This window comes from Leucopleurus acutus, assembly GCF_964270905.1.
Source record: "Leucopleurus acutus genome assembly, chromosome: 19".
NCBI lineage: Eukaryota > Metazoa > Chordata > Mammalia > Artiodactyla > Delphinidae > Leucopleurus > Leucopleurus acutus.
In genome coordinates, this window is record NC_139161.1 from 17,066,201 (window position 1) to 17,137,117 (window position 70,917).

Genomic DNA, 70,917 nt, shown 5'->3' on the forward strand with positions numbered 1-70,917 from the left:
CCATCACTGAGTGTAAGAATGAGAACCTTATTTTATCCAAGTCCCCCGTTTTAGAGATAGGAAAACTGAGGCCTGAACGTACACAAACGATTGTAGCTTCGGTACTCGAACCCAAGTTTTCCATCTCCCTAGTGCGGTGCGCTTCCCGGCTCGGCGGCCCTGACCTCCGCGCCCCTCCTCCTCGTTGCCCACAGGGACACGCCGCGGCCACGATGGCGGCGGACGTCGAGGGGGACGTGTACGTGCTGGTGGAGCATCCCTTCGAGTACACGGGCAAGGACGGGCGCCGCGTTGCCATCCAGCCCAACGAGCGCTACCGCCTGCTGCGCCGCAGCACGGAGCACTGGTGGCACGTGCGCAGCGAGCCCGGCGGCCGCCCCTTCTACCTGCCGGCGCAGTACGTGCGCGAGCTGCCTGCCCTCGGCCACCCTGCCCCCGCCCCGCAGCCGCCCGCGCGCCTTCCGGGTCCCGCAGACCCCGAACCGCTCTCCTATGACTACCGCTTCGTGAGAGCGTCGGCGCCCGCCGGTCCCGACGGCGCGCCCGCCGAGCCCCGGGGCCGCGCGGGCTCCATGTGCGGCCTAGCTCGGCGCGGCGCAGCAAGCCAGCGCCGAAGCCTGGCGCCCTGCCTGCCCGCCTGCCTGTACACGAGGCCCATGGCACCTGTGCGGCCCGCGCAGTCTTTGGACGACCTGGCCCGCACCGCCGCGCCCCCTGCCGGTCTCCTCGGGAGCGGGGGCAGCCTCAAGGCCTGCAGCGTGGCGGGCTCTTGGTTGTGCCCGCGGCCTCTGGCGGGCAGCAACTCCGAAAACGTCTACGAGGCCATCCAGGACGTGCGCGGCCAGCCGCTGGAGCAGCACCCGGAGCAGGTACGCCTTGGGGAGCCGGGAGCGGGCAGACGGGCGGGAGTTACGCGCGCCGCGAGTGGCGGCTCTAGGAGACCCGCTCAGTCTTGCATCGGGCTCCACGGAGCAGCAGTGTCCGCCGGCTTTGGACCGCTCACGCCGAGCCTAACTTTACTCAACTACGAAACGAGAGGGGTACAGGCTTACTAACGATCTCTTAGCTGCAATTCCCAAATGTCAAAGCTCCCTGGAGCCCAAAGGGTTTTTGTAACTCAGCTGATGGCAAACTTTGACTTGAACCATGTGCGGCCGTGGACGGCCTTAATTTATCCCATTTAGTGTGAATATTCAAGTTTTGCTGCAGAAGTGCAAATAAACCCGATTACAGGCTGCTGCCCAAGCCTTGCAGGGAGAGTTATGTCACCTGTGGCAGGTGTGTGCGCCGGTTATCCTTCTAAAATCCTAACCATTCCGAAACGTATCCAGAATGAAATAGGGGACTGTGGACCTGCCGCCGCCGGCTCTACCTGCCTCGCCTTTCTCACATGAGCTTGGGCGTCGGAGGAGATAATGGATGTGAAAGTCAGGGGTCTGCTTCCTTTTTTGACTGGTTCCAACATTTTAGTTCCTTTTTTTTTTTTTTTTTTTTGTAATTTTGATGGTTTTGTTTCAGAAAGAAGTCCAGTTATCGCGAGGATGTTCTTTTTGCCTCAGAATTCGGTTATGTAAATTTGGGAAATTTAAAATTTTTATTTAAATATCATTTAAAATAAGAGCACCTTTTTAAAACTCTTACATCCTCAGAATACTTCGGCGGGCTGGACTTCTTCAAGTTTAGGGACTTTTCAGGGAGAGGTGGGGGCGTGGAGGGCACAGGCCCCCTCTGACATGTGCCACATCTGACAGCTGTGTAATTATGGGCAATCCACTTCCTCTCTCAGGGTCTCAGTTCGTGTTTAGATCAAGGGGGTAGGGGATGGATGACCCCTGAAGCTTGTGAGTCTCTGATTTCCTTCTTTGGACCCAATATGATTACAATAAATATTGATGCCTGCTACGTTCAGGGACTGAGTCTGGGAAGAAAGAGGCACCGTCCCCATCTGTGAGTTCCTGGGTCTTCCCTCCGCCCGGTCTCGTTATGGTGCAGTGTTCAGGATTTGAGGCAGAGACTCGAATTTGACTCTGCTGGGTCACCTGCCAGCTCCTGACAAGCCGCTTCATGCCCCCGGCCACGATGCCCTCTTGTGTACGTGCAGAACAATACCAAAGGATTCGAGGCGTTGAGAGCCTTAAACGAGGTGAAGCGTGGAAGTGCTTGGCACGTAGTAGGCGGTCAGCCAAGACCGGCTGAGGTCCCACTGGGTGTCTTTTCCTCCGGGTGCACGCCACCTTTGCTAAGGTTTCTGCAAGGACCAACCCGCCCCCTGGTGGCCAGAGCGGAGAACAGCATGCTGTGGGTGGGGAAGGAGATCGGGACCCAGACCCGGAGCTGGGAGAGTTGCGGGGGCGGAGCAGGGATGGGGCGAGTCCTTCAGCCAAGCGCCTCTGCTAACCCACCAGACAGTTCCTCTGGAATACATGGCTGGATTCCCCTTCCCCGGCGCCCCTCCGTTTACTGAGCAGGCTCTCGGCGGCACACTCCGGGGCCTTTCCACATTCTCTGTCCTTGTGATGGTGGGAATGTCTGTCTGGCCCTTGGAGGTGCACTCCTCGATCCTTGAGGTGGGGGACTGGCCTTTCTCTCTGAACCCCAGCACCTGGCATAGGGCCTGGCCCAGAGCCTTGCCGAATGTGTTGAAGAGGGACGAGGAGAGCCAGCCCCCTTACCATGAACCGGGGCTCTGCAGGTCTGCCCAAGGGGCTCCACCCATGAGCCCAGGACCAAGATGGGAGAAAGAGGGAGAGGAGACACCACCACCCCACCCCACTCCCCGCATCCTGGTACCTCCTGAGAAGAGAAATCACCCCAGGAGCCAGGGTCACTGCCCCTTCTTTCTCTAGCTGCGGCAGCTGCGGTGGTGTATTAGGAGTATGTGGACACAGGTGATGATGGGGGTAGCGCTTGTACAGGGAGGAACTGGGGTGTCTCCCAGACACCTGGGTTTTGGCAGAGAGGCTCTGCCCAGTCCCACTTCTGGCCCTAATTCACTGTGTGACCTCAACAAGTCACTTAGCATCTCTGGTCCTGTTTCCTCCCCTGTGTAATGGGTATAATACCACACTCCCTGTGACTGTGCTTTATTCGAGTGTCAGCTGTGTGCTTCCCTTGACACCCCATCCCTGACAAACTCCAGGGGTGGGCAGGTGGTTCCCTCCTGGGAAGGAAATCCCACCCTGCTCTCAGTTGTTCAAGATAGCATTTAGAGAAGTAGTTTCCTGAAAGGTGAGCCTACCTGTTTTCTCCTTGGAGGATGCAGGAGAAGCAGGTCCTACCTTTCCCCTCCATTCACTACATGTGAATTGACAGAACACCTGCCAAGCACCAGGTGAGCCTTTGGATCTAAAGGTGACTGAGGCACAGATCCAGCTCTGAGGGGTTCGCTGTCTGGGATGGGAGATTGGGAGGAGGGGACTTCAGTGCCTGACACAGGCCACCTGTAATGGAGTTACATTTGGTGTGCATGGGCAGGGGTGGAGGTGCGGGAAGATGCGGCACCTTTGGGGCCTTACAGCTGGGGCTCAGGAATGGGGGCTTGGGGTCGGGAGTGGATGGTGTCTTGCCGAGCCGGGGCTCATGGGCTCTCGCCAGGAATTTGGACTTTATCCTGCAGCTGTTGGAAGGCTTTCAGCAGAGAAGGGAGGGGGATTGAGGAAAAACCCGTGGCTGGGCCTTGGAGAATGACGAGGACCTTCATGGTCTCCCAGGCACGCAGTGATAATGGGAGATTTGGGAGGTAGACTTGGCGGGACCTGGTGGCTGATGGGTCGGCGGGGGGGGGGGGGGGTGGTGGGAAATCAGGAGGAGCTCCAGTCTCCCAGTCTGCACTCTGGGGCAGACAGTGGTGCTGTTCACAGCTGGGATAACTGGGGAGGAAGGGGTGGAGGAAAGACGCGGTGCCCACTTTGGCCCTGCCTGGTCCAGTAGGCAGTCGGATAGCTGGGGCTGCCATCCAGGAGGAGACCTTCAGCCTGTGATGGAGGAGCCATGGGTGTGGAGAGAATGTGGACTTGGGGAATGGAGCACCTGAACAGCCTTGGGGCTATTGCATTTGGGTGACTGACAGAGGGAGGAGAGAGGATCATAAGGGGAAAGAACAGTCAGGGAACAAAGAGGAAAAGCAGGAGAGTGCTGACCCAGAAGCCGAGGGGAAGTGTCCAGAGAAAAGGGAAGTTAGATGAAGGCCATCGAACATTTATCAGTAGTGGCCACCAGAAGGTCAGCAGCCACCTTATCAGAAGCTGGTCAAGGGGTCAAGGGGTTGCTGAAGGCAGAGAGCAAAGGGCCAGAGAAATGAAGGTGAGGACACAGGTAGCATGTAGACAACTCTCAGAAGCTTAGCAGGGAGGGGGACCCGTGTGGTCAGATGCGGGTGCAGATCTAGGGTGGAGACGCCCCCGAATCTCAGTGAAGGGGCAGGAAGAGGGGGAGGCTGAGGATGGTGAGGAGGTCGTTGAAGGGATGAGATCCCAGGAGAAAGGAGTGAGGGAGGGACCCAGAGCAGAGGGGAAGGGACCTACTTCCTCTGAGGAGGAGCAAGGATGTGTGCATGGAGGTGACATGGGGTCATTGGTGGGGTAGGAACAGTGTCCACTTGATGGGCCATTGGACAGGGGGAGATGGTGGCGAGGAGGGCAGGACAATTGGCAGAGGCAGGGACTGTCCCCGCCACAGGAGAGGAGCCTGTACCACGTGGGGCGTTTCATAGCCTCGTCATTAACCATTCACTTGGCTGGGGAAGCACACAGTGAGCGTCTAGCGTGTGCTGGCCACCGGGCCACAAAGCATGGTAAGACATGACGGTCCCTGTCCCAAAGGGGCTAACGGTCCTGTGGGCTCTCAAACACTCATCCTCCCAGCAGCCTGGGAGGCAGGCATGGGTACCCCCCGCACGTTTGTCCCGAGTGCAAACAGAGGTTCAAAGAGCTTTAGTGACTGGCCAAAGCCCACACGGCCAGGGGGTGGCTGCTTCCAGATCAGCTGCAGGCCTCCAGACCCCAAACCCCACCCTTACCAGGCTCGGTCTCAGCCAGGCGGCTTTCGGGCTTGGCCACTCTGTTCTCAGCAAGGACAGTACAAGCCCAAGGCAAACAAGGGTTCACTTTTGGGTATTTTTTGGTGGCACCGCGCGGCTCGTGGGATCTTAGTTCCCTGACCAGGGATTGAACCCGGGCCCCCAGCAGTGGAAGCGCCGAGTCCTAACCCCTGGACCGCCAGGGGATTCCCAAGTGTTCACTTTTCTGTGTGCTCCGTATGTGCCCAGCCGTGGGCATGGGGGCACGGAGGAGGCAGGGATTCCAAACGCTCCCCTTGAGAATGAGATGCCCCAGGAAGGGGCAGAAGCACACCCTTCTGAGGCGGGCGGGGGGGCCGTCCTGACTCTGGGATTTCAGGGTGTGGTCACCATCGCTGCCCCAAGCTGACTCAGAGGTGGGAAGGCCCAGGCCGGCCACCTGGACTGGAGCCCGCCCCTGCTGCCGGGGCATTGGCCCCAGGGAGGAAGGCGTTACAGCCCTGGCCTCTGCAGCTGCTTATGCAAACAGCCCAGGAGGCACCGCACCTGAGCGGGTTCTGGACTGGAAGGAACCCCAGGGCCCTCGTTGCTCCCTCCTCCTCTGCCAGGAACCGTGAGTGACCTTTCACCTCCCAAGGAGTTGGGACCCTGGGGGGAGGAGGGGCGTGCCACAGCGGTTTTCCCACTCTCTCCCTGACTCCCCTCCCGACCTTTCCCTGTACCCTAGAACCCAGCCGGTGACCCCTGCTGCCAGGTGCCCCACTCTCCTCTCTGGATCCCAGCCCTGGCACGCACTCCCTGGGACAGACTCCAGGGGCAGCCCCGGGCAGCTGTGATGGAGATAAGGGAACTGGCCTTGGGCTGACCCACCTGGATCCCCCTTTGGGACCAGCCAGGGGGCCTTCTAAAACGGGGGGCTGGTAAGAACAGGGGAGCCGAGGCCAAGCGAAGGACCTAATGAGTCCCCTTGTCCATACGCCCTCCTTCCAACACCTCAGCCCACCCCCACCCAGCAAGGGCAGCTGCCCTGGGGTGGCTTTCTTGACACCTGGCCTGAACTTACCCTCCCCATGACTCACCTGCAGCCCCAGGCTGGCCCGGGAGCCCCACTGCCCAACCTATGACCTGGTTTGTGAAAGAGCAGGTTCTTGGGGAGCTCCCTTCCATCCTCACCCCACATTCCTGCCCACTGAGAGCCCCCCCTGCCCACTGCCCCCAAGGCAGAAAGGAGCAACCTCCCACCCTGCAGACTGTTGTCACTGGGTGATTCCCCCGCTCCCCCAGCCTGGGCCTCATTTCACCCGGTTCCCTTCAGCCCCCAGGCCTCCTGAGACAACCCCGCGGCAAGCCCACCTGCCTCCCCACTTCCTTCCTGGGCTCCGGCAGCTGGCCTCACTCTGTATCTATTTTCTCTGCCCTTCCTGGAGCTGTCGGTCCAACGGTGGGAGGGGTCGGGCAGTTGGTACTGAATGCCAGCCCCGATGGCCAGTCAGTGCCAGGTCCTGGGCATGGGAGAGCCCATGCTCATGGCCGGAGGTAGCTGATGATCAGAACGTGGTCAAGGTTCCACGGCAGAGTGTTGGGGAGCTTTGGAGCTGGATCTAAGTGGATCAGCAAGGGGACAGTTGATGTTGGTTGGTGTTGAGGGAAATGGGGCTCCCAGCGCTGGGTCCCGTGAAGGGGTGCTTGCTAAAATTCGGACACTGTTTCCAAATTGAGGAAGGATTGTGGTGTTGAGGGGATTTCCAGAGCTACTGCCTAGGCAAGATGAAGCCTGCAGGACCCTTTGTCCAGCCCAGGCTCTGGGCTCCATGGTGCCGCCCTGCATCCTCTCCTTGCCCTGCCTGCAGGTCCATCGTGAGCATGAAGGTGAGTAGGCCAGGACTCCATGTCTAGGCTTCATGTCTGTCCTGGAGGCTGGGCCCACTTGGGCCGGAGAGAGGAAGCCCAGAAGAGGCCTGCCTCCAGACCCTGCCAGCCGTCTTCACTCCTCATTATACACTGGAGTGCTCCTCGCCTTGTCTGAACTTGTAAATGCCTGTTTCCCTATAAAAATAATTTAACCCCATTGCAAATATTTGGATAAAGGGGTGGGAGGGGGAACTTCAATCTAATGATTTAGGATTTGGGTTTCTCTCCATCCATTCTGCTTTCCTAGGCTTACATGTTGGGGAGTTTTACAGGCATCCCAGTGTGCTGACGATTATGCTGTACTTTTTCACTTCCACGTTCCTTGATTCAGTAAATGGCAGGTGATGTTACCAGGCTCTGGGAGACAATGAAAAATCAGAGGTGGTCCCTGCCCTCAGGTAGCTTACTGTCCAGGGGGAGAGACTGACAAGTAAATGACAGTTACAGTATTTTGTGGCGAATGCCACTGCACGGTGCTGTGGGGGGCACGTCCGAGAAGCCCCCCTCCCGGGATCTCTCAGGCGAAAGGGAAATCTACAATCCTCCTGTCCAGGGAGGGGATGTCAGAGGTGAATCCTAACGGTTTCTACAGTTCAGCCTCCTGCAAAACCTTCTGGACCTGGTGCTTTTGCAGTGACAGATTTTTTTTTCTTCTTCTCATCAGTGGTAATTAGTCTTTTCAATTTTCCCACCGGTTCTTTAGTTAATTTTGTCCTCTTCATATTTTACCGGGAAAGTATTCCTGTTTTCAAAGTTCTTCATAGACCTACAAAAACTGTATATATTTTCTGTTTAAGGGATGTAAGGGTTCGTATGTATCAAATCAAGTTTATTGATTATATTATTCAGATACATTTCCTTTGTATGCTTCTTTTTTTGTCTTTTGTTCTGATTCTGATAGAGGTTTATTAAATCTCCCACTCAAATTCTCTCTGTAAATTTATTCTTGTACTTTTTTTAAAAAACTTATTTATTTTTGGCTGTGTTGGGTCTTGGTTACTGCGCGCGGGCTTTCTCTAGTCGCGGTGAGGGGGGCTGCTCTTCGCTGCGGTGCGCAGGTTTCTCATTGCGGTGGCTTCTCTTGTCGCGGAGCACGGGCTCTAGGCTCGCGGGCTCGGTAGTTGTGGCTCGCGGGCTCTAGAGCGCAGGCTCAGTAGTTGTGGCTCACGAGCTGAGTTGCTCCGCGGCATGTGGGATCTTCCCGGACCAGGGCTCGAACCCGTGTCCCCTGCGTTGGCAGGCGGATTCCTAACCACTTCACCACCAGGGAAGCCCTCTTCTTGTACTTTTAATAGTTTTTGCTTTTTCTGTTTAACTATAATGCTATTGGGAGCATACAGGTTTTGACCGTCCCATCTTCACAAATCGTGCCTTTGTATCATTCTGCCATGTCCCTTTTTATCCTGCTTAGTGCAGGATAAATTCCACCTGAAGTTCCACCTTTCTGTTATTAATATGGCCATGCTTCCTTTTTATTTCATTTTATTTTATTTTTTGCACTTGCTGGTCTCTCAGTATCCTTTTATTTTCAACCATTATCATTTTTTTTAAAGTGTATTTCTTGTACATATCATATCACTGTTTTTTTAAAACCCAAGCTGTCTCTTAATGGGATAATTCAATCTGTTCACGTTTCATTTAACAATTGATACACTGTCCTTGATTTTATTACTAATGGTTTATTTTATTTTGTTACTTATTTATTTATTTGGCTGCGCCAGGTCTTAGTTGCGGCACGCGGGGATCTTCGTTGCCGCGTGGTGTCTTTAGTTGTTGCGGCATGCAGGATGTAGTTCCCTGACCGGGGATCAAACCCGGACCCCCTGCATTGGGAGCGTGGAGTCTTAACCACTAGACCATCAGAGAAGTCCCACTAATGGTTTAGTTTACATTTATTGGTTTACCTTGTGGTTTTCTTTTCCCCTTCAGTCAGGTTGCTCTCGATTCCCTTTTTCTCTCCCTGTTAATCTGTTGTCCTGCTGCACTTTGCTTGCCATTAGTGGCTTCTGCTTTTCCCTGGGGTTCCTAATCCAGTGTGTTGTAGAGGATGTGTGTGATGAGGACTCTTCTTCTCAGCAACCCATCTGGAGCTCTCAGAGCACTGTCAGTCTGTAGACTTGGGTCTTTTTCCAGCTTAGGGAAATCTTTTTGTTACATGATTATTGTTTCTTTTACTTTTTCTTTCCTTTGCATGTTAGCGCTCCTGGCTGGATCCCACCAGTTTCTTATCTTTTCTCTCTTTACTTCCATCTCTATGTGCTTTTGCTCTGAGGTTTGAGGTATTTTTCTGCTTGGTCTCCCAGGCCACACATTTGAATCTCAAGAGTGACTCTCTTCTCCTTCAACAATATATTTTAAGTTCTAAAATAGTCCTTTTATTCCTTCTTTTGTGCCTTACTTGAATCTCCTTAAGAGTTTTTATTTTTTGTTCGTGTTGTAATTATATTTTCCAGCCCTCTGTCTTTCGAATAGCCTCAAGGTGTTTTTTGTTTTTGTTTTCTTAAACCAGGTAGTATACTTACATGGGTTAAAAAAAATCAAAGCAATATTAAAAAGTATATAGCAGGGCTTCCCTGGTGGTGCAGTGGACACAGGTTTGTGCCCCGGTCCGGGAAGATCCCACATGCCGCGGAGCGGCTGGGCCCGTGAGCCATGGCCGCTGAGCCTGCGCGTCCGGAGCCCGTGCTCCGCAACGGGAGAGGCCACAGCAGTGAGAGGCCCGCGTACGGCAAAAAAAAAAAAAAAAAAAGTATATAGCAATAATTCTCACACCGTTGCTTCCATGCCCTGTTCTCCATTGGCTCAAAAGTCACCACTCTTATTAATTCTTTTTCTATTCTTCCAGAGTTTCTTTGTACAAACACAAACTGGTATCAATATATATTTGACTGTTTTCTGTCTCTCTTACACAAAGATAGTATGCAGGACACAGGGTCCTATATCTTGTTATTTTTTGCCTTTTTGATTTAACAGTGTATCTTGGAGATTGTACACAGAAAGTATCCTTCCTTATAGCTACATGGTTTCCCATTGTAGGGAGGTATCATAATTCATTTAACCAGTCCACTGTTGATGGACACTTGGATTGTGTCCTATCTTTTGCTATTACAAACAACACTATAATAAATCATCTTTTACACCTGTACAAGTAAATCGAGGATAAATCCCAGAAGTACAGTTGCTGGGTTGAACAGTAGGGTAAACAGTAGGTATTCGTTAGATGTTGCCAAATTGCTGTGGGTGGGGCTTATACCAATTTGCTCTCCCACCAATGCAAATGAGCACGACTATTTCTCCACGGCCTTGCCGACTGAGTGTCATCAAAATTTTGGTTTCTGCCAATCTGACAGGAAAATGTATTATCTTAAGGTAGCTTGAATTTGCATTTCTCTTTCCAGTGAGAATGAGCATCTTTTTACATATTTGAGGACTGTTTGCTTCTCTTTCTCTGTGAATGGCCTGTTCCTATCCTTTGCTCATTTATCTGTTGAATTATTGGTCTTTTTCTTTGTTGATTTCCAGGAGGTCTTTCTGTAGGGAAAATCACCCTTTGTCTTATTACATGAGCTGTAATCCCTTGTCAAAGTTTGTCTTTTGACTTTGCTAATGGTAATTTTTGGCCACACAAGTTTTCTTAAAATACATTTATGTAGTCAAATGTATAACTCACTTATTTTATGGCATTTATATTTAGAGTCTTTGTTACTAAGGCTTCTCCCCCCCACCTTTGGCTGCACTACGCGGCATGTGGGATCTTAGTTCCCCAACAGGGATCGAACCTGCGCCCCCTGCATTGGAAGTGCGGAGTCTTAACCACTGGACCTCCAGGGAAATCCCACAAAGGCTTTTTTTTAAAAGAGAATTTTGCTTGTATTTTCCTCTCTGAGTATTGTTGTTATGGCTTCACTTTTTTTTTTTTTTTTTTTTTGCGGTACGCGGGCCTCTCACTGCTGGGGCCTCTCCCATTGCGGAGCACAGGCTCCAAACGCGCAGGCTCAGCGGCCATGGCTCACGGGCCCAGCCGCTCCGGGGCATGTGGGATCCTCCCGAACCCGGGCACGAACCCGCGTCCCCTGCATCGGCAGGCGGACTTTCAACCACTGTGCCACCAGGGAAGCCCTATGGCTTCACTTTTAACATCTGAATCTTTGATCCTTCGGGTGTATGTCTGAGTGGACAGAGTGAGATGTCGACTCACCTTTAATTACCTTTTCTTTCCAGATGGTCCTCCAGTTGTCCCATCCCCCTTTACTGACAAGTTCTTCTTCCTGTCATGATTTGTGATGGCGTCTTTAGCGTGTCCTGCGTCCCAGTCGTACTGGGGTCTGATAGCAGTGGCCAGTTTGGTGGCTCTGTTTGTTCCACCTCTCTCCAGCCCCTGGGCCATCAGAGGAGTGGAGTTTATTATGAGTCTTTGCTCATCAGGGCTGGGGGTGAGCTTGGTGGGGGGTCCCTAGAGCAGCGGTGGTCTCTGCCAGTGTGAATTCTCCCTGCCTCCTTGGCAGGCCCAGCCTTAAGGACAGAGGGTGTTTAGCCCACCTGCTTGGCTCCCCATCAGCTCCTGGGGGCAAGGGGTCTGGACAAGGCTCCCCCTGCCTTCACCCTAGGTGAAGTCCCGTGGCAGGGGCAGTCTACACCAGGGTCTCCCGGATCCCAGCCTCTGTCTCAGGACCTCTCACCTGTGCCAGCCAGGTCCTGCCCACTCACCTGCACCAGCTCCCACTTGGTTTGGGCAGGAGAGGGTAGCAGCTGGGAGAAGAAGAGAAGCAGGGCATGTTTAAGCTGCTATATTTCAGAATCCCTGGCCCCAGAACTGTATCTTAAAGGGAGAGAAATTCCTTTGTCTATGACAGATTGGGAATAGGGGAGAGCTGGAAGGGCCGGTCTGTTTGCAGATAAGAAGTAATGAATACCTTGTGAAGTAGTAACACTGAGGATGAAGAATAGAAAAAAAAAAAAGTCTGAGGGTTTTTTTTCTTTCTATTATGAAATTTTTCAAACATACAAAAAAGAAAAAAGAATACTGAAGTGAATATAATTATACTTATTAGCTAGATTCAACAGTTACCATTTTCCATGTTCTATCTTTTTTGCCAAGAATAAAATTATGAAAGTTACAAATGCCAGAGTTCATTATATTTCACCCTTGAAAACTTCAGCATGCACCTCTTAAAAATGATCAAAAATGATCTTTTTCTCTATCACCATGATACCATTATTATATCTAACAAAATTAACATTAATGCTTTAATATCCTCTAAGATCCAAGCCATAGTCAAATTTCCCCCATTATCCTGAGACAAGTCTCTCACAGCCGGTTCAAACCAGGATCCAATCCTATGCGTTCATTGCATTCGGTTGTCTCTTAAATCTCCCTTGACAACCCCCTTCCTTTCCTTCTGCCCTGACACGGACTTGTAAAAGATACCAGACCAGTTGTCCTGTAGAATGTCTGTTTCAGATCTGAATGTTGGCTTCCCTGTGGTGATGTTCCCATGCTCCTCTCACCCTGGTGTTAGCTGGGGACTGGTAATTCTGAAAGGTTTCCGCAGGCTGGATCGCCAGGGCTCCGAGGCAGGTGATACAAGGAATCAAGGGTGATTCTAGGTTTCTGCTTGAGCAGCAGAGGTGATGCTGAGATGGGGAGGAGAATGAAGATGAACTCGGTGTGTGCATCTTTTCAGTGTACCAAGGCCGTCCTGGGGCGGGGGGAGGGGGGCAGCTGGATTTCTCAACCTGGAGACACAGTTGCAAGTTGTTAAGCTAATAAAGCTGGTTGAGCTCTCCCAGGACAGTAGAGTGAGAAGCAGAGATGAGACACCAAGCACGCGGGAGATGGGCACCAAGAGTCTGGGAACAGAGTCCAGAACCAAGGGCACCCAACTGAAACCCCAAACCAGAAAAGCAGAAGTGCAACCCTGCTTTCTTCCCCACGTCCCCATGTGGGGGTGGGAACTCAGGTTCCTGCTTGGCTCTTTTGTACCAGCCAACCCTTTGAGCGGGGGAGAGAATGACAGCCCATTCTATGGATAAAGAAACTGAGGTCCAGAGATTCCAGGGGTCGCCCAGAGAGACACTGAGACGGAGTCTACACAAGAAGCCAGGTCTCTGGACTCTGGCTCCATTCTCTTTTCCCTTTAATTGAATGGAGCTTCTGCCCCAAACCCAGGAGAAGAACCTCACCCCAGGTCATTGTGTTTGGAATCTCACACTAAGTGCCTCTCAGGGGGCGGAGCCAGGCATGACTCCCCACTGCACGGTGGTAGGGGTGGATATGGAGTGAGGCCTGGACTCTGTGCTGGAGAAGGTGTGCTCAGAGGAGGGACAGACGCCAGAACAGGGGCGGTTCTGTACACAGCTAAGGCCCTGGGGACAAAGATCACGACTCATTTCCCCCTCCACCCCAGCCCGGGTGGCACAGAGCAGGCTCAGAGGCAGCTGAGGAGTTCCTGTCCCCCCTGCCCCCGCCCCCCTTAGCCAGCCCCTGGGCTCAGTCGCTGGTCTGTGGGCATTTCGTTTGCCTCTGGTCCCAGACAGCTGATAGGATTTTCTGGTTGCACCTGCTTCTGGCCCGATACTTCTGTGAGAGTTTTGGAGAGATGGGCGATATGCAGCTGGCTTGTTGTGTCCCCTTCCCCCCCCCCCCCCCCGCATGTGCCTCTCCAGGCGCGAGGGTGTGGTGAGAGAGGAGGACCCTGCTGGGGAGCCGCTGTGGTCAACACCTCCTCTCCCCGGGGGAGGGGAAGCCCGGGCAGGAGGCCTGAGAAGCCAGCCTCGGTGACCAGGACAGGCCAGAGCTGCGTGGGTTTTGCTCGGTCCCTGAAGTGTGGAGCCGGAGCCCAGAGGGAGACCCCAGGCGTGGGAGCCAGGCCTCTTAGAGGGGAGGAGCTGTGGCCGGGGCGCTGGCTGCCTTTTCTGTGGTCCCAGCCATCCCCCCACTGTCACTCCTGGTCCCTGCCACAGGGAGACCCTGCTCCCCAATTCCTCCTGTGGGGCTGTGCTGAGGGCCTAGGTTCCCGCGCCTGTCCTCCTGTCTTCCCTCCCCACCCCAGCTCCTCCCTGGTGGCTCAGCTGCTCTGGGATTTGCAGAGCTTCTTCCCTTCTCTGGGGCTTGGCTTCTTCTCTCTTGGTGGCTGTGTGTGTGTGTGTGTGTGTGTGTGTGTGTGTGTGTGTGTGTGTTCCCTGGCCCTCAGGGTAGGGGCAAGGTGACGCACCATATGTGTGACAAGTGAGGACTCCAGGCCTCTCTGGGGGATTAGTCTTGCCCCTGGGCTGCTGGCTTCTGAGTTGGGGCACAGGGGATGGTAGTGAAGTGATACTAGAGCCCTGAGGGCAGAGTACGGCATAGGCCTCAGACTTGCTCTGAATGGGGTCTCCCCAAGTGTTCCACACCCCAGATCTACACCATGCCTGGCTCGACTTGGGTGTCCCTGTCCTGAGCCCACAGTGGGTGCAGGGGAGGAGAGCCTGGGGGATGTGGGCCGGGAAGGAAGGAGAGCCAGGGCTGTGGGGTGAGGGATTGCTGAAATGGGAGATGAGGGCCCTGGGATGCAGGTGGGAGGGTGAGGGTCAGAGCGTCCTGTTTAGCCACTGCGGGCGAGCCCGCGGGCTGCCGGGTGGTGGGCACTTGGGGCTGAGGAGGAAGCACCTCTGAGGGGATTAATAAAGACAAGATGGACCCCAAAGGCTCAGAGGAGAGGCCGCAGCTTCTCATCCAGGACCTGCTGTGTCCTCTGTGAGCACCCACCTGGTGAGGGGGTGAAGAGAGGAGAGGCCAGAAGAAAGCTCTTAGGGTAGGGTGGGGTGGGGGGCTAGTCTCTGGGTCCTTGGAGGGCGGGGGAGGGGCCCGGGCGTAGCTGCTCGTTTGTGTGGGCACGCAGGTGAGGGTGCACGCATGCGTCTTGGTGACCAGGGCTGGAGGAGGCGGACCCAGGCGGTCAGACGGGTAGATGGTGGTGTGGCCAGAATCCCGCCTGTCCTCCGCGTGGCTGGAAGGATCCAGACACCAGCTCCCTCCGATACCACGTCTGCCCAGGCCCCTTCCTCTTTGGGACATCCCCACACACACACAAGCTTCCTCTTCTCCATCACATCCTCCTTGGGCCTTGGAGGAGTTGACGGCCACTCGTTGTCCTGTCTACACCAGCCCAGGCCCCAGCACCCAGCTGCCCCCTCTGCCGGCCCCCGTATGTGCAGCCCACCCCTCCCCCCTACCACGGGCCCAGTGCCGTCCTCTGTGCAGTCTGCTCCGCGTCTGCGTCTGGGCCTGGGTTTCAGAACTCCCTGGTAATCAGAGCACTGAGCGGGGTGGTCAGTGGTTTCCCTGGACATAAAATACCCCTGCCCCGAGGTACCCCTACCCGACTCCACCCCACCCTGTCTCAGGAGGCTTCCTTCTCAGGCAGCATTTCCGCAGCCCTGACAGGAAATGGGCTGGAGGCTCAGCCTCCCGCCATCGCAAGACAACTTCTTGTTTCCCTGTTGCCCTGTACCAGCCCTGGGCTTGTGCCCCTTAGCTCCACCCCCAAAGCCTTCCCAGGGCTTCATCCCAGCAGCTCAGGGGCACAGGATGGTGGACATCATTGCCAAACTGACCAGGAGGCAGAGTCGGGGCCTGCGGGGACAGGTAGGGGACCCTGGCATTGCGGGGAGAGCTCAGCCTCTGATGGGGATGGCAGAAGGGTCTATGGGGTCAGGGGCTGCCAGTGGGCCTCCATCCTCTGGCCCCACTAGGAGCTGAGGGAGCCTCACCGAGGTGGGACTCCTCCCTTCTTTCCTCTTTCCTTCTCTGAGGCCCCGCCTGTCTGAGAGGGGTGGCATAGGGATGCTGAGAGGTGGTGACCTGCTTCGGGGCTGGGGGGCGGGGAGGGGAGAGGCAAGGCCTGTCACCTGCCTGTGGGCAAGGGGAGGGGACTGGATTTGAGAGGGGCACGGGGGCAGCCGGGCCCCTCTTGGCTCTGTTCTCCGGACTGAGGTGGGAGACCACTTTCTCTTTCCCACTCAGTGTCCCCTGTGTCTCTAACCTGACTGGGATCTGGGGCCCAAGAGCCCCTGGTGCCCTAGTCAGACCCCTGTTGACGGGCTGTGTCTGCATCTAGTCTTGGCCTCCAGGAGTTGGGGGAGGGGCGGCAGCCCTGCTCTAACCGGGGAGAGCTCCTCCTTGAAGGCCTGAGGGCCTGGAGGGCCTGGCTTCACCACCTGGCTTCCAGGAGCCAGTCTGAGCCTGTCTGAGGCTCTGCCAGGAGAGGAAAGTACCTCTATCTCAGCACTGCGGGGGCTCTACAGAGAGTTCTAGAGTCTGAAAGGGCCTCAGGGCTACTTCAGTCCAGCTCTTTCCACAGCGCTGCAGCAACCCTAGCAGGGGTTCGACTCTGCTTGCCCACCTCAGATGAAGGCCCCTCACAACCTTCCACAGCTGCCTGTGTCTCTGGGGCAGCTCCAATCCTTAGACTGTGCTTCCCTCCGAGGGGCATTGCCCTGCCCCCGTTTGGCCTCTGATTTGCAGTCTGGAGCTCCCCAGTGTAATTCTGTGTCTTCTCTTCCTGGTGACAGTCACGTGGGGGGCCTCAACTTCTACCTCCCAAATCTCCTCTATACCGGCTGGGCGTGTTCCTTGTACAAGGCCCTGATCAGCCGGACCAGCCTGGGGCTCCCCGTGGACTCAGAGCCAGGGCCAGCAGCCTGGCCACGTGGAATTCCCCACTCCCAAGAGCCTGTCTCCTTCCTTGGCACCCTTCCAGCCCCTGTCCCCGGGATGAGCAAGGCCGCTGGGGTCCAGCTGGGGTGGGCAGGAGGTGTGTCCGGTCATCCACTTTCCTCCACCCGCTGCCCATATCCTATTCTCCCAAGGGTTTCCCTGGCTCCTGTGCCTGAACTCTCATTTTCAGGAAGTTCTTGCTCAAAGCTAACCCCAGTCTCTCCTGCAATATCAGGTGTGTTTGGTTTTTGTTTGTTACTGAAGTTTGGCATGGAATTGACTTGCATACTCATGCAGTAATTGTTTTTGTTTGTTTGTTTGTTATAAAGCATTTTTTTAAAAATATTTATCTAGTTACTTGGCTGTGCCGGGTCTTATTTGCGGCACGTGACCTCTTTGCTGTGGCACGTGGGACCTTTTAGTAGCGGCATTCGGAATCCTTAGTTGCGTCACGCGGGCTCTTAGTTGTGGCATGTGGGATCTAGTTCCCTGACCAGGGATCGAACCTGGGCCCCCTGCATTGGGAGCGCGGAGTCTTAACCACTGGACCACCAGGGAGGTCTCAGTAAGTGTTTCTGATGGATCGGCTGTGTGGCTCAGGGCACTGGACCATCTCCTGGGGGTTGACTATGGTCAGTACATCATCCTGGGTCTTGATCTCAAGAAACTCTTGCCTTTTGGGGGCAGAGAAGTTAGGCAGATGGGTGGACAATGAACGGACCACCAAGGCAGAATGCCATCGGGCCCCAACAGAGCGACAAGCAGAGTGCCAGCGGGTTAGACTTCTCATCCGAGGGAGAAAGCCTCCCCCAGGTGCGGCTTGTGAGCTGAGCACCAGCAGAGGAGCAGGATTTGGACCAGCAGGGAACGGGGAGGGAGGGTGGTGGGTTTCCAGGCTACAGGAACATCTGGAGCAAAGGCATGGGGGTAAGAAGATGCCTTTTGTGTTTGGGGGAGGGTCAGCAGGCCAGTGTGGTTGGAATACAGGATGCCACAGGAGGGCTGTTGTGGACAGAGAGAGAAGTGGTGCGGAAGGTCCCATTTCGGCCACACAGGAGCTTGTGGAGCGAGGGAGAGGAGTGGACTGGTGTACGCAGGTCTTCCTGCCCCCTCCATGCCTGGGGCCCATCACACTGTCTCAAATGGCAACACCCCCTTCTATTTTCGTTTTCTTGTTAGCAGCAGTCATCACTGAGGTGCGGTGCATTTCCCTATCACCCTGCTTGGTGCCCTCCTCACCCCACCACCATTTACACACATATGCACTAGAGTGTCAGCTCCGCCAGGGCAGATTTGTGTCCATTTGTCCACGGCTGCATTCCCAGTGCCTAGAACAGTGCCTGGCACAGAGCAGGCAGATCTTTGCTGGCCAAGTGAATGTTTTTGTAGGCGCCTGCCCAAGGCCCAGTGAGAGGCTGCCTTGAGCGGGAGGTGCTTCCCCTCTCGAGTAGTTTATAGCAGCAGTCCGCAAACTTTTTGGCACCAGGGACCAGTTTCATGGAAGACCGGGGCAGGAGGGGGGGAGGTGGGGGATGGTTCAGGCTGTAATGCCAGCTATGGGGAGTGGTGGGGCGCAGCAGATGAAGCTTCGCTTGCTCGCCCGCCGCTCACCTTGGGCTGTGCGGCCCAGTTCCTAACAGGCTGGGGACCACTACCGGTCCGTGGCCAGGGGATTGGGGACCCCTGGTTTATAGCTTTGTGAAGGTGTTACAGCAACAGAGGAACCTCTATGAATTTTTTAAAATTAATTTATTTATTTTTGGCTGCGTTGGGTCTTCGTTGCTGCGCGCGGGCTTCCTCTAGCTGCGGCGAGCGGGGGCCACTCTTCGTTGCGGTGCGCAGGCTTCTCATTGCGGTGGCTTCTCTTGCTGCGGAGCACGGGCTCTAGGCACACAAGCTTCAGCAGTTGCGGCATGCAGGCCCCAGAGCACGCGGGCTTCAGTAGTTGTGTCACGTGGGCTCAGTAGTTGGGGCTCGCAGGCTCTAGAGCACAGGCTCAGTAGTTGTGGTGTATGGGCTTAGTTGCTCCACGGCATGTGGGATCTTCCCGGACTAGGGCTCGAACACGTGTCCCCGGCATTGGCAGGCGGATTCTTAATCACTGCGCCACCAGAGAAGTCCCTCTATGATTTTTTAAAAAAGATTTATTGCACAAAATTTTGATGCTGCAGAAAAGAAAAAAACGAAACAAGACCAAATCCAAGTCCTATAATTACCCTACCCAGAGGTGACCTCCGTTAGCATTTTGGAGAGTTTCTAAAAACACAAAATTGGAATTGTACTGAGTTTACATTTTTGAAATCTGCTTTTCCCTTGTACCATTATGCATTCTTAGAAAACAGTATTAATCTCCTCGTGCTCTTCTGCTGCCTGGGGTTTGATAGTGTCATTAGTTATCTTTCTGGTGGGTGCTAGGCTGGGGGTGGTGGGCACACAAGAGAAATCTCGGGAGAGATCTGGAACCTGACACCTGAGCTGAGTCCTAAAGAAGGAATAGGAGTCAGCCAGGAGGGGCAGGTTGTGAGGGAGCAGAGGCCTGTAGCAGACACAGCAGAGAGGCTGGGGGCCTCCAGCAAGCCGGTGCTACTGGAGCTTAAAGTTCAAGGCAAGGGCCAGGAGTGGCAGGAAATAGGGGGGAAGACAGGCAGGTGACGGAAGGCCTCTGGGGCCCTGGTAAGGGCTTAGAGTTTGCCCAGCAGGTAGCAGGGAGCCGTGAGGGTGTTAAGCATGACCAGGCTTACATTCTGTGTAACTGGACCCTGCAGCCCACCTCACTTTACTTTGGAGGGGGACATGGGGCTCACCTTTTCTTTGCCCTCCTTCCTCCTTCCCATCTGGTTCTTTCTCTTTCTCTTGTCTGCGATTGATTCTGAGGCCTGGAAACCCTGTATTGGGGAAGTAACAGCTCCAAATCTGGAACCGGAGGCAGTACTGGTTCCAGTTCAGAGCTTTCTTGGCAGAGGAGGAAGGAGGGCTGGGGGTTCTTTGTGGGGGCTGTAGAATGGAGCAGGGCCCCGCCCCCCAGTGTCCTGCGGCCTGAGGCGAGAAAGAACTGGGCCCAGGCCATTTCTCTGTTCCTGCGCAACCTTTGATTCACACCTGTGAGTGTGCAGCTGGAGAACTTCGTTATCGATATTTTACTACTGTTAATAAATAATTAATCTAATTGTCCCATGCATCTGGGGCACTTCATACTTTACAAGGCACTTTCGAGAACATTTCCTCATTCTCTCTTCACTACAATTTCCGGGGTGGGGAGGGCAGACATTTTGCAGCTGGGGGAACCGAGGCAGAGAGGTGCTGTGACTTGCTGAAAGTCGCCCAAGTGGCGAGTGCCCGAGTGGGGACGACGTGACCGCGGGGCTGCCCTGAAGGTCACGTCTCCTTCCTCCCGCCCCAGGTGGATGACCTCCCAGAGCCCGTGTACGCGAACGTAGAGAGGCAGCCTCGGGCCACGTCGCCTGGCGCCACCGCAGCCCACTGCACCGGCTCGGTGTGGGAGACGCACACGGACGCGGGCACCGGGCGCCCCTACTACTACAACGCGGACACGGGCGTGACCACCTGGGAGTCGCCCTTCGAGGCTGCCGAGGGCGCCGCCAGCCCGGCCACGTCTCCGGCTTCGGTGGGCAGCCACGAGAGCCTCGAGACCGAGTGGGGCCAGTACTGGGATGAGGAGAGCCGCAGGGTGTTCTTCTACAACCCGCTGACGGGCGAGACGGCCTGGGAGGACGAGTCCGAGGACCAGCCGGAGGACGAGCAAGAGATGCAGCCTGGCCTGAGCCCCGGCAGCCCCAGGGACCAGAGGGTGAGGGGCGGGGCCTCGTCTGAAAGGGCGGGGCCTGGCCAGGGTGGGCGGGGCTGGCTCTGAGGGCCTCAGAGAGAGAGGAGCCTTGGTCATGGGTGGGCGGGGCTATCTCTAAGAGACTTTGACCCCGCCTCTGTCTCCCACAGCTCGGGGGAACTAGGGTGAGGGGGCGTGGCCTGGACCGAAAGGGCCGGGCCCCTGGGGTCACTGCTGGCTCTGAGAGCCTCTGACTCTTCTGCTCCCTGCAGCCCCCCACCCCTGAGACGGACTACCCCGAGTTGCTGACCAGTTACCCAGAGGAAGACTATTCCCCCGTGGGCTCCTTCGGTGAGCCCGGCCCCGCCTCTCCCTTGGTCACACCTCCAGGCTGGTCTTGCCACGTGAGCCAGGATGGGCAGACGCTGTACACTAACAACTACACCCAAGAACAGGTAGGGGCAGTGGGCAGATGGTCCCAGACAGCCGCGGGGTCGCTCCCCTTAACACTCTAAACTGAAGTTCCCGCGCGGGCTCCAAGTCAGCCCAAGACCGAATCACCCACACCTGCCCGTGTAAACTCTTTGGGGCTATGTTGGGCTCTGGTTGGAGGGAACCTTTTGCTCCCCCATCATGAGGAGAGCTAGGTTCCTGACCATCCCTCTCCCCACAGTGGATGAGGTTGGAGGACCAACACGGGAAGCCTTACTTCTACAATCCAGATGACGCCTCCGTTCAGTGGGAGCTGCCCCAGGTAACCAAGTGGGGAAGGGAGAGTGCCGGGGAGAGGAGGGGGGCGGTTATATACGACAGTGTCTTTCTCCCCAGGTCCCTGTCCCTGCCCCTCGAAGCATCCGCAAATCCAGCCAGGACAGTGAGACCCCGGCCCAGGCCAGCCCACCTGAGGAGAAGGTGAGGGAGGGGGCATGTAGGACCAGGCAGGACCCCCGCAGAAAAACTGGGGTGTTTCTGGAGGCTCTGGAGGCTGGGATTGGGTCTGGAGGCACGTCTCCACCATAGCCCCAAGCACTAGCCTGGGCTGAACGAACCTGGGTTCTGGGTCATCCCAGGCTCAGAGCTGGGCGAGGCTCGGAGCTGGAAGGAAGTCTCTCCTGCTGCTGCTCCTGCTGTGGGAGCAGGCACCCCACCAAGCAGCGGCCAGGTGCCGGCAAAGAGGTTCAGTGGAGACTCAGGCCCAGCCTGTGGGGAGTGGCTGGCTGAGAGGGAGGCAAGCCTCTCGCCCCCCGCCCCACCCCCGTGGCTCCCCCCTTAACTGCCTCCTCCTTCCCCTTCTTTCTCTAAGATCAAGACCCTGGACAAGGCAGGCGTGCTCCATCGAACCAAGACGGTGGACAAAGGAAAGCGGCTCCGGTGAGAACCCGTCTGCCCCCAGACTCCACGGCGGGCCTTAACGATGCCGTTCACTGAGCACTTCCCATACGCCAGGCTCTTGTTAACCCTCAGAGCGACTTTATGAGGTCCTGTGAGGATCCTGAGGCACTGAGGAAGTGACTTGCCCCAGGTCCCTTGGCGACCAGGTGTTAGCGCTGGGAGTCCACCCCTTACGGTTGGGTGCCCCAAGCTGTGTTCTTAAACTCTGCGCCCTGCTCCTGGGGGTGGGAGGGGGGCCTCAGACCAGGACTGAACCCAAGCCCTGCCACCACCGCCCCGCCTAGGAAGAAGAACTGGAGTGCCTCGTGGACAGTGCTGGAGGGCGGCATCCTGACATTCTTCAAGGACTCGAAGACCTCGACTGCAGGTGGCCTGGTAAGGCCCAGGCGCCCAGCAGGGACCACCCCATCTGCTCCTGACTCCTGTGGGTCTTCATCTCAGCAGCCTTGCCAAAGGCTAGGTCTGAGGCCGTGGAATATGAGTGTCAAGGGAGCTGGGCCTTGGCAGGGGGTGATGAGAGCAGATCACCCCAGGACAAGCACTTCCAGCCACCTTGGGCCTGGGGACCAGTCCTTGAGGATGGACAGCTCCAGCCTGGTGGGCAGGGAGGCTGGGGACTGGACACACCCGCTCGCAGAGATGGGGCTGCACTCCTTTCTCCTTTCCTCTCCTAGGTGGGCAGGTAGCAAACAACCAGCCAGCCTGCAGGCTCCATGGTTAAGAAGTACCAGGATCTCTGGGGTCCAGGAACCCTTGGGCCCCCTGCCCCCAGAGCTGTGACCCCATTTTGTCCCTGAAGCCAAGGGAGCCTGGTATATTGGAGCCAGGACGCTGTGACGGGCCCAAGCTGAGCTGAGGGTGCACTGTAACCATGCTCTCTCCAACCCTTCTTCCCTTTCCCGCAGAGGCAGCCTTCCAAGCTCTCCACCCCTGAGTACACGGTGGAGCTGAAGGGGGCCTCTCTCGCCTGGGCCCCCAAAGACAAATCCAGCAAGAAGAATGTGCTGGAGGTGAGTGGTGGGGTGGGGGAGAAGGAGAAGGGGCTTACTGATGGCTTGGGACCCTCACTAGGCAAGCCCCAAGAAGGTGGACCTGGGGAGTTAGGGCTGGAATTCTCGGGGCTCAAAACCAAAACTGCCTCTACCTTGGGGATCCGTCCACAGTGTTTCCTGGCATCACAGATTCTGCAGCTCCCTCTCCAGGAGTGGAGTTCACTGGAGTCCTTGGTCCTAAGTAGGGGGTCCTTGGGGAATGAAACTGTCACGCCTAGAAGCGCAGTCCTCATCCTAGCTGCTTTGGCCTGAGACAGACAGGAGGCTCTGGGTCCCCAGCTACTTGCTCTGGTAGGCTGGGACACCTGCTCTAGCTGGTCAGAGCCCAGCTTCCAACTGGCAGTGAATAAACCAGGGTAGTGGACACGTTTCTCAGGCTCTGCAGCAGGAAGAGAGAGGCCAGGTGGGGCCCAGGCAAGACCCCCCCAGGCCACTGTCCATGTGTTGTCTTCACCGTCTTCACTGTTGTGTTTCCCTTCACTGTCCATGTGTTGTCTTGTTTTTAAGCTGCTCTTACCCTCACCTCAGTCCCCAATGTTTTGAGGCAGCTCACAATAGCAAGGCCTATGGTGAGCTGGGAAAAGCCACTGAAAGCCAGGACGCACGACACAAGTTAGAGGGAGAGGGCAGCGCGGAGAGGGATTGGAACGATGTACAGGTGCTACAGTTGTCGTTGCTGAAAAGAATCACCTCCAGGCTTCCTGGTGGCCAGAGTGAAAAGAGAACGGCAATCAGTTACAGGGCTCTTATTATTGGGGCGGGGGGAAACCTTCCTAGATTTTGAGGGAAATCAGTTTCTAGTGTGCAGCTCCGTTCTAGTTTAGTAAAGGGACGCTTGGGCTGCTTCAGCTAACATCCGATGAAAGCCCCAAAGGCATGACCTTCCATCTCAGCTCAGAAAAAGCAATTCCGCAAGGAGCTTGAGTGTGTCGTTTAATGATGATTCACCCAGCTTCATTCAGTTCTAGAACCAGAGTATCCACAGAGCAGAGCTGGAAACCTGTTTTGTCTCATGAGCCACTCTGATCAGTAGGTCTGGAGCCTTCTCCAGGCTCAGCGCTGTAAGCGACTAGCAATGTCTGCCGTGGACGTCAGATTGAGGAGGGACATCATATTTGCTAGGTATGCTCCTTCCTGATCTGGAGGGACATCCTTCAAACAGGGCTCTCTGAATGTCACCTCTCTGACCGAGCTTTGGATGAAAGTTTCAGAGGAGACGCTTCTGAGTTGTCTTTTCTGGCAAGGACTGGAAGGCAGATGGTGCTTTTGAGAGCTCCTCCAGCCGACGGGAAGGCTGACAGTCTTGAATGGAAATCCTGGAGGCCCCTGCTTCCCACTGGCTGGCAGCCATCCTTCCTCCACTCAGGGGTGACCTGTAGGTGACTTTGGATATTTCTCAAGAGACCGCCTCAAATTCTATATCATTGAGGATGGCCGGCCTTTCTAGTCACCCCAGAGTCACAGAAAACTTCAGTAACAGTCCCCTGAGAATGGCTGGTTTGAGCTCGGCTTGCCTGTGCAGTAAACAGAATGAATGTCTTGAGCAGTATATTGATAATGTAACTAGACAGATGTGCCTCCGTATGAAACTCAAATAGGAACTGAATATGTTTTGAGACAGCTGCCAACAGTAATGGCTGTTGTTTCAGAGGCATTGTTAGGCCATTCTCTGGGATAACAGACAGGGCTCCTGTCAGTTTAGGTTAGCACGAGGTTGTGCTATCTGTGGGCACACACGAGGTGCGCCCACTGAAGGTTCTCTAGTCTTTGCAGGGAGGGGGATGGGGTAGAACTTGCAGGTTTGTTTGGTTTTGTCTTGGAAAGCATTTTAAGTGGCATTCAAGTCTGAGTTAGATAGGTAGACAGCCAAAACACAGCCCTCTCTGATTCTGGAAGTTTGTACCCTGTTGTCTGAGACAGTTTTTGCTGACTCTGACGCTCATTTGACCCAAAGCTGTGGCAACCAACCATTCCCATCGACCTTGAATGTTTGGTTCTCAGAGCCAGAGGTTGAGGAGAGATCCATCCAAGTTGCCTCACCTTGTTCTCTGTAGACTTTGCTAGGGAAACAGCAGTCAGCTGAAAAATAGCCCCGGCTGTTAATACCTGCTTGCTCCTCAATAGTATAAAATAGTGGCTTTGGGCTCTCCCACCGGGAGTTTCTTTCATTGACTTTTTTGCTGGCCTGTGCTCTGGGTAGGCCTGCCGTGTTCTGTGGCTCATGGAGAGACAGGATGGGGCAGGGAAAAGCACACCAGACCGTTGACAGATGTGCAGATCTTCTGCACTCAGATCCTTGCTCCAGTGTGTCCACGAGGAAGTTGCTTACGCTCACTGTGCCTCAGTTTGCCCATCTGTAACACGGAGATGCTGTTACCTACCGCTTTAATGAGGTGAAATACCTTGGCTTGGGGTGAGGCCCTTGCTCTGTTAGGCTCTGAGTTCCTGGGGACAGGAACAGGTCACCTCTACCTCTGTATCCCCCCTGGGACAGACCCAGCGAACCAGAGATGACTAAGTGATTTGTGTCCCACCAGCTGCGGAGCCGAGATGGCTCAGAGTACCTGATCCAGCATGACTCGGAAGCCATCATCAGCACCTGGCACAAGGCCATCGCCCAGGGCATCCAGGAGCTGGTAGGCAGAGAGCTGGGGGCCGCCAAGGCTGGTGGGGAGGGGATGGGCAGCCATTATGCAGGGCAGCTGTGCCCACTGTGGGTGGGGCCCTCCACTCGGGCACTGGGAGCTCCATGGCACCGGTGGGTAAGTAGCCCTCTCTGCAGATGCAGATGGGCTGCTGAAGAAATTAGCCTTTCTTAAGGAAGTGAATCCAGCCTCTGGGGTTGGCCGCACAGGAGGACTCTCCAGGTGGGCATATCCTAGAGGAGTGTCCCATTCCACACTGAGGCCAGAGAAAAGTAAATACTCTGCTAAACAGCCTCAGGCTGGAAAGACAGGCTGAAACCAGAAGGCAGAATTTAAAAGGATTGAATTGATGAGTCTAGCATTGTTTTGGAAGTTCAATATATCAATTGCATACGTAGAGGTGGGGTAGGCCCGCTCTGACAGCTCTTCACCTGGAAACAACCTGAGGCTTTTTGATCCTTAAGTCCCTATTAAGGGACTAGGCAACACTGGGCGCCCTGCTTGGCTGTATTAATAGAGGTAGGGATCCAGATCCAGGGAGGTGATGCCGGTGAGGTTGTTGGCAGCGCTCCGGCCCCAGCTCAAACTGCAAGCTCGAACTGGGAGCCTTGTACTGAGGAACACTGACCTACTGGAGTGTGTACAGAGGAGCTAAGGAAAATTATGGGGAAAGTGGACCAGGAACTGGGAGGTCGGTAGGGGTAGTCAGGATAAGAAAAGGTGGGGGAGAACAGGATGACTGTCTCCAACACCTGGAGGGCTCCATGCAGTCAAGGGAGGGGAGCGTTTGGGGTTCTCTGGTGGAGGCGAAGGGGGTTGGCCTGGATAAGGAAACAGCAAACTCCCTGCCTGGGGGTGTCCAGTCCAGGCCTGCTGGGAGGGCACTTCGGGTCCCTCACCCCATCCCAGAAGGACATGCAGCTGGCCCAAGGCTCTGCCTCTCTGAGGCTGTGTGATTCTAGTCCGCAGACCTACCCCCCGAGGAGGAAAGTGAGAGCAGCACCGTGGACTTTGGGTCGAGTGAGCGCCTAGGAAGCTGGCGGGACGATGAGGCACGGCCTGGTGCAGGTGTGCTTGGGGGTGAGGCTGGTGGAGGGGGTGGTGGGCATCCTTTGGGTGGGGTGGTGACGACCAGGCTAGGGCTGCCGGGCCAACCCTGGCACCACTGACTGACCCAGCCCTGGCATTCCCATCCCCGTTGGGCAGCCGTGCCCACCCCGGGGCACGGAGGTCTGGAGAGCGACCTGAGCAAGGTCCGGAACAAGCTCCGCAAGTTCCTGCTGAAGCGGCCTACGCTGCAGTCGCTGCGGGAGAAGGGCTACATCAGAGGTACAGGAGGGACCCGGAGAGCTGGGCGCCGGTGGCGCAGGGGCGAGGCGACGCTGACGAGCCTTTCCCCCAGACCAGGTGTTCGGCTGCGCGCTGGCCGTGCTGTGTGAGCGCGAGAAGAGCCAGGTGCCGCGCTTCGTGCAGCAGTGCATCCGCGCCGTCGAGGCCCGGGGTACGTACGTGCGCCAGCCGGCTGGGCCTGGCATTCCGGGAGCCTGAAGGCCTCCTTCCAGGACCCCAGACGGAGCCCCCGGGGAGCACAGGGTCGAGGGGGAAAAAACGGGAGTTCCTGAGCAGGAATCATAGCAGGGGCTTTAGCGCCATCCCACCGAACCCGCGGTCAGTGCCTCTTTCTGCTGCAGGGCTGGACATCGACGGTCTATACCGCATCAGTGGAAACCTGGCCACCATCCAGAAGCTGCGCTATAAGGTGGACCACGGTGAGGCCCGTCCCCTGTCCCTGCCCCAGGCCCGAGGGCGCAAAGGGATGCTGACCTCCTCTTCCTCCCCTCCCCCCTTTCCGCAGATGAACGTCTGGACCTGGACGACGGACGCTGGGAGGACGTCCACGTAATCACCGGCGCCCTGAAGCTCTTCTTTCGAGAGCTGCCCGAGCCCCTCTTCCCCTTCTCGCACTTCCCCCAGTTCATCGCAGCCATCAGTGAGCGCCTGGGGGAGGTGGGGCGGATGGGGTAGGGGTGGGGCTGGGCTGCCTCAGGCACCCGTCTGGCTGGGACCGCCCCCGCAAAATACTGGAAGTCAGCCCCCTCTGTTTCCCTCCCTCTCTTCTCTCTGCCTCTGACCCTTCCCCTGCCCAGAGCTGCAGGACCAGGCCCAGCGCAGCCGCTGTATTCAGAGCCTGGTGCGCTCGCTGCCCGCCCCCAACCACGACACAATGCGGCTGCTCTTCCAGCACCTGTGCAGGTGAGCCGGGGAGCCGCAGGGGAATGGGGAGGCGGGCCTGATAGGACCCTCCCCCGCACGCCTCCCCCCAGCTCTGGGCCCTGATTCCACCCCACCCCCACCGCAGGGTGATCGAGCACGGAGAACAGAACCGCATGTCCGTGCAGAGCGTGGCCATAGTGTTCGGGCCCACGCTGCTGCGGCCCGAGACAGAGGAAACCAGCATGCCCATGACCATGGTGTTCCAGAACCAGGTGGTGGAGCTCATCCTGCAGCAGTGCGCAGACGTCTTCCCGCCGCACTGACCGCGGGCCCGCACCCCTACCCCCGCTGCTGGCGCTGCGGACCTGGGAGTGGGGGCGGCGACAGTGGTCCTGCATAGAAGCGGGGCGGCTGGAAGCCACGCGTCTGGACTCTATCTCTGAGACCCTCCGCCTCCCGCCAGTCCGCAGGCCCGTGCGAGTTCTGCACCTCTCGGTTCTGAGGGTATGGTGACCTCTGGTGGGCAGTTCGCAAAATGTGATTTTTTTTTTTTTTTTTTTTTTCCTCTGATTTGGCCTGTTTGGGGGTTAATTGGGCTCTATTCTTTATCACAGCGCCACCTACTGTGCGTGTGCGAGAAGGAGGGGTGGGGGGAGAGTTTTCTGGGACGGCCGCTGTTGCGAGGAGGAATTTGGCCGAAGGGCTTCCTGGCTTCTTCAGGCCTGCACCTGGTGGAGGCCTTCAGGGAGGCCCTGTGGGTCCCCGGCCCGTGCGTGGCATTGTGCCCACATGAAGCAGCAATCGACAACCTCCCTGCTGCGGAAACAGGACTGAGCGGGCAGCTGAAGCTACCTTTCCCCAGGCCTCTGGGCTGAAGCTCCTGCCAGGCCCAACCACTGGCTGGCTGTAGACCCTCTTCATTGACTTTCCTGTTGGGGTTCTGGGCCTCCGCCCTCCCTCATCCACTTGTCCTCTGTGCAAGGGTTCTTCCTGGTCACTAAATGTGTGCCCTGCACCTGCCACTTGACTTGCACCATTTCTACTAGTAATCCCGTCTTGCAGGAGACTGAGGCGTACAAAGGCGAAGTGCCTGGTTCAGGGTCTGGGGGGTGATCGGACTCCTCTCACACCAGAGCACAGCCTCCTGTGAGGGTGAAATCAGTCCTTTCAGCTACCCCTCAACCCCAGCATGGCCTTCTGGTAAAGCAGGGAAACGAAGCTGAGTGGGTTCTGTCGGGGCCTGGGGAGGTCCCTGAGGCAAAGAGGGAATCTGCCGCAGCTGTTCTTCTCTGGGGGAGGGGAAGTAGCACTGGCAGGAGCTCCTAGCCCCTCTCAGTGCCTCGGCTGTCAGGTAGGCCTCCCTGGTGCCCACCTTGCCATGAAGAGCTGGGAGAGAGACCCGATGGGTAGGGGGGAGGAGGGCACATCCTCAGAAAAGGAAGCGTGAACGCTGCGGTCATCAGCCCCCCTTCCCTTCTTGCACACAAACGACGTCAGTATATGGGTCTCAGCCCCCTGGCCCACCTACTCGTTCATGTGTTCAAACAATAATAGCTAATATTTATTGACATTTGCACCATATCATCTCATTTGTTTCTCACAGCCGATATTTATTATCTGCTCTTCTGTGCCAGGCACTGTGCTCTGGGGCGGGGGTACTGCACACGGCCTCCCTGGTGGAGCGTATGGTTCGGCGGGCAGGGCTGACCGAAGCCCGCCCCTAATGCCAGAGGGACTGGGGCAAGAGTAGAAGTGGAGGCCTCATACCATACGTCAGCATATCGTAAAGCTATGAATCAAGCTAACAAGTGTTCAATAAAATGTGTTCTATTCTCCTACTTTGACAAATATCTTTCATGATGACCTGGGAGGCCAGGGGTTTTTTTTTTTTGTTTTTTCGTTTTGCTTTGCCATGCGGCTTGTGGGAGCTTAGTGCCCCAACCAGGGATCGAACCTGCGCCCTAGGCAGTGAAAGCAAGGAGTCCTAACCACTGGACCGCCAGGGAATCCCCGAAGGCCAGGTTCTAACATAAACTTCTTTGACTCTTCCGAATTCCATGCCCAGATGTCTGGCATGAGAAGAGCTGGCTCTGCTCTCAGCCACGCACACCATATCTTCCCACCCTCAGAGCATCCTGGCCCAAGGGGAGGTGGACACAGCAGTGCAATCTGCTGCCCCTTGGTCACCCCACATGGTCCACCCACTGAGGGAATGGGCCTGGGGTCCCACGTGTCAGGAGCATGGTCTAAAGGGATGGGCCTGGGCTCCAAGGGGGCGCCAAAGATTCCTCATCCTGGGGGGAGAGGCACAGACAGAGAAGGTCCAGAGCTAAAGTGGGACCCATGGCAGGGCAGAGACCCCTCTCACAGGCCTAAGGGCGGAACTGGACGGATATTAAACACCCAACTACTTGGTTAACCATGTTGGTACGGGAGCTGAGAAAAGCACAGGGTGCTCTGAAGGTGTGTCACTGGGGTGTGACTGTCCCCCAGGGGGCCAAGATGTCTCTGCTGAAGCCGCATTTGAGCCAAGCACTAAAGAATGAGGAGTCAACAAGGTGAGGAATTAAGGGAAAGGTGTCTAGTCAGAGGGAACAGCATGTGCAAAGGCTCTGAGGCAAGAAGTCTTGTGGGGAGAACAAAATCTGAGCGAAGACCATCGTGACTGGCACCCACAAAGCCAGCAGGCCTGGGGGGGGAGGTGATGCTGGAGAGGCTGACGGGGCAGAGTGCACAGGGCCTTGTGGACCACGATGAATGGGGACCTGTGGCAGGACAGTGGCAGGAGGATCCTTGGGCAGGAAGGTCTTGGGGAGTGTCAGCTCCCCACCCCACCCCAAGCTTTTGACCCTGCCAAGAGCTTGGTGGGCAGCAAGTAACGTGGGCAGCTGCAGGCACGGAAGTCCCAGAATCATCACATACTATCCCCAGGAGGAGCTTCAGAAATCACCTACTGCCAGAGAGTAAACTCCTGGAGAGACGAGCTGTAACTCGCCTGAGGTCACACGGCAGCTTGGCGGCAGAGCCTGCCCAGAGCTTCATGCACACGGTCTGAGCACCTACGTGAGCCCCACCAGAAGGTTGAGCTCAGCCATAAACCCTCAGCTGTGAGCACAGTGCATGGCGAGCACAGTGCATGGCGAGCACTGCAGGTGCACATGAATACGTTTGGGGTGAATTGGATTTTGTCTGGAGACACAAAGATACATAGAAAGAGTATATGTATACTCGTATACATAGAAAGAGTGTCTGCCCTCTTGAAGTACCATCTGGTTGGGGGATAGACAAAAATAAGTGACACAGTTGATAAGGGCTGCCACAGGGGGCAGCCTCTGTCCCCCTCCCAGCAGATACCCATGTCCTCCGACAGCCAGGCATCTGCCCTGACGCTGCCCTAGAAAAGGCTTCCGGTGTCCACCTGTTTGCTAAGTCCCGTCGACGCGCCCAGCCTTCATGTGAGTGGACTCGTGAACTGCCTGTCATCCTCCTAGACAAGCTGTCCTTTGCTCACAGCAACATGGGTCTTTGCCCAGCCTGTAAATGGCGATGCCCCGGCCCACTGCTCTCTCCTCTCCGCCTCCCTGATGGCGCTCACCCGTTCCACTCCGGGGACTGTCATCAAGCCTGCACGTGCATCACTCAGATCTCTGTCACCAGCCTGAACCGCTCGCTTCCGAGTTCCACGTGCAAATGTCCACCTGCACGGGTGGCTGCCAGGCACCGCACTGCCTAAAACAAAACTGAAGCCAGCCCCTCCCACTATTTCAGGGCACAGCACATCCATGCACCCAGGGCTTCTTCCCTTCCGCATCCAGTCAGCTTCCAAGTCCCTATCTTCTACCCGCTAAAGATTTCCGGGATCTGCCTCTCCCACCCCTGCTCAGCCTCTCATCTGGATGGACTCCTCCACTTCCAGTTCCATCGTCCACTTAGCAGCCATCTGACCATGGCACTCTGGTGTGTGGCCTCTGAGGCCCTCCCCAGCCATGCCTCCCACCTCTCTGCACACCAGCTGTGCCCATGCCTATAGCTCCCAGCACACTCCGGAATGTTCCTTGCCTGCATGCCTTTGGGCTCACAGTCCCGTCTTCCTCCCTTTCTCCTGGCTAATTCCTCCTTCTCCTCTCAGCCTCAGCTCACACCTGCCCCCACACCCCTCCTCAGATCTCTCATACATGCCTCTCTCCCTCATCACACTTGCCTCGCTGTAACGGAATTGTGCTTTCATAGCCTTCACTTCCCCGCTAGGCTAAGGGCTACATGTCTTCCAGGTTCATCCATGTAGTCCATGGAGGTACGTCACTCACTCTTACGGCCAAATAGCATTCCATTGTATGGATATGCCACATTTTTTTATCCATTCACTAATTGATGGATGTTTGGATTGTTTCCACTTTGGGGCTGTTATGAATAATGCTGTTGTGAACATTCAGGTGCGAGTTTTTATGGGAAATACTGTCTTAGTCAGCATGGGCTTCTATAACAAAATAACATAGACTGGGTAGCTTCAACAACAGAAATTATTTCTCACAGTTCTGGAAACTGGAAGTCTGAGATCAGTGTGGCAGCAGAGTGGGGTTGTGGTGAGGGCTCTCATCCTGGCTTGCAGATGGCTGCCTTCTTGCTGTGACCTCACACGGCACGGCGGGAGAGAGAGAGCTCATCTCTCCCTCTTCTTTTCTTTTTTTTTTTTTTTAAGAGTAAAAATTATTTATTCATTTATTCATCAACATTTTGGGGGGTAAACGTAACAATAGCCAAGCACTGACTACCATTTGCCAGTTTCATTTTAAGGGGAAAGTGAATAAGAAATCTTGAAAATTCATTCTGGTTATCCTTTGCTGCACTTTAAAAAATGGGGACCAACCAGCTCATTATAATGCCTCACCCAACATCGTGGAAGTTTAAAAGCTTACTTTGCATTGTCTGAAAACATAATTTATTTCAGCTTTTGTTTCCCGGAGCGCCAGAGCAGCCTTTTTTTCCGAGACTGATCCCCACAGATGTATTTGTGATACCCAGGAGGACACCAGCATACCTGCAGAAACATTTTCATAAAGGTTTATTACTGTGTTACACATGTAAGTAGCCTCTGTCAATAGATAGCTATACCACTCCCAAGCTGTAGTTTTGTGAAATTTTATGTCTAAATGAAATGTCTTACTGAAATAAGACTAAATATTTAGCTGGTGAAAAACTTGCCTTTCAATGCTTAATTAGCCTTCTAACTCATATAGAGGATCACAGCCATTGAAATGATCCCGTTTTTAAAAGTGATACAGAAAAGTGCTAAGATACGATTTTCATACACGACTATATCTAGATAGGAAGCTTGATGTGTCTTAAAATTTTTTTTAAGTTAAAAAAGTTTATTTCCTGATTTAAAACTTCACATGATTGTTAAAAACATTTTTTTAAAGAGAAATACAATAAAACAAACAAACAAAACTGAGGCCCAGCAGTGTTAAGGGAAGGGTACTTTGTCCACTTGGCGACCAGAGCATCAGAGGTGGAAGAGCGCCCCCTCAGGCCAGTACAGGAGGGAATGCATTGGGATTAACAAGCGAGTCCCCCCAGGTAGAATCGGGGCTGTGAGGTCCAGTCCCCTGTGCCCTCCAAGAGGGAATATTCTTTTTCTGTTGCCAGCCTCAGAGGAGGGCTTGGTATACTAAAGGAGTTGGCACTTTTCCTTCCATGAACTTCATCCTATGTGGCCCACCAGGTGCCACAAGATAAACAGGTAGGTGGAGGCTTCCCTGGTGGCGCAGTGGTTAAGAATCCACCTGCCAATGCAGGGGACACGGGTTCGAGCCCTGGTCCGGGAAGATCCTACATGCCGCGGAGCAACTAAGCCCCATGCACCACAACTACTGAAGTCCGCGTGCCTAGAGCCCATGCTCCGCAACGAGAGAAGCCACCGCAATGAGAAGCCTGTGCATCACAACGAAGAGTAGCCTCTGCTCACCACAACTTGAGAAAGCCCGCGCGCAGCAACAAAGACCCAACACAAAAATAAATAAATAAATAAATGTATTTAAAAAAACAAAAGCAAAAGCTAGGTGATATGGCCAGGTATGCTTTTTTTTTCTTTTCGTAAGCTTTTTATTTTGAAAGAATTATTGACTCACAGGAAGTCACATGAATAGTACCAAGAGGTCCCGTGTACCCATCACCTAGCTTCCCCGAGTGGTGACAACTTACATAACTGTAGTGTTACGAAAACCAGAAAAGTGATTGACATTAGACACAACTAGACTACAGACCTCACTCAATTTCACCATTTTGGGCATGCACTTATGTTTTGGTATGTCTTTGTGTTTAATTCTATGACATTTTATTACATGTATAGATTCATATAACCACCACCACAATCAAGATACAGAACTGTTCCATCACCTTAAAAGAAATCCCTTCTGCTGCCCTTTTATAGCCACACCCTCCCTCCCTTTCCTTAAGGCCTGGCAATCTTGTCAGTTCTCCATCTCTATCATTGTGTCATTTCAAGAATGTTACATAATGGAATCATAAAGTATGTAACCTTTTGAGGTTGGCTTTTTGCACTCAGCATAATGTGCTTAAGAGCCATTTAAGTCACTGCGAGTACGGATAGTTCATTACTTGTTATCACAGAGTAGTATTCCACAGATATGTTTTAAAGAGATTCTCCCAGCTGTGGGTGGAGGAGGGAGGGAGGGAGACCAATTAGGAAGCTGCTGGAGTCCAGGTAAACATCACAAGCCAGACCTGTGTCCTGGCGGGGCTCCTCATCACTTCCTGCCACTGAAACTGGCCCTCGATGTGTTCCGGCCACGTGGGTCAGGGTCGGCAGCAGAGAGGAGGGATTGGGGTCGTTGAAGCTGAGCTGGCAGTAGGGGGCGCCAGAGGTCTTTTGCCCAAAGGGCGATTCCCAACCCCGAACACCAGGGAGGATTTGCTAGAGCTTTGGGCCGCTGTGGGCGTGCGCCAAGAGAACCTAGAGTCTTGACCCCCTCCAGCCCTCAGCCCCAAAGTTTCAGTGCAGCCCTGAGTTCCAAGGCTGGGGGATGAGGCTGATGACCCGTAGTGGGGGAGGAGGCAAGGTGAGGCCTGGACTAGGAGAAGGTGCGGAGGGAGAGAGCTCTGGCCCTTCGTCAGCCCAGGGCTCCCCATCAGGAGGTGGCTCGGAGCTCAGGCCACCGGGCTGGACCTTGGCACTTCCTGCCCCATCCATCCTTCTCCATCTCTGACAGATGCCCTCAGTTCTCCGTCCACTCTTCCGAGAACGCTCCCAAGACCCTGGAGCGCCCATACTCTACCCGGCTCTCACATACCTCTCTGAAAGATGTCTTCCAGCACATGCCTACCCCTTCTCCCGGGGCTTGTCCAGGGCGCTCCGGGCTGTGTGGAGTGCGCAGAGTGGACACTGGCTGCGCAGCGTGCGGGCGCCTCCTAACCGCTGGGGGCTGGGAAGAGAAGGGGCGTTGTCAGGGGCTCTGGCTCCCCTGGGCTTGGTGGCAGGCACTCTCCTCAAAATCTGCACTGGCCCCATCGCCTTCTGAATTCAGCCCACTGTCTCGGCATGATCTTAAGCCTGTCCCGGGTTTCTGGTCCTCTGGCTTTGCTCCACCCCTCCTGTGCTTGTGGATCCTGGCTGCCACAACTCACCAAGCAGCTTTCCACCTCCTCGCCCTTGCTCAGGCTGGTCCTTCTCTGTCAAGGCCCTTGCCCCTGTTCTCTAGCTCCATGCCCACCCCTCCAGGAAGCCTAGCGCATACTAGGTTCAAAAAGCGGGAGTTCCCATCCTCTGAGCTCCCACGACATACATCAACTGTGCTTCCATAATAGAATATTTCTCATGCAGCCTTGCCTAATCATTTGTAGTTCACACAACTTCCTCCCCCAGAGACTTCACATTCATCTCTGATTCCCCAGAGCCTGGTACTCAGAAGACACCAAGTAAAGTTTGATTGAATAAATGAATGAATGCATCAGTTGAAAGATCTTTGAAACCCTCTTCCTGTGACCCACTTCCACCCTCCTCCTCCTCTGATGACTCCTCCGTGGTTTACTTTGAGGGTGTTCCTTCCCCTGCTGCCTCTAAATGCTGGCATTCCACCCTCCCCTCCGCACAGTTCACTCTGTCCCTCTCCCTAGACAAGCTCACTCACGCCGACAGCTTTAATGGCTGCGTTGACTCCCACAGGCCCCCAATCCACCCCATGGCCCAGAGCCCTGAGCCACGTGCATACTTTGCTGGTCCTTATCTGTCTTTCCCACCGTCCATCTTTCCCATGAATGTTAAACTCCATCAGAGCAGAAATCTTATCTGTCTGATCCACTGCTGTACCCCTGGCACCCATACGCGTTCAGTGAATATTTGTGAAATGAATAAAAAAACGGAGACTCTCCCTGTGAGGTCCTGCAAACAGTTCAAATTCAACGCATTCCAGATAGATTTCACCACCTCCTCCCTCCCATGATTGGCCTCTCCAGTCTTTGCTATCCCCCTCCTCCCAGTCCGACTTAGAAATCCCACAGAAATCCCACAAATCCCACAGATGTCCCCCAGACATCTTCTTTTTCTCTCTTAACCCGTCAATCAGCCACTATGTTGCCCAGATTCTACCTCTTGTCTTTCCAGTCCCCACACTCACCCCCAGCCCCTGGCTCACCCCTGGTTTAGACCCTTGACACTCACCACCTGGACTTCTTCAACTTCTCCTAACTTAGGTTCCTCACCTCTATTTTTGTTTTTTTATTCACATTGTTATCTGAACGATTTTCTAAAACATCAGTTTTATTATGTCAACCCCTTAGTTTAACCTCCTTCGTTAAAACCCTCCTCGCTGGGCTTCCCTGGTGGCGCAGTGGTTGAGAATCCGCCTGCCGATGCAGGGGACACGGGTTCGTGCCCGGTCCGCGAGGGTCCTACATGCCGCGGAGTGGCTAGGCCCGTGAGCCACGGCCGCTGAGCCTGCGCGTCCGAAGCCTGTGCTCTGCAATGGGAGAGGCCACAACAATGAGAGGCCTGCATACCCCCCCCCAAAAAAACAAAAAAAAACCCTCCTCGCATCCACCATCTCCTAACTATTGTGCAGACTTCACACAGTGGGTGGCATAATTACAGGACGCTCAAGGACAAAGGGTACACTGGGGTGATAATTAACATGGAGCTGCAAAATGAGAAGATTATATCTTTTCTAATTTTTTCCAACCTCCTGAAGACATCAAGGAGAAAGTCTCCACGAATGTCTTTAACACCTCCTTTTCACTTGCTAATCTCTTAACAGGATTCTATCCATTCTGCCAGCCATGAGATATTTAGCTAGAATGTAATAACATTGTCTTATTTTTATTTTATGTATTTTGCCTACTATCTATGACACGTGATATTGGTTTTTTAGTTATAGTAGTAATGGCCCATAAAATAAATTTACTTGGGAAAAGATTGTAAATCATATATCTATCAAAGGACTAACATCCAGTATATATAAAGAACTCTTACTTATCAATAAGAAAAAAGGAATAGAAATTTAAAATCAAATAGAAAAATGAGCAAAAGACTTAAACACTTCAAAAAAAAAGGCCATATATAAGTGACCAATGAACAGATGAGAAGTGCTCAACTGCATTAGTCATCAGAGAAGTATGAATTAAAATCACAGTTTCATATCCCTGTACATGCACCAGGACTAAAAAGAAAAAGATTTTCAGTATCACATGTTGGCAGGACTGTGGAGTAATTGGAACTCTGACTCACTGGTAGTGAGGATGTAATTTATGACAACTACTTTGGGAAATTGGCCATATCCACTCATGTTGGGCATTTCCATACTACCCTCTGACCCAGGAATTCAACTTCTGGGTATGATCCCAACAGATATGAGTACATGTGTTCACCAAGAGTCGTGCACAAGAATGCTCATAGCAGCTTTACTCATAACAGCCAGAAACTGAAAACAAGCTACATGTCAGTAGAATGGAGAAATAACATTCTGGTATATACACATAATGAAATATTGTATAAAAGTGAGAATGAATAAATTAAACTACACAAATGTTGAGCCAGACACATTAAAAGAACAGCCTTTATATGAATGGTTCCATTTATATGAAGTTCAAAAGCAAACAAAACTAATCTATGCTGTTACAACTCAGGGAGTGGCTACCTGCGGGGCTATGTCTGGCAGGTGGCACAAGACCGGCTGCTGAGGGCTCATAATATTCTGTTATTGACCTGAGTGAAAAATTGCTTTTTTTTTTTTTTTTTTTTTTTTTTGCGGTACGCGGGCCTCTCACTGTTGTGGCCCCTCCCGTTGCGGAGCACAGGCTCCGGACGCGCAGGCTCAGCGGCCATGGCTCACGGGCCCAGCCGCTCCGCGGCATGTGGGATCCTCCCGGAGAGGGGCACGAACCCGTGTCCCCTGCATCGGCAGGCGGACTCTCAACCACTGCGCTTTTTTTTAACGTGAGTGAAAGTTAATTGATTTGTGTACTTCTTCATATGTGTTGTATGTCAAGAAAAAATTACTTAAATTTAAGTTTTTAAAAAGTGAAACATTTAAAGACAAGCATTTAGGGAAGGATAAATGAGGAGGTTGGGATTAACATACACACACTGCTATATATAAAACAGGTAACCAGCAAGGACCTACCTATAGCACAGGGAACTATATTGAATATTTTGTAATAACCTATAGGAAAAGAATCTGAAAAAAAAATTTATGTATAACTGAATCACTTTGCTGTACATCTGAAACTAACGCAACATTGTAAATCAATTAAGAAATTTAAAAATAAAGAAAAATTTTAAAAAATAAAGACAAGCATTCAGACAATGAAAGTCTGAGGACACGACAGGTCTCTTGAAGTTGGAGTGCAAATGGCCGACGTGCGGGGAGTTCTCAGGACTCAAGTCCGAATGGTCATACCTGGCTCCTCTGGTCCTGCATCATGTCATGGGGCAGTTCAGCGTGGTGGTTAGGAGCACAGATTTGGGAACCTGACAAACCTGAGTTGGAACCTGAGCTCTGCCACTGGCTGTGGGACTTCAGACAAGTTACCTAGCCTCTCTGGGCATCAGCTTCTTCATCTATAAATCACCTTAGAGGGTGATGGGCTTGATCAGAGGAACAACGTGGTCCAGTGCTGGGCACATAGGATGGCCTTGATAAATGGAGCCACACCCAGCTGCCTGACTGTCCCTGCCCAAGCCTTGCTGTATCACACCTTTTTGCACCCCCAAGTGTCTGTGCATGCTGTTCCCCCGGAACGCCCTTCTATCTGGTGATCACACTGGCCCATCCTTCAATGCCAGTTCAAGCACCTCTTCCTACCTGATGCCAGGCCCCACGAGAGGCTAGCTCCGTCCTCTCTGCGCCATCCCGCCCATGAACACATACAATATCCAGGCATACATCGTTTTATTGCACTTTACACACATTGCTTTTTTTTTTTTAATTGAAGCTTTGTGGCAACCCTATGTGAAGCAAGCCTACAGGCACCATTTTTCCAACAAATTTGCTCACTTCGTGTCTGTGTCACATTTTGGTAATTCTCACAATATTTCAAATTTTTCATCATTATTATATTTTTATGGTGATCTTTAATGTTACTATTGCAAATAGATTAGGACTCTGAAGGCTCAGATGATGGTTAGCATTTTTAACAATAAAGTATTTTTTATTTATTTGTTTATTTTACTTATTTTCTTTTTGGCTGCGTTGGGTCTTCGTTGCTGCACACAGGCTTTCTTTAGTTGCAGTGAGCGGGGGCTTCTCTTGTTGCAGAGCACAGGCTGTAGGCACGCGGGCTTCAATAGTTGTGGCACGTAGGCTCAGTAGTTGTGGCGCGTGGGCTCAGTAGTTGTGGCTTGCGGGCTCTAGAGCGCAGGCTCCGTAGTTGTGGTGCACGGGCTTAGCTGCTCTGTGGCATGTGGGATCTTCCCAGATCAGGGCTCGAAACCATGTCCCTTGCATTGGCAGGCGGATTCTTAACCACTGCACCACCAGGGAAGCTCAATAAAGTATTTTTTTAGACATAACGCTATTGCACACTTAGTAGGCTACAGTACAGGATAAACATAAATTTATATGAACTGAGAAACCAAAAACTTTGTGTGACCCCTTTTATCAAGACATTTGCTTTACTGTGGTGGTGTGGAACTGAATCTGTAATATCTCCAAGGTGTACCTATACATGGTTTATTATTCCTTTAGTGGTTGGCACCTTCTTATAGGAGGAGACCCTCGATACATATTTGCCGAACGAAAGAATGATGGTAACTTCAAATGATTCTAACTTCTCTGCAGTTTCCTGGTGGGGTGGGGCGGGGGCTGGTTCCCTTTGCGTGCCTGTAAGAGCATCAGACACTCAGCCCCGTGTTAGGGACCTCATCCGTCTCTGTGGAGAACGGGTACCACACGATGCGCTGTGGGTGAGTGGCTATCACCATGACGTCAGCCTCAAAGGTTAGGATGTCCCCAAGTCATCCCAGTTCCCTTTACCACCTTATATGGATAGGTCACCCACGAGAGTGACTCCAACTTTTACTTAACCTCTTGGTAGCCTAACAGGGTCCCTAAGCCAGGAACTTGCTAATTGAGACAATGACACTTAGCTTTCAGCTTTTACAGGTTGCTGTGCAGGACGGGAGGAGAGTAACTGAATGGCGCAACTCATTCCGATGTGACGTCACACGTGATCGAGTCCATGGCTCCCTTGGCAGTTTAGTAAATCGGGACACATTCCCTCGGCAAGACCCCCATTTGAAACCTGAGCAGCCCTCCGAGATCTGGTGACAACGGTCATGCCGCCTTCACCCCACCCCCTGCACCTCATGCTCTCCCCAAACATGCAGCCACTTACACTGTACCCTGCCGGCCCCTCAGCCCAGAACAACGTGCCTCAGCTTTTCAGTGTCTGAAATTCAACTCAAAGGTACAGTTATCACCAAGTACCAGATCCGTGGGAATAAGAAATGGAAAAGACAGGAATCCCAGCTATCCTATCTCCTAAGTGTAGACAGATACAGACAGAAATTCACAGAAGAGGGTGGTGAGTGCAGTGGGGGAGGGGTACAGGGGACCAGAGAAGAGGCATCAGATTTGGGGAGGGGCGGCTGGAGAAGGGGAAGGCTTCCCGGAGGAGGTTGATGTGTTGGTTGCTGATCAGTTTGCTTTCTGTCCCACTAGAATGTAAGCTCCACGAGGGCAGGGACCTCACACCTTGTCCTCAGCTGTTTTCCAATGCCTGAAAGTCCGGGACAGGGACAGGCATAGAGCAGGTGTTCCAGGAGTATCGGTGAAGGAATCGGGCAAGAGCTGAGCTAAGATGTGCGGGATGAGTGAAAGCCGGCCTTTCTGCAGGCTTTCTAGGAGGGGGGTACTTTGTGAACAAAGGGCTGGAGGTGGGAAAGGGCAGGACATGTGAGGGGAATGAGATGCAGCTGGGGTGGGAAGGGGCAGAGACTGGCGAGGGATGAGGCCGGAGAGACAGGCAGGGCGGAGAGGGCCGGACAGAGCCCCTGCCTCCCCCACTTGCTTTCTCTGATGAGTTTCCTCTGCCCCGGGCACTTCATCTGCACTTCCTCTACACCCTAAATCCTGCCTCGTGTTGCATGAGTTCATTCATCAGCATTTACTGAGCACCTACTTCGTGCCAGGTGTGGTGCAGGAGCAGAACACCCACCATGTGCAGCATGAGGCAGTTTCCAGAGTGATGGCCCAGCCAGGATCACAGCGCATCCTCACAGCAACGCTGGAGAGAGGGACCCCTCCATCTATCCATCCATTCATACACTCCGCAAATATATATTGACAGCTTAGTATGTGCCAGTTGCCAAGAATGTAAGTCGAGCAAGACCCCTCATCCGTGTGTGGCGGAGAGTAAATTTGTACACAAACCAGCAGGGTAATGCTAGGTGATGCTAAGTTCTGAGAAAGACACGGAAAACGGGGTGACGTGACCAGGAGTGACTGGCGGGGCTGCTCTGGGTGCGTGTGCGGAAGGCTCTCAGAGAAGGTGACATCTGAGAAGTTATCAGCCGTGGAAAGAGCAGGGCAGCCCGAGTGCACAGCAAGTGCAAAGGTGCTGAGGTGGGACAGTGCCGGGGGCATTGGAGGCGCAGAAGGAAGGCACTCTGCATAGCTGGAAAACTGGAATATTCGATGAGGGTGAAGTGGAGAGTGGAAGGGATGAGACAGAGGAGGAAGCCAGCAGCCAGATTGTAGACGTTGGATTAATTCTGCAGTGAGATGTGAGTCCATGGAAAGGTGTTAAGGAAGTGAGCTGATGTATCCTGAGTGAGGCTTGAACAAGACCACGGGGCTAAGCTGGAGGCAGCAGAGGTGGGAGATCAGCAACGATGGACGGTCTGCATGTGGGGTAAAACAGGCAGAACCCACTGCAGGAAGCCTTGGTTTCTCTTCCAAACCTGCTTCTCCCCATCTGTCCCATCTCAGAAAAGTGGCCCCACGGCGTACCCTACTGCTCCAGCCAGGAATTTCCAAGTCCTTCCTGCACATCCTTTCTTCCTTTCACCCTCCACACAGGTTCAGTTCTGTCCGTGTTCACACCAGGAAAATAGAACCGTCTCCAGGCCAGGCCAGTGCCCATCTGAGGGGCTGTACCCAGGCAGCCTGGCTGTGGGACTGGCTCAGTAGCTTCCTGCTTCTCTGGGGAGAAAGTGGAGAGCAGGCTTCAGCCACAGGGAGGCTCCAGCAGACTTGGATGTTGAAGGGAGGAGGGAACGGGAGTTGGGGTCGTTGCGAGAGAATAATCAAGATGGTAGACCATGGACTCCAAGGTGGTAGAGACAGAAGGGAAAGGGCAGGGGTGACGGCCAGTGAGAAAGTGAGAGAGTCCCTGATTGGGGGTTTTAGACAGTGCCCGCCCGAGAGAAAGTGAGCTGGGAGGATAAGAGGTGTGGTCAGGGTGGAGAGCTGGGCACCGCACTGGCAGCAGTGAGGACGAGGTCAAGGGGTGATCCTGGCAGTGGGCAGCTGGCAGAGTGGAGAGCAACGGCTGGAGGCCAGGAGGTCAGGATGCTGAGGACCATCTGCGTGGATGTGGGAGTCACTGGGAACCAGGCCAGGCTGGATGACAGGCATCGGGTCCCCCAGAGTGTTGGGGGTGGCTGGGAGGTGGTGGACGCCAGCGCTGGCAGAGGCTGGTACAGCTGCGGTTGGTGTGTGTTCAGAGGGGCCGGGGGTTGAAGGAGGAATGGTCTGGAAACTATAGGGAAAGAGGAGGACACACCCCTACACACACTTCCTGGCCCTGAGATGCCTCCTTTTGCAAGGGCTGCTGGGAAGTCTCCACCCTGACCAGGAGGTTGGGGGGACACCCTGAGAACCCCGAGGCCCCCAGGAAGGGCTGTAAAGGGGTTGAGAGAGAGGCCCGGACGTGGAGATGGGCCAGGCTGAGGTCACCCTGGGTGGACTTCCCAACTAGCTGGAGTAGAAGAACAAACAGGCCAGCCAGGCAGGCCGGGTGGGGACGGAGAGGGCGGAGGCCATGGGTCGTGGCGGCAGAGGGCGCTGTGGAAGAAGGAAGGTCCTAAAGAGGGCGAGAGGTTAACTAGCTTGTAGACCAGGTTAACTATCCATTCTTTTGCAGAACTGCCTTGAACCCCCAAAACTGCCAGAACTGTGGCTTCTACCACGGGTCTTTCCAGGCCAGCAGTACTGGTCTTTCCCAGACCCCTTCCTCCTTCCCTCACTCTGGGGAGAGGGGTTCCCTCCTGGCCTGGGGCCCCGAGGCTGGGCAGACCCAGGGGAAAGTAGCTGAGGGACACAGGGAGGACAGGCCCCATCTCCTCACCGCTGCTCCTTTGCAGATAATCTCCGTGGGCACCAGAGAGGCACAGAAACTGCCCTTCAACCATGAGGGGCTGTGGTGGGGAACCTGGGGTGCCCGATTAGCCTCCAGGTCCCCTGCTGTCCCTGCTGTGTTTGCTGTGGAGAAAGAAGCTGCCTCTCAGAGGCCATGGCTACCTTATCCGTGTGTGTAGGGGGACCCCTCTGACACTACCACCGCCTTTGTCTTGACAGGTCCACATGGAGCTCCTGCTCGGGGAGGGAAATGAGAAGAAATTGGCCCTGTGAGCCACCATCTTGGCTGTCACAGAGCAGTAATCCTTACGGTGTACGGAGGGAGGCTGGGATTTCACAGGCCAACAAGTGATCAGTGTGCCACAACTAGGATTTGGGGACACATGGGGCTCTGGGAGCCCCAAGAAGGTGCCTCAGCTGCTTGGAGTGTCAGAAGCAGTAGTATGCTCACAGGTTGAGAGTCTTCATGGAGCCTGGGCCAAGGGGTATCAGGAAACCTGAATGTGCCTTTCTGGTCAGAGGAAACCCAACCAATGTCCTGGTGACAACTGATAATGGTAACAGTCCCAGCAATTGCCCCTTGAGGGTTAGTGATCTGTCAGGCATGAGCACTCGTCCATCCTCTCCAGTCACCCACCAACACCCCCCATGGGTAAGTCCCGTCATGGCGCCCATTGCACAGAGGAAGGAGCAGGACCTAGTCTGCAGCTGGTCTGGCCTCACAGTGACAGACACACCATCCATGCATCCATTCATTTACTTATTCAGTGAATGTTTATTGAGCACCTCCTATATACCAGGCACTGTTGTAAGCGCCGGAGATGCTGCAGATTACAACACAGATAAACTCCTGTAGCCCCTGCTTTCATAGAGAGAGAGCTAAGTAAGAAACAAAGAAATAAAGGAAACAGAGATTTGAGAGCTGGTGTGGTTTAACAGCCCAGACCAATGGTCCCTTCCAGCATGCTGCTTACGAGCGCGCTCCTCCTGGGCTGGAGCCTATAGGGAGGAGGGTGCTAGCTTAAGAGCTGGGAGGAGGGTGCTAGCTTAAGAGCTGGGAGGAGGGTGCTAGCTTAAGAGCTGGGAATAGCACCCAAAGCTAGTATCTCTAATTATGAGTCCGGGGCGGGGGGCTTCTCTCCCCTTGAGCCCATTCATCTCTGGAGACCCTTGACATTGAGTTTCCGAGCTGTAAGCCCAGATTTGGGGCCAGTCAAGGTTCCACCTCTTAGTGGGTCCTGATTGAGAAGCTCCCAGCATCCCTGGCAGACACCTCTGGCTCATTCTTCTCTCTCTAAATACAGCTCCCCTCACTGTCTGCAGTTGATACTGGTCAGCACAGACCTTGGCTGTGACTGTTGGCCAGACACCTATACACGGTCTGGGCTTCTTCACAACATGGCAGCCTCGCACTGTTTACATGGCAGCTCAGGTCTCCAAAGGTGAGTATCCCTGGAGAACTTGAAGGAAGCTGGATTGTCCTTAAGACCTAACCTTGGAAGTCACGTCACATCACTTCTGCCATACCCTATTGTCGCCATACTCTGTAAGTCTGGCTCTCCTCCAAGGGGAGGAGACATAGACCCCACTTCTTGATGGCCAAAGAATTTGTGGACGTGTTTTAGAACTGCCACATACAGCTAGGAGTAGTGGCACCAGAAGGTGAATTTGGGATGTCTGATGGCAGTGTCTACACATTAGGCCATAGGACCTCACATGACTCCAGGTTGCCAAGAAAGAAAGAGAAGGGGCTTCACGAAGGCAGTAGATGTGGACTTGGAGAGGAGACAGAGAGGAGTGATGCTAAGAAGGTGAGAGCTCTGTCCTGTCTACCCGCAGACATCCCAGCCCAGAGGCTCAGGGACTGCTGGGCTGGTTGGATGGTTCCAGGGGCTCGGGGAGCCCCTTCTCCAGGGCAGGGGGCCTGAATCAGTACCTAGCACCGGGGAGAAAAGGGAGAGGGCCTTCCTGCACTCAATGAGCCTGGAACGGTCACGGGCCAAACTCCTCAGGGTTTTTTTAAGGAGCTGGTGAGGGAGCCATAGGGATGTCAGATCCCGCTGCCCAGATTGTAGTCACCACCATGAAATTTAGGAAGTGAAACTTTTTCAAGGTCAACTTTCTCATCTGTTGTGTGAGGCTGGCTTTCAGTGGCTCCCCTGCTTGGAGCAGCAGGCAAAGGTCTGGGACCTGAAACGTACCGAAACTTGCCTGGGGGATGTGGGAGAAGGGGGGGCCACAGTACCCAGGTGACCCCCGCGGGGATTCCCGGGTGGAGGCAGGGCAGTAAACTCGTAGTGGAGGGTGGGGGTGGGGCCAGGGGGTGGGTTCTGGTCTGGCTGGGAGTCAGCCTGGGTTTTGGTGGCAGCTCCACCAGGAGAGATCTGCGTGACCTTCAGAAGTCACTTCCCTCTAGAGTGCTCAGTTTCCTTATCCATCAAATGTCAGGTCAGTTGATCTTTAAGACGCTCTCCTCTGGTAACATCACAAGCTGATTCTCCAGCCTCCACAGACCTTATTCACCCCAAACCTGTTCTCTTAGCCCCCAGCCAGAGCCTGATGACTGGAAAAACACACAGGAAGGAGACGTGCCTAAAGATAAGGACCTGGATTCAGCCCAGATCCACTTGGATCTCAGACTGGGTCCTCAGCTAAACCTGCCACCTCCCAACCTGCTCCATTCACAGGGAGGATGGGGAGAGAGCGTGGATGGTTTAGGGTGTGTCCATCCATGGGTCCCCTGCAGGAGCACAGATGGATACATCAACCCTCCTTCCCCAGGGATCGAGAGCATCCTCGCTAAGCCCTTCTCCATTAGCACCACCACCCAGCCACCCACCAGGCAGGACACTGAGAGAATGATGGAAAAGTGTGAGGCTTGGGCACACATCCCTGACCAGTCCAGGCCCCCATTACAGACAGTCCCTGCAGCTAGACTCCTCAGGGCTTGTCGCAATGGTTACTAATCATTTTGGGTAATTGGTATTTAATATTCATCTTCCTTGCCAGACTGGAAGTTCCATGAGGACCAAGTCTGGTTTGATACTTTATCCCCAAAGCTTAGAACTGTGACTTGCATATAGTAGGTGCTCAATAAATAAACTGAATGATTGAATGAATGAATACTTTTGAAGAGCTTTTAATCTAGTAAGGAAGATTAGTCACATACAAATACTATGATAAAAAGCCTTTCATAGTATATATATATGTGTGTGTGTGTGTGTGTGTGTGTGTAACTGAATCACTTTGCTGTACAGCAGAAATTACCACAACATTGTAAATCAACTATACTTCAATACATTTTTTAAAAAGCCCCCCATGTCGTTCAACATTTATTATTAATATACTAGCTAACATATAGGCTAAAGTTGCCAGATCTAGCAAATAAAAATACAGGACACCCAGTTACATTTGAATTTCAGGTAAACAGTGAATGAGTTTTTAGCATAAGTATGTCCCACGCAATATGGGTGTCCTGCACTTTATCTGGCAGCCCTTCGCCAGACCACCCTCCAGTCCTCACACCAGCCCTATGGGAGGGGTATTATTATTATGTTCCTTTACGGAGGGAATGGAGGCACAGAAGGGATGAGTAACCTGCATGAGGTCACATAGCTGAAAAGTGACCAAACCAAAGCTAGGTCCTGAGTAGTTGGAGCCTCGGGTCAGCCTGCTGAGTCTCTCTACTCTCTTGCTTCCCAACAAGTGCCTGTAAGTGGTGGGCACTGGGACCCAACAGGGGAAGGTCCTTTGCCAAGTTGGACAGTAGGTTTTGGTTGGATGGACAAGGAAAGTTTTCCAGAGGAGGGACAGAAGAGGGGGTGGGACAGAGAGGGTGGCAGAGCCTTGCAGGGACAGCATCTGGGAGAGACACCACCTCAGGCTTAGACCCACCAGCCCATGCCCAGCCCTGACTGACCGCTCTGAGCCTTGACCCTGTTCAGTAAAATGGGCAAAGCACAGATCCGCAGTCTCTTATCTAAAATCCTGGGGGCCAGGTGGGTTTTGGAATTCAGAATTTTTCAGGTTTTAGAAAGGAGGTTCAGCATGGAATGCACCTTATGTAGCACCTCCAGGGCACCTGGGGCAGCATCCTGTAATCAGACATGTACATTTCCGTAGCCAAAGTCTGAGCATCTGCATTCAGCGCGATAAAGACTGTAACTTAGTTTCATGTCAGTTCAGCAGGTTTTGCCATCCCTTTGGTTTTCAGGCATTTTGGGATTCTGGAATTGGGGATAAGCGAGTGTGGATGGCTCCTCTCCAAGGCCGGTGGGTCGCTGCACAGAGAGGGCGCTTGTCCCCAGGCTTCCCTGCCCTCCTTCCCCCTCCTGCTGGAGACCGGGGAGGAGAGGGGGCTGGTTGGAGCGGAGGCGTCTAAGGAGTTTCCAAATAGGAAAACCAAGGGCTGCGGGGCCCCAGGACGAGGCCGGGCGTTCCCTGGCTGCCTGGGCCGTGAGTCACCGGGGCGCAGCAGGCAGCTCGCAGGAATGTGGCCCGGCCAATCGCCTGGCAGGGGGTGGGCGGCGGGCAGGCGAGGGCACGGCTGGGCTGCCGGTGACTAAGCAAGACCCTCCCTGCGGGCCCCTGCCGGACCCCCAGCGTCTGGCAGCTACCCTGCAAGGGGCGGGGAGGACGCGCCCCCTTGGACCCGGCTCAGTGCCCCCCCACTCCTTCCGGCAGGCAAGCGCGTCCCTGGAGGCCCAACGGCTGCACAGGGGCCTTCGAAGGGGATGTGGGGAGAAATAGTACAACCTACATTTCGATTCACTTCTATTTCATAGTTTTACATTTTAATTTACTTTTTTTTCTTCAAAGAAGTTGCACAAGTCACATGCTTTAGAAATGTAAATATACAAGGATCTCCACGAGATAATCTGTACACCCGTATTCATAGCGACGTTCTTCACAATAGCCAAAAGATGGGACCCAAGGCGTCCACGGAAGGATGAATGGATAAACAAAAGGTATATACAGACAATGGAATATTATTCACCCTTAAAAAGGAAGGAAATTCTGACACATGCTACAGCATGGATGAAACTTGAGGGCATTATGCGAATGGATAGAAGCCAGGGACAAAAAGGCAGAGACTGTATGATTCCACTTATATAAGGGACCTAGGGTGGCCAAATTCGCAGACACAGCAAGTAGAATGGTGGTTGCCAGGGACTGGGGGAGTTACTGATGAATGGGTGCAGGGCTTCAGTTTTGCAAGATGAGAAGAGTTCTGGAGATGGATGGTGGTGAGTTACAGGTGTACAACATAGTGATTTACAATTTTTAAAGGTTATACTCCATTTATAGTTATTATAAAATATTGGCTCTATTCCCTGTGTTGTACAATAGATCCTTGTAGCTTATTTATTTTATACAAAACAGTTTGTATCTCTTAATCCTCTGCCCCTATCTTGCCCTTCCTCGCTTCCCTCTCCCCACTGGTAACCACTAGTTTGTTCTCTATTTCTGTGAGTCTGTTTCTTTTTTGTTATATTCACTAGTTTATTTTTTAGGTTCCACATATAAGTGATATCATACAGTGTTTGTCTTTCTCTGTCTGACTTATTTCACTGAGTATAATACCCTCCCAGTCCATCCATGTTGTTGCAAATGGCAAAATTCTCATTCTTTTTTATGGCTGAGTAATATTCCGTTGTGTATACATACTACAACTTCTTTATCCATTTATTTGCTGATGGACACGTAGGTTGCTTCCATATCTGGGCAATTGTAAATAATGCTGCTGTGAACACTGGGGTGCATGTATCTTTTCAAATTAGTGTTTTGGGGTTTTTTGGATATATACCCAGGAGTGGAATTGCTGGGTCATATGGTAGTTCTATTTTTAGTTTTTTGAGAAAACTCCATACTGTTTTCCATAGCAGCACACCTTTTCTTTTTTAAGAAATGCAAACAGCAGCATACTCTGTACATTGATTTTTCCATTTAAAATACATCTTGCATGCAAACTGTTATATATAGAATGGATAAACACAAGGTCCTACTGTGTAGCAGAGGGAACTATATTCAATATTCTGTGATAGACCATAATGGAAAAGAATATTTTATTTTTTATTTATTTTTAAAATTTATTATTTATTTATTTATTTTTGGCTGTGTTGGGTCTTCGTTGCTGTGTGCGGGCTTTCTCTAGTTGCGGCGAGTGGGGGCTACTCTTCATTGCGGTGTGCAGGCTTCCCACTGTGGTGGTTTCTCTTGTTGTGGAGCACGGGGTCTAGGCGCGCAGGCTTCAGTAGTTGTGGCTCGTGGGCGCTAGAGCTCAGGCTCAGTAGTTGTGGCGCACGGGCTTAGTTGCTCCACAGCATGTGGGATCTTCCCAGACCAGGGATCGAACCCCTGTCCCCTGCCTTGGCAGGTGGATTCTTAATCACTGCGCCACCAGGGAAGTCCCGAAAAGAATATTTTTAAAAAGAATAAATAGATATGGATAACTGAATCACTTTGCCATACAGCAGAAATTAACACAACATTGTAAACAAACTATATTTCAATTAAAAATTTTTAAAAATATGTCTTGGAAACCTGTATATACTGATGCCTAAAGAATGTCCTCTTTTTTAAAACAACAGCTATATTGAGATATAATTTACATAAAAATTCATCCATTGTAAGTATACTGTTTGATGATTTTTTACTAAGCTTATAGAGTTGTGCAACTTTGACCACAATCCAGTTTTAGAATATTTCCATCATCTCCAAAGTTCCTTCAGGTCATTTACAGTTTAACCCTCATTCCCACCCCTAGTCCAGCCAACTGCTGAGCTGCTTCCTGTCTCTAGGGATTTGCTTTCTCTGGAAATTTCATAGAAATGGAATCATAGGATATGTAGTCTTTTGTGTCTAGCTTCTTTCACTGAGCATAATGTCCTTGAGGTTCATCCATGTTGCAGCACGTTTAATTAGCTTGTCCCTGAGTAATAGCCATTGTAAGGATAGTTCACATTTTGTTTATCCATTCACCAGTGGATGGATATTAGGGTGTCTCCAGGTTTTTTTATGATGAATAATGCTGCTTACAAACACATACAAGTCTCTGTGTGGGCATATGTTTTTATTCCTCTTTGGCTGATACCTAGGAGGATTGCTGAGTTGTGTGGTAAGTTTATGTTTAACTTTTTAAGAAACTGCTAAGCTGTTTTTCCAAAGTGCCACACCATTTTACATTGCCATCAGTGATGGATGAAGGTTCCAATTTCTCCACGTCCTTGACAACACTTGCTATTATTTTTCTTTTTGAAGAAGGCCATGGTAGAAGATGTGAAGGGTTACCTCGTGTGGTTTTTTTGTTTTGTTTTGTTTTGTTTGTTTTTAATAATTGACTTTTTTTTTTTTGGCTGTGTCGGGTCTTAGTTGCGGCACTGCAGGATCTTCATTGAGGCATGCGGGATCTTTCCTTATGGCGCGCGGGCTTCTCTTTAGTGGCGTGCAGGTTTCTTTTTCTCTCTCTCTCTAGTTGTGGTGCACAGGCTCCAGGGCACGTGGGCTCTGTAGCTGTGGTACACGGCCTCTAGTTGAGGTGTGCGAGCTCAGTAGTTGTGGCACGTGGCCTTAGCTGCCCTGAGGCATGTGGCATCTCAGTTCCCTGACCAGGGATCTAACCCACGTCCCCTGCATTGTAAGGCGGATTCTTTACCACTGGACCACCAGGGAAATCCCCCTCATGTGTTTTCTTGTTTGTTTGTTTTTTTTGCGGTATGCAGGCCTCTCACTGTTGTGGCCTCTCCCGTTGCGGAGCACAGGCTCCGGACGCGCAGGCTCAGCGGCCATGGCTCACGGGCCCAGCCGCTCCGCGGCATGTGGGATCTTCCCGGACCGGGGCACGAACCCGTGTGGTTTTTAACTTGCATTTCCCTAATGTTAAATGAAATTGACCACTTTCATATGCTGATTAGCCATTCATATCTCTTTTATTAATGAAATGTCCATTCAAATCTTTTGTTCATTTTTCAATTTAGTTACCTTATTATTGAGTTGTAAGACCTCATTCTTACATTCTTAGTAATCCGTTGTACGGATGGGCCATAATTTGTTTGTTTCCTATTGATACTGTTTTAAATTTTTCATTTTATGTATATTTTACAGTGGGCATAATATATTAGTGTAATAGTATATATCACTGACATAAATAACTAAACAAAGACATTTTGGGGATACATCTTCAAATTATTTTACTGAGAAGGGAGCAGTAAAGCTTGGTCACCCCTGGCTTGAGCCTTCACCCCCCTCTGCCCCGCCACCAGCCCCACCCCATCCTTCAGGCCTATTCCAGCCATCCTGAGATTTGTAGAAATCCTGTGAAAAGCTTGCTCCTCTGGCAGCCCTGGGACCCCAAAGAGCCTGACCGGTATCCCCTAACCAGTGGGGTAAACGAGGCTCTGAGGGTGACTACCTGGAATGTGTGGGCACAGTCTGACTCTCCAGGGTCCTCTGCCATGACCCAGGGCCCACGCTTCCCTTAATTTGGGGATCTCCAGGAAGGGTGACCCAGTGGTATTCATGTTGGGGTTCCCTGAGCCCAGCAGGGCAAGGAGAGTTCAAAGTCCAGGAACGTGGTCTGGGGCTGGGGCTGCCCTTGGCCCCTGTGCTCTGTCCCGGCCTCCCTTCCCCCGCATCTGCCCAGCCTGATGACACGGCCTCCCGCACAGGCTCAGCTCAGAGAGCTCCAAGGGACAGGACTCTGCTGGCCATTTCCTCCCTCCCTGATTGGTTCTTTCATCTCCTTCACCATCATCATTGTCACCATTTATTGCAGACCCGGTGCCTGTATGTGACATACAGGATCCCGTTTAATCCTCCTGCCAGTCTTGTGACATGGGGCTTATTCGTTCCGTTTTGCAGAAGAGGAAACGGAGGCTCGGGGAGGTTACATGACTTGTCCCTAGGGACAAAGGAGGAATTCAAACACAGGTTTGACCAACTCCAAATCCCACCTTTGACTGGAGGCTGGAGAGCCTGAGGGTCACCACAGACCCTGCCCATCCTCCACCCAGCCTCTGGCTCAGCCTATAGGGTGGGAGAGGGGAGGTTAAGCCCAGAGTAGTGGGGATGTCAGGGGTACTCAAGCCTTCTGTACTTTGGCAGGAGAAAGCTAAACACTGTAATCACACTTTGTGCTTTCACTTTCCTTCTGTCTCTCAGTAAGCATTTCTACTGGAAAACTCCGGACCTGTCTGAGCTGAACTGAAGGAAGAACCTGGATCCAGCCAAGCCTGAAGCTGTAATCCCTTCAGGTATGAGGACAAAATATTCCCTTTTTGAGATTGGTTCAGTTTGGATGACTCAAAGCATGGACTTAGGGCACTAGCTAACTTAGGGGACCAACAGAGGAAGAAAGGAAAAGATTTCAGCTTTGATAAACGTATTTAGAATTTTGCAATCAGAAAATCTAGAGTCAATGTTAATTTTGGCATACACACACACCGCACACGTATTCCAAAAAATAACACTTCAGAAAATAACATTTGAAATGGAATTACTTTCAGAAGTGCGAAGCACACAATCTTTTCTCTCTAGAGGTCATGTTACTTACAACTGAAAAACCCCAGACTGATTTACTCCCTGTGCTCTGGTTTTCTGTAGCTAATGTCCTATTTGAGTCTATGGGATGGAAGCTCCTGGAAGGCAGGGGTGAGGACCTCTTGCCTTTGTGCTCTCACAGCACCAAGCACAGGGCCAGGCCCGCAGAGATGCTCAGAGATGAGTGTTTGAGAACTGCCTGGATGAGGAGTGAACACTCTCACTGTCCCAGCCGTCTCCACTCCAGCCAGGAGCCAGCCCAATGCCCTGAAACCCCCACTTCCTCCCCAGGTACGAACTAAAAGCAGGCAGCCCTGCCCTGAGCTTCCTGCCTGCCACACCCAGCCCGTGGTTCCCGGTGAGCAGGGGCCAAAAGACGGCGATTGCCCTGATCGCGAGAGCTCTACATCCCCAGGGTACATCTGAAAGACAATGCGAAGCTCAGAGAAACTTCCAGGCACTTTGGCCAGCATCTGGAGGGCAGCCAGTGGTGTCTGAGCCTTTGCTTCTGGAAGCCATCTGCTGGGGGTGGAGACAGGGGCACTGTGCCAAAGACGAGCAGCTCTGGAAACCAGCAACAGGGAGAAGCCTGATGCCAGGCAGAGGAGGAACCAGAGCAAGAGGCCAGGCCTGGGGGTCCCTGCTGCTCAGGGGGCGCAGGAAGACCCTCAGTATTCTCCCATCTGCTTCTGGAAGCTTGTCTTTGGGCAGTCATTCTTACTCTGGGCACGATACAGTTCACGAAACAAAGTATCTTAGGGACACTATGTTGTCAATAGACAACAGGGTGAAACAGTGATATATTTGGTGTCCTGTCTGGTGCATTAGTCAGGAAAGGCTATGACACACTGTGGTAACAAATTCATCTCCAAATCTCAGTGGTTTAACACAACAGAGGCTTATTTCTTGTACACACAAAGCAGCTGCAGGTAGGACCGCTGTCTTTGTACGACAACCAGTGATCCAGGCTGCTTCCTCCTAGCGGCTCCTCCATGTCAAGCTATGGCCGCTATAGTCACCACTAAAGGAAAAGAGAGAACAGGAGGGTCAGACACCAGCACCTAATGCCTTGGTCCAGAAATGACACGCATCACTTCCATTCACAGCCAGTTGATCAGAGTTAGTCACTTGGTCCCAACCTGACTGCAAGGAAGGCTGGGAAGTGTGGAGGAGCACACGGCTATTCAGTGAGAATTCAGTGCCTCTGCCTCGCTGGGTGTCCCAGGAGACAGAGGCACAGAGGGATAAACAGACTGTGAAGTTGTCTCCTTAGGTTTCAACCCAACTTTTCTATTCGCTAGCTATGTGACCTTGGGAAAGTTCATTTCTCTGAGCTCTGCTTTCCTTGTCTACAAAATGGGGATAAAATAAGAGTCCTTGCCTCATTAGATCGTTGGGAAGATCAATAGACAAGTCTTAGTGCTTCGCTATGCCTGGCACATGGTGAGCACTAATAAATGACACTGCTTGGGGGGAATCCCCTGGCAGTCCAGTGGTTAGGACCCAGCGCTTTCACTCTCGTGGGCCCAGGTTCAGTCAGGGAATTAAGGTCCCACAAGCCTCGTGGCACAGCCTAAACAAATAAACAAATAAATAAGTAAATAAATGACACTAATTAGTCTCATTTGTTTAGAAAGTTTGAAGATGCTCAACATATGATGATCGAAAAAGATAAAAAATATAGCTGTGGGCTTCCCTGGTGGCGCAGTGGTTGAGAGTCTGCCTGCCGATGCAGGGGACACGGGTTCGTGCCCCGGTCCGGGAAGATCCCACATGCCGCGGAGCGGCTGGGCCCGTGAGCCATGGCTGCTGAGCCTGCGCGTCCGGAGCCTGTGCTCCGCAACGGGAGAGGCCACAACAGTGAGAGGCCCGCGTACCAAAAAAAAAAAAAAATATATATATATATATATATATATATATATATATATATATAGCTGAGACGTCATCAAAGCTTGCATCAGGCCTGACACCTTCCTTTCCCCAGGTGGCCCCTTTCTCCGCTCAGTCCAGGGTCCCCTTGCTCTCCTTCCCTCTCCTCTAGAAGAGCCTATAAGGACCTAGAGGGTGTGAGAATTCTGCCCCCTTTCCCAGGGGTACGCATATCTGAAGCCTTAATGTTGATTGTGGACAGAAAGTCTTGGTCCTCAGTTGAAGGAATTCCAAACCTTAGAAGCAGGTGAGAAAGGGGGAGACGCGCCCCTAAATGTTTCTCCTGCTCATGTTTATGGCAAACGAGGTCCCCAGACAATGGAAGACTTCAGTGTGGATATTAAAGTCCCTGAAAAGCGTGGTGGAGGAGGTCAGATTTAGGCAAATGTCTTAGAAAGAGGGGGACCTTGGGGTAGCTGAGTGAGGTGGAAAGCAACGTCAGAGACAGAGGAAGCTGTGAGGAGCCCAGCTTGGGGATGGGGTGGGGGACAACCCTTCACATACAAACAGCCCTCTACAGTTTACAAAGCAAGGTCACAAGACTGGTTAAAATGCAGTGGGACTCAGTGGCAGGGCCAGCACAATTCAAGCTCTGCCAGTGTCACTTTGTCACCGGGAAACAGCTGCGGAGCCAGGCTCCCTTGCATCTAAATGTGGCCCTAAGACAGATTCTTGCCAATAGAATCAAAGTTTTTGAGAAGCGGTGATGCCTCTTTCCTTCCAACTAGATGGGTGCCAAGGATGACAGCTAGACCAGGGGATGGTAGAGCCTCAAATATGCAAAAATCCAGGTCTCTAAATCGCTGCGTGGAAGAAATGCAAACCAGGAACCGTTGCTATAAACTGGTGCACGAGTGAGAAAGAAACATACTATATGTGGGGGGGTTACTTGTTACAGCAACTAGCACTGTCTTAAAGCATGGTAAGTATACCTTTCTTTGAAGGGGGTTTGGGAGCACTGTGGGGAGTACAGAGGGGTGACAGTCCCCCTCCTCGGCACTGCCACTGTCCCCCCACCAACAGCCTTTTTGCCTTGCAACAGGGCAGCTCCCGTGCCTTACTCTCCTCCCTTCCTCCCCCGCCACGCCCTTCCCCATGAAACAGACAAGATCCAGGATGGGTGGAGTTTGGGCTTGCCCAGTTTTCTCCTCGAAAATCGTTCCTCGGAGCGTGAGTTGAAGATTTGGCCCTTGTGAGAGGTCTGGGCAGCTGACTCTGTAACTGGGCGGGATGACATGAAGAAATGGGGCTGGAAAATCCATTGAGGGTGGCAGTCAGCGGGGGCCCTGGAAAAGCCAGCCCAGGAGTCTGGCTATTTTGAGCAGATTAAATCCCAGGTATTTCAGCCTCTCTCTCCTCCCTGCAGGCTGGGCCAGCAAAGGACCAGAGGCTGTGGCAGCTTCTCACAGAGTGGGCAGAATAGGTCACCTATACTCACCTATACTGACGCCAGCTTACCTGTCCACAGAGGGCCACACTCGTCCCAGGCCACGGTGGCAGCAGCCCCACCAGAGGGCTAGATGAATGATGTGGCCCAGAAGGTTGGGGAGGAGGGACACGAGAGCACTTTCCCAAGGCCCCTTGGCACTGCCCTGCCTTCCCTTCCCAGAAGGGTGTTAAGGAGGGACATCCCTTCTCAGGAACCGGATAGAGAAAAGAATTCAGTCTTCCACACCGTATTGTGCCTCTTTCTCCCTCCCATCACATGGCCGCAATATTCTTAACCTTCCTAGACCTCTACAATTGCCTGTAAACAAATGGTACTTCCCCACTCCCACTTCCCAAACCTAGGATCTCCTGGTGGGCTGTCTTTTCTGTCACTGTTCTGGCATTCAGCTCTGCTGCCAACGATAGAAAATGAAGTTTGAAAATATTCCATTTGCAATAACATTTTTTTAAAACAACATGAAATACTTAGGAAAAAAGTTCACCAATTATGTGTAAGACCTCTGCACTGAAGACTACAAAGTATCGCTGAGAGAAATTCCAGAAGACCTAAAGAAATGGAGAGATATGTTCATGGATTGGAAGACTCAATATTGTTGTGAGGTCAGTTCTCTCCAAAACGATTTTTAGATGCAGCTCAATTTCAATCATAATCCCAGCAGACTCTTTTTTTTTTTTTTTTTTTTAAGGGTACGTGGGCCTCTCACTGCCATGGCCTCTCCCATTGTGGAGCACAGGCTCCGGACGCGCAGGCCCAGTGGCCATGGCTCACGGGCCTAGCCGCTCCGCGGCACGTGGGATCCTCCCGGACCGGGGCACGAACCCGTGTCCCCTGCATCGGCAGGCGGACTCTCAACCACTGTGCCACCAGGGAAGCCCCCAGCAGACTCTTTTGTAGAAATTGACATGTTGATTCTAAAATTTTTATGGAAATGCAAAGGACCTAGAATATCCAAAGAACAAAATGGAGAATGTATCCTACCTGTCATCATGACTTATAAGGCTACAGTAATTGAGATATTGCAGCACTGTCATAAGGATAAATGACAATGGAATAGAAGAGAAACCAGAAATAGACCCACAATTAAACAGTCATTTGATTTTTTCATAAAGTCACCAAAGCAGGGACTTCGCTGGTGGCGCAGTGGTTAAGAATCCGCCTGCCAATGTAGGTAACACGGGTTCGAGCCCTGGTCTGGGAAGATCTCACATGCCGCGGAGCAACTAAGCCCGTGTGCCACAACTACTGAGCCTGTGCTCTAGAGCCCACGAACTACAGCTACTGAAGCTCACATGCCACAACTACTGAAGCCCGTGCACCTAGAGCCCCTGCTCCGCAACAAGAGAAGCCACTGCAATGAGAAGCCCACGCACCGCAACGAAGAGTAGCCCCTGCTCACCGCAACTAGAGAAAGCCCACGCACAGCAACGAAGACCCAACACAGACAAAAATAAATAAAAAATAAAATAAATTTATTTTTTTAAATAAATAAAGACACCAAAGCAATCCAAAGGGAAAAGGGAAGTCTTTTCAACGAATAGTGTTAGAACAACTGAAAATTCATATAGAAAAATATAAACTTCATTCCCTCCCTCACAAAAGTTGATTTGAGATGAATCACAGACCTCAGTCAAAAGCTGAAATTCTAGAAGAAAATGTAGGAGAATATCTTTGGGACTTGGAGGCAAAGTATCTTAAAATAGATCATAGAAAGAAATAACTATTTTTAAAAAGATTGAAAAATTAGACTTCATAAACATTTTAAAATTCTGCTCATCAAAATACACTATTAGGTGGGGCTTCCCTGGTGGCACAGTGGTTAAGAATCCGCCTGCCAATGCAGGGACCAGGGTTTTGATCCCTCGTCCGGGAGGATCCCACATGCCACAGAGCAACTAAGCCTGTGCGCCACAACTACTGAGACTGCGCTCTAGAGCCCACGAGCCACAACTACTGAGCCCACACACCACAACTACTGAAGCCTGCGCACCTAGTGCCTGTGCTCCACAACAAGAGAAGCCACTGCAATGAGAAGCCCACGCACCACGATAAAGAGTAGCCTCCGCTCACCGCAACTAAAGAAAGTCCGCATGCAGCAATGAAGATCCAACACAGCCAAAAATAAATAAATAAAATAATAAATAAATTTATTTTTAAAATACACTATTAGGTGTAGTATAGACAAGCCTTAGGTTGTGAGAAAATATTTGCAAAATATATCTGACAGGGACTTCCCTGGTGACGCAGTGGTTAAGAATCCGTCTGCCAATGCAAGGGACACGGGTTTGAGCCCTGGTCCAGGAAGATTCCGCATGCTGTGGAGCAACTAAGCCCGTGCACCACAACTACTGAGCCTGAGTGCCACAACTACTGAGCCTGCGTGCCTAGAGCCCGTGCTCCACAGCAAGAGAAGCTACCACAATGAGAAGCCCATGCACCGCAACGAAGAATAGCCCCAGCTCGCCGCAACTAGAGAAAGCCTGTGCGCAGCAACGAAGACCCAACACAGCCAAAAATAAATAAATAAATTTAAAATACATATATATATATATATATATATCTGACAAAGGACTTGTATACAGAATATATAAAGAATCCCTACAACTCAATAATAATAAATAAGAAGAACCCAATGTTTTAAATAGACAAAAGATTTAAATAAAAACTTCACAAAGGAAAATATACAGATGGCCAAGAAGCACATGAAAAACTGCTTAACATCATTAATCATCAGGAAAATACAAAATAAAACCCACAACAAGACACCAATATATACCTACCAGAACAACTAAAATTAAAGAATGACAACATCAAATGTTGGCAAAGATGTGGAGCAATCAGAACTCTCATACATTGTTGGTAAGAATGTAAAATGGTACAACCACTGTGGATAAAGATCTGGTAGTTTCTCAAAACAAAAGCTACCTATGATCCAGCAATTCCACTTCTAGCTATTTACCTAAGAGAAAGGACAGTATATGTCCTCAAAAGGACTCATACAAGAATGTTCATAGCCACTTTATTCATAATCTCTAAAAACTAGAAACAGCTCCAGTGACTATCAACAGAAGAATAAATAATTCTTCTGGTATAATCATACAATGGGACATTCCTTAGCAATAAAAAGGAATTAACTACCAATACATGCAACATCATGAACGAACCACCCATTATGCCAAGAGAAAAAAATTAGACACAGAAGAGTACATGTAGTATGATTTGATTTCTATGAAGTCCTAGAACAGGCAAAACTAATCTATGGTGAAAATATCGGAATAGTGGCTGCCTGGGTCGGGGGAGGAAGGGACTGACTAGGAAAGAGTATGGGGGACTTCCTGAGGTGATGGTAATGTACTATATTTTGATGGAGGTTTGAATCATATAGGTACAGGCACCTGTCAAAATTCACCTAATGTATAATTAAGATCCGTGCCTTTCTTGTATGTAAATTGTACCTGAACAAGATGAACAAATGTTGAACTTTAGTTAATTATATACCTCCTGAAGTGTTTAGGGGTAAAATATGTTAATGTCTGCAATTTTCTTTGAAATGGTTCAAAAATTCTTTTTGTTTTTTGTTTTTTTAGTTTTTAGTTTTTGTTTTTGTTTTGCCACACTGTGTGGCTTACAGGATCTTAGTTCCCTGACCAGGGATTGAACCCAGGCCTTTGGCAGTGAAAGCACTAACCACTGGACCTCCAGGGAATTCCCTCAAAGATTTTTTTTAAATGGAGGTATAGGTGAATGGATGGGTGGGTAGGTGGATGGATGGATGGATGGGGAAAGAAAGAGAGATGCATAGACATGTGATTAAGCAGAACAAAATCGTAATTGTAGAACCTCAGTGGTAGGTATGTGAGTGCTCAAATGAAATTCTTTTTTGAATTTTCTGTATGTTTGAAATTTTTCGTAATAAAACGTTTTGGAAAAAAGGGCAAAACAAACAAATCTTCATCAACACAGTCTGGACTAATTTCTCTCCTTCTATGAGACCACTGAGACTATCCCATCAGGCCTCACACCCTTGTTCACATCACTCGCTGCAAGTCATTGTTGATCCATCATCACTCAGACGCTCATTCCAAGCTACCCAATCCCTCTCGTCCCCTTTCCAAAACCTCCCCCTGGGCTCTCTGGAGCTCCCACTCTACCTCTTCTGGAAATTTCCCCTACCTCCTGGCCCTAATGGAAACCAAGCTCTCCCCTGAGACACTGCCTCCTGCTCAAGAGGAAGCTATTTTTTCTCTCATATTCCAAGTACCTTAGAGCCGGGGTTGGGGCAGGTGATTGTCTTACTCCCCACAGCTCCTTCAAAGTCATTTCTCTTCCTTCCTCCCTTAAAAACTCTAGTTCCGGGCTTCCCTGGTGGCGCAGTGGTTGAGAGTCCGCCTGCCGATGCAGGGGACACGGGTTCGTTCCCCAGTCCGGGAAGATCCCACATGCCGCGGAGCGGCTGGGCCCGTGAGCCATGGCCACTGAGCCTGCGCGTCCGGAGCCTGTGCTCCACAATGGGAGAGGCCACAACAGTGAGAGGCCCGCATACCGCAAAAAAAAAAAAAAAAAACCTCTAGTTCCTTCGAAGTCTGTACCAACTGGCTAAACCTCTGTGCCTCTCCCCAGTGCGTCCACCTGCCTCCTGACCAACCTCCTAATTCACTGGGAACTTTCGCTCCAGGCACGGTCCACGCGTCACTCCCACACCCCGTCGGTATTCTTGTGACCTCGCCGTCCACAGGGATGACTTTTCAAGACGCTGGCCTCTCAGTTACTTGACCTCCGCACCTCCAAAGCTATTTGCCTTCACACCATCTCAGCCACCCATTGCCCTAGAACATGCTAGACTTTGTCCCACCCTCAGATAACATCCCCCTTCCCTCCAGCTCTCTCTCTCACTGCACCAGTGCTCCAACATCTCCGATCCAATCACCCCAACATTTTTCCCCACAGCCTCCTTTCTTATTTCCTTCCTTTCTTCCCACCAAAATATCCTGTCTCCTTTTCCTCCTTTAGTTTTCCCTGTAGCATTTACTACCTTCTAACATCGATAAAACCTACTTATTCATTTTATTAGTTGACTCCACCCAGGAGAATGTATGCTCCATGAGGTGGTGTTGTCTGTTTAATCACTGCTGTAACCTAGAACAGTGCTACGGCATGCAGTAGGTGCTCAATAAATGCTGTAAAAAGAAAGGAAAAAAAGAAATAAAGAGGGCCAAGGGGGAGACAGCTTCAATTAGAAAGTAGAAGCGATCCCTCAGGAGCACCCTCACCTTCCCATGTCCCCATCCATACCATGTTCTCCTACTCCTCGTGACAAATGGAAGAGGGTCCCTGCTCCTCTCCAAGACCATTCGCTCCACATGGGCTCTAGATGCCGTCTCTTCTCACCTTCTCAAGAACCGGACTCCTGAGCTATTCTACTCCCTCTGCCACCTGAAAATTCTCCTTCTGAATGAGATTATTTCACTTGCCTCTACTGTCTCCCATCTTTTCAAATTCATCTCTTGACCTCATATGCGCATCCAACTACTGTGCCATTCATTTCTTTGCTCCTTCTGCCTCAGTCCCCATTCATTCTCAACCTGCTTCAGCAGCCATCTCAGCCCAGGAAGTGAAGCTTGGGATGGGAAATCATGTGCCAGGACAAAACGGAAAAACAAAAGAGCCTGGGTTCCCAGTGACGCTGAGGAAAGACGGTACCAACCCTGGACTACCCACCTCCAGGCTTCTTTTTTTTTTTGGCTGTGTTGGGTCTTCATTGCTGCCCATGGGCTTTCTCTAGGAGCGGCGAGCGGGGGCTACTCTTCATTGCAGTGCGCGGGCTTCTCATTGAGGTGGCTTCTCTTGTTGCGGAGCACGGGCTCTAGGCACGCGGGCTTCAGTAGTTGCAGCACGCAACCTCAGTAGCTGGGGCTCACGGGCTTAGTTTCTCTGCAGCATGTGAGATCTTCCCGGACCAGGGCTCGAACCCATGTCCCCTGCATTGGCAGGCGGATTCTTAACCACTGCGCCACCAGGGAAGTCCCTCCAGGCTTCTATTTAGTGTGAGTGAAATAAATTCTGTCTTGTTTAAGCCATTGGTATTTTGGGTTTTTATCTTGTATCAACGAAGTGAATCCTAAATGATAGGTCTTATCTCTCCTATGATTCTGCGAAAAATGGAAGGCAATATTTCTTTTCTTCAAAGTGCTTTGCAGAACATAGATTCTAAATAAATACTTCCTGGGGTAAATGAGATCTGGAAAATTAAGCAGAGACATCAAAACAGAGGACCACGTGGAGCACCAGCCTAGGGTTTGCAACCAGGTTTCCTCTGCTAGGTCCACAAGTTTGTGGTCAAGGAGGGGTTGAGCGAGGCAAGGGAAAACATACTGAGGAAGTGAGAGAGGCTGAAGGTAATGAATGATTCATACTTGGTTTCGTTCTGTTTGTGTCTAAGCTGATGAACTTTATCAGTCAGAGAGTGCGATGAAGTTCCACTTCTAGGTTTCTTTTCTTTCTGTAACAGCTTTATTGAGAAATAATTCGCATACCGTACTCTTCACGCATTTAGAGTGTACAACTCAGTGGATTTCAGTATATTCACAGACTTGTGCAACCATCACCACAGTCAATTTTAGAACATCTTCATCACCTCAAAAAGAAACCCCATACCCTTTAGCAGTTGTTCCCCATTCCTCCACCCCACCCCAGCCCTAAGCAACAATGAATCTATTTTCTGTCTCTATAGATTTGTTTATTCTGGAAATTTCATGTAAATGGGATCATACAACATGTGACATTTTGTGTCTGGTCCCTTCCCTTAGCATAATGTTTTCAAGGTTCATCTGTCTTGTAGCATCAATCAGGACTTCATTCCTTTTTATTGCTGAATAATATTCCATTGTAAAGTCCATTGCATGGATATGCCACATTTTATTTATTCATTCGTTAGTTGACGGACATTGGGTTGTTTCCACTTTGGGGTTATTATGAATAATACTTCTATGAACATTCATTCGAGTTTTTGTGTGAATGTATGTTTTTAATTCTCTCGGGTACGTACCTAGGAGTGGAATTGCTGGATCATATGGTAACCCTGTGTTTAACCTTTTGAGGAACTCACCCCTCTGGCCTACAGCTGCTTGTACTTGTACTGCCCCCAGTCAGAGGTCTGTCGGGGCCTCCATTAGGGTTAGATGAGTTTTCAGTTGTTTTCCAAAGTGTCTGCACCACCTATGTTCCCACCAGAAGTGTATTTCTCCACACCCTCACCAATAGTTGTTATTATCTATTGTTGTTGTTGTTAGTATCCTAATGGGTGAGAAGTAGCATCTCATTATGGCTTTGATTTGCATTTATTTCCCTTAAGACTATGATGTGAGCAGATTTTCATGTGTTTACTGACCATTTGTATATCTTTTGGGGGGAAATGTCTATTCAGATCCTTTGCCTATTTTTTTCTCCCATTCTATGGGTTGTCTTTCACTTTCTTGATGGTATTTTTTAAAGCACAAAAGTTTTTAATTTTGATGAAGTCCAATTTACCTATTTTTTTCTTTTGTTGCTCGTGCTTTTGTGCCATATTTAAGAAACCACTGCCTAAGCTGGGGTCACGAAGATCTATCCCTGTACTATGTTCTAAGAGTTTTACAGTTTTAGCTCTTACATTTAGGCCTTTGATCCATTTTTAATTCATTCTTATATATTGTGTGAGGTAGGGATCCAACTTCATTCTTTTATATGTGGATATCCATTTGTTCCAGCACCACTTATTGAAATTCTTTCCCCATTGAATTGCTTTATCCATGCCGAATATCAATTGACCATAAATGTGAGGGTTTATTTCTGGACTCTCGATTCTATTCCATTGATCTCTATATCTATCTTTATGCCAGTACCACACTGTCTTTATTATGTAGCTTTGTAGTAAGTTTTGAAATTCGGAGGGGCAAGTTCTTCAACGTTGTTCTTTTTCTAAATAGTTTTGACTTCAGAATCCCTTGAATGCTCATATGAATTTTAGACTCAATTTCTGGAAATAAGACAGCTGAGACTTCAATAAGAACTGCATTGAATCTAAAAAGTCAATTTATCATCTCAACAGTATTAAGTCTTCTAATCCACAAATACGGGATATCTTTTCATTTATTAAAGAAGCTAGATCTTCTTTAACATCTTTCAGCAATGTTTTGTAGTTTTCAGGAGAATAAAGTTTCACTTCTTTTGTTAAATTTATTCCTAAGTATTTTATTCTTTTTTATGCTATTGTAAATGGAATTATTTTCTTTATTTTCCCATTGTTCATTACAAGTGTATAGAAGTACAACTGATTTTTGTATTCTGAAATCTTTTTGTACTTGCTTATTAGTTCTAATAGTTATTTAGTGGATTCCTTAGGATTTTCTATACAAAAGATCACGGTATCTGAGAGTATAGATATTTTACTCCTTCTTTTCCTACATGGATGCCTTTTATTTCATTTTCTTCCCTAATTGCCCTGGCTAGAACCTCCAATTCTATGGGGTGTTTTTTTTTCAAATATAGTTAATTTATCTATTTATTTTATTGATTGATTTTATTTTTGGCTGCGTTGGGTCTTTGTTGCTGCGTGAGGGCTTTCTCTAGTTGCGGCCAGCGGGGTCTACTCTTCATTGCAGTGTGCAGGCTTCTCATTGCGGTGGCTTCTCTTGTTGCGGAGCACGGGCTCTAGGCGCACGAACTTCAGTAGTTGCAGCACGCAGCCCCAGTAGTTGTGACTCTAGGGTTTAGTTGCTTTGTGGCATGTGGGATCCTCCCAGACCAGGGCTCAAACCCCTGTCCCCTGTATTGGCAGGCTATTCTTAACCACTGCGCCACCAGGGAAGTACCTCTCTGGGGTTTTTTTTAAACAGCTTTATTGAGGTATAATTGATATACAAAAAACAGCAGATATTTAATGCATACAATTTGGACACATTTGATGAATTCCATACACCCATGAAACCATCACTACAGTCAAGGTAATAAATCTCCAAAAAGTTCCCTGTTGTCCCCTTGTTTTGTCTTGTTTTTTGTGGTAAGGACACTGAACATGAAAGAAATCTACCTTCTTAACAAAGACTTTAAGTGCACAATACAGTATTGTTAACTGTAGTCACCACGTTGTACAGCAGATCTCTAGAAATTAGTCATCTTGCATAACTGAAACTTTATGCTCATTGAACAACAGCTCCCTATTTTCCCCTCCCTCAGCCCCCTGGCAACCACCATTCTACACTTTGCTGAGTACAGTATTGAATAGAAAAGGCAAGAGTGATCATCCTTGTTTTGTTCCTAATCTTAGAGGGGAACCATTCAGTCTTTCACCGTTAAAAAACCTACTGTGGGGTTTTTGTAGGTGCCTTTTATCAAGTTGAGGAAGTTCTTTACTATTCCTAGCTTGAGTGTTTTTATCACAAAGAGGTGTTGGATTTTGTCAAATGCTTTTTCTGTATGCTTTGAGATAATCATATGGTTTAGGTCTTTAATTCTATTGATGTGATATAAATAGATTTGGGGATGTTCAACCAACCTTGCACTTCTGGGGTAAATCCCACTTGGTCATGGTGTGTAATCCTTTTGATACATTGCTGGATTTGGTTTGCTAGTATTTGGTTGAGGATTTTTTCATGTATATTCATGATATATATGGGTCTGCAGTTTTCTCTTCTTGTGGTGTCTTTGCCTGGTTTTGTTATTAGGGCAACACTAGCCTCATAGAATGAGTTGGAAGTGTCTAGGTTTCTTTTTCACTCATGTTTTGGTCAAGCTTATCTCTTGATCTTTACAACATTCTGAGAAAAAAGCCAAGGCCTGGGAAGGTTTATCTGGGGTTCTCAGGTTGAGCATGCTTCACGATCAACTGGGAGCTCGTTCAAAGCAGGGTCCTGGGTCCCGGCTCCATACACTCTTGACTCAGAAACTTGGCAGCGAGACTGGTGACCCTGTATTTCTAACAAGCGCTCCCCAAGAGATTCTGAGGTGACTCTCTCATTTCACTTTAAAAAACATTGGTAGACTTGCCCAAGCTGACCCAGTTAAGTAGCCTCAGAGGATGGCCTAAGAAAGTATTGTTTCTTCATATAGGAGTCTCAGAGGCTTCAGTGTGTTCATGTCCCTCATGAATATCTAAAGGGGAAGCTAAACTAAGCACAGTTTCCCAGACTTATTTGTCCACAAAATCTTTTATTTGTGGAAGACTGATGTTCCACAGAGCATACTCTGGGAAACACTGGCCCCAGAATCATTCAAACGTCCCTCTGAACTTTCACGGGGCTTTGTTCTAAGCACTCACCCCTTTGGCCTGCAGCTGCTTATATATGTGTGGCTGTGTCAGACATCTGTCCAGGCCTCAGTTAGGGTTGGATAAGTTAGGGGTTTGCCTCAAGAGCAAAATTTCAGGAAGTGCCAAGGAACTCAATTATCAAGATAAATTATTATTTGGAGGATGGGTCAACCAGATAGCCCATCAGGCAGCCAGTGGGATAAAGGAGGGTATAATAGTGTAAAGGGAGCTTAACGATTACTGTGTGGGGGACCAAGAACCACGGTCTGTCCAGGCGGGGTCAAGCCCTGGAGCAGCGGGATGGTTGAGCCAGGTCTGTTGTTTGTCTCCCCCATGGACTGGGACCCTCTCCAGAGTAGGGGAGGGTCTTTCTCACCTCTGAACCCCCAGTCTGAATCCACAGTGCCTGGAGCACAGACGGGTTCCACACCCTCACGGGAATAACGCCACATTTTCTTACCTCCCAACTCCTACTTGAGCCTCAAACCCAGTGCTGGACACAAGGAGACTCAGCCAATTCCTACTTTGAAGTGACTGAATGGATTTCCTCTAGAAAGCTTCCCCAGAGTATCTGAGCCGTCTGCATGATGGCGCCTTCTTTTGGATGTGCTCCCAAATCTGAATTGGGAAGAGAGGGGGCTGGGCGCCAGAGAATTTCTGGGAAAAGTCTGTCCTTTCCCAAATACCCTTCCTCTCTGTGTCCAACAGCGCTTGACCTCAAATGTGAAAGCTCGAACATTCATAAAATTTGGGCTGATGGGGCTGCCGCTAGATATTTGTGATTTGTGCAGTCATCATGGCCTGATTGGGCTCTGTGACTAGGAGGCCCTCAGCCCTGACCTTGGAAAAAAATCTGAAAGCCAAGAGTGGTTGCCCAGGGGTACCTTCCTGGGCCCACCCTTCAGGCTGGTTCCAGGGCATTTCCATGCCTCAACCCTACCCATTCTTTGCCTCATTAAAACTGCTTTAGGGCCTTCTCTGGTGGCGCAGCGGTTAAGAATCTACCTGCCAATGCAGGAGACACGGGCTTGAGGCCTGGTCTGGGAAGATCCCACATGCCGCGGAGCAGCTAAGCCGTGCGCCACAACTACTGAGCCTGCACTCTAGAGCCCGCGGGCCACAACTACTGAGCCCACGTGCCACAACTACTGAAGCCCGCACACCTAGAGCCCACGCAGCAGCCCCCACAATGTGAAGCCCCTACACCGCAACGAACAGCAGCCCCCGCTAGCTGCAACTAGAGAAAAGCCCACGCGCAGCAACGAAGACCCAACGCAAGTAAAAATTAATTAATTAATTAATTATTTTAAAAACAAAAAGCTGCTTTATAGGCCTAACGTCTCATCAATTAATTGGACAACAAGGAATAAGAACAGGGTTCCCTTTAAATAACTTGTGTAAAAATTATTACGGTGGCTCCATGTTGACCTGCTCAAGAGAGGAAACATGTTCACTCTCTTAGGCAACATCTAACTGTAAATAAGCCTCCAGCTGATTCTAGAAGATTCTCCTCTATGCCATAAAAAGCTGATTCCCCATGACCTCTACTTATCAACACCTCATAAGTTTACTATGGGTTGCTTCATAACCTCAAGGGTACAGTGATGTCTTCTGGGAACTAAGCTTTATAGTAACTCTATTGTGTTAAATAAGCTTCAGGGAGACTTCCCTGGTGGTGCAGTGGTTGGGAGTTCTCCTGCGAATGCAGGAAACACGGGTTCAAGCCCTGGTCCAGGAAGATCCCACATGCCGTGGAGCAACTAAGCCTGTAAGCCACAACTACTGAGCCCATGTGCCACAACTACTGAAGCCCACGTGCCTAGAGCCCGTGCTCCACAAGAAGAGAAGCCACCACAATGAGAAGCCTGTGCACTGCGATGAAGAGTAGCCCCCGCTCGACGCAACTAGAGAAAGCACATGTGCAGCAACGAAGACCCAACGCAGGCAAAAGTAAATAAATTTTAAAAATAAAATAAAATAAGCAATAAAAATAATAAATAAATAAAAATTTCAGGAAGCAGGGCAAGCTAGAGTCCAGGGAATCTGTGTGGATGAGCAGGGTTTAGGATGGCTGGAAAGCTGGTTCTTAGGGATTGTGGAATTGGCCCTGGCTCTAGGATGATGGCTTTCAAAGGAATGTCATCTCGGAGAGGAGTTACTGAGACCCAGGTTGGGGGAAAGGGGTGACTTGTCTATATTTACATGGTGGCAAAGCTGAGGTTAAGACGCGGGTCTCCAGACACCAGACCCTCTCTCTCCTTTCCCTTCCAACTCCCAGGGCCCAGCCGCTCTGCTCTAATCCCCTTCCTGCTAAGAAAGCAGAAAAGAATCTGACAGCTGACTGAGAGCATGTGTAGGAAAGAAATTCAGCCATTTTCTCTCCTCAATTCGTCCTCCGCATTTTAAGCCATTACTTTTTATTGTGCCATGAAAGTCTTTGCGCTGTGTCAAATATGAACTTCAGGCAGGTGGGAAGAAGGCAGTGTAGAGGTAGGAGGCCACCGAAGTCACACGTTGGCTATGGCAGCAGGTCTCACCCCTGGCTGCGTGGTAGAATCGCCTGGGGCCATTGCAAAAGTCCCAATGTCCAGGCCACGCCCCAGATCAACTACATCAGAATCCTCTGGAGCTGAGCTCAGGCATTAGGATTTTTTTTTTTAACTCCCCTTTGATTCCAGCATATAGCCAAGTTTGGGAACCACAGCAGTAACGCCATTCTAAATCAGATGAAGCCAACGTCGGCGTGGAACAGCTGTGGTGGATGTTCACCATTGATGTAGACAAAGCCCGTGTGTCCTGGGCCCTCACCCTCACCCACCCCTGTCTCCAGAGAATCCCCATCACAGCAGCCTGCTCCGCTTGCATTTGTTCAGTGCGTGCTCTGCCCCAACAGGCGTTCTGCTAAGTGCCTTATGGGCGTTGCCTCACTTTCCCCACAGTGGCCCGGTGATCCGGATGCAATTGTTACCCACACTTTGAAGATGATGAACCTGAGGCTGGCTGAGACGGCACCTGAGCCCAAGTCTGTGTGACTCCTAAGCTTACCTTCCCATAAATAGTGGTTGAAGTCATTATTCTATGGGTTAATACTATATGCTTAGACATAATAATGGCGTCAAGAAATATGTCCCGTGTGCCTCTTGAGGGCTGGGCACTGAGCTAGCGCTGGGCGTAGAGTGGCGAGCGGCACCGAACAAGTCCTGGCCCTCGGGGAGCTTATGGGCCAGCGGGGCAGATGCCCTCAATTTAAAGACTCCACGCCAACACTCATGCCCATAAAGGGGTCATTCCAGATGCTGAAGGCTGTGACGAAGGCCACCGGGAGGCTGGAACGGGGAGTAATGATGGGCCTGTGTCAACCGGAGGGACAGGAAGTGAGATGTGGAGAAGGGACCAGCTGGTTCCAGCGGGCAGGGGCACGGTCCTGCTGGGCTGGGGCAGGGTACAAGCCAGAGGGGCCCCTCAGGGTTTCAGGTAGAACAGTGGCAGGATCAGATCTGGGTCATTAAGAGACCACCCCCAGCAAATGGATTCCCCTTCCATTTCAAAACCGATCGGCTGGGTGACCTGTCCTCCCCACCCCTACCCTCTCCCTCCTCTGGCAACGGAGGGGCAAGACCAGTGGTACCTCAGAGCACCAAGCCACGGAGTCCACGGGTAAAGGGCTGAGGAGCACATTTGTCATCCGGCCCCAGCTCAGATTCTTAGGAAATACCAAAATAACGAGAGACCAACGTGGCCTAATTCAGCTAGAAGAGCTGGGAGGCTTTAATTAGAAACATCACAGAAATAAAAACCTTAATCCAAACCAGCCCCACCAGATGGAAATTCAGTCTCTCTTTCAAGGCCTTTAAAAAGAGTTTGCTTTACACTACACAGTGATCAGTTTTTATACTTAAACAATATTTATGAACTGGGAATTCTTCTTCATCCTGGGGCTAAGACTTCTTTACTGAAATCTAACATGAATACCAGCTTTTCAATATATTTCTATTTGTGAAATTATGTATATTTGAAGATAAGAAATTATTGTCCAATAAAAAGTTAAAAAATTAAAGATGACTCTGGGGCTCTAACATAAAATAGTGGCCGTTTGGGCTTCCTTGGTGGCGCAGTGGTTGAGAGTCCGCCTGCCGATGCAGGCAACGTGGGTTCATGCCCCGGTTTGGGAAGATCCCACGTGTCGCGGAGTGGC

At 51.3% G+C, this 70,917-nt stretch overlaps 1 protein-coding gene across 8 annotated transcripts; it reads left to right on the top strand.

The window, feature by feature from the left end:
* Positions 1-209: 209 nt before the first annotated feature.
* ARHGAP27 (Rho GTPase activating protein 27) lies at positions 210-28,226 on the top strand (the record flags this gene model as incomplete). 8 transcript variants are annotated; one of them, XM_082860605.1, is made up of 17 exons in its annotated part: positions 213-869; positions 20,026-20,433; positions 20,682-20,864; positions 21,083-21,163; positions 21,238-21,337; positions 21,480-21,538; positions 21,713-21,780; positions 22,086-22,176; positions 22,707-22,811; positions 25,391-25,489; positions 26,461-26,566; positions 26,705-26,827; positions 26,901-26,999; positions 27,190-27,267; positions 27,354-27,488; positions 27,646-27,751; positions 27,858-28,226. In XM_082860605.1, 17 exons carry the CDS (start codon positions 213-215, stop codon positions 28,033-28,035), a joined length of 2,676 nt encoding a protein of 891 aa, XP_082716731.1. In that variant the 3' UTR covers positions 28,036-28,226. The 8 variants fall into 8 exon arrangements, with proteins under 8 accessions (XP_082716735.1, XP_082716734.1, XP_082716731.1 ...); XM_082860607.1 differs by lacking the exon at positions 213-869 and adding an exon at positions 15,498-15,554; XM_082860609.1 differs by lacking the exon at positions 21,480-21,538 and having other exon boundaries at positions 210-869; positions 21,238-21,321; positions 26,461-26,578.
* Between the last annotated feature and the right edge of the window lie 42,691 nt (positions 28,227-70,917).